Source organism: Clytia hemisphaerica, unplaced genomic scaffold, assembly GCF_902728285.1.
Source record: "Clytia hemisphaerica strain Z4C2 unplaced genomic scaffold, Clytia hemisphaerica genome assembly, whole genome shotgun sequence".
NCBI lineage: Eukaryota > Metazoa > Cnidaria > Hydrozoa > Leptothecata > Clytiidae > Clytia > Clytia hemisphaerica.
In genome coordinates this window covers 171,789-243,877 of record NW_027104101.1, presented here as the reverse complement: position 1 = coordinate 243,877, position 72,089 = coordinate 171,789, and the positions used below count along the sequence as shown (strand labels likewise).

Genomic DNA, 72,089 nt, shown 5'->3' with positions numbered 1-72,089 from the left:
CAAGTTTCATTATAGATTCAATGTTATCATATCCACTGAAAACAATACACTCCTTCAAGTAGTTAGCACTCGGTGGAAGGGAATTCCAAATATTAGAGGGTACTTGCTCACAAATTTCATCTTCGTCATCCGCAATCGATTGCGATGGTTCTGTAAAAAAATGAAATTCGATCTTACAATGTCACCCCTATATCGATGCAGCCAGTGCCTAGTGAAGTTTCAAAATTTACTGAAAATTGTCACCCCTGTCTCAATGCAGTCAGCTCATCATTTAATTTCAAGCTTTACTGGAAAACAACTGTAGTGGAGTTTCAAAGTTTATTGGAAAATGTCACTCCTGTTTCAATAACAGTAAAAGATAAAAATAAAAAACTCTGCTGAATTTCCGCGTGTTTTAAATCTTTCAATCTTATCAAACTCAGCAAAAAATTTGTACCACTAAATAGATTTCTTCTTGAGATAAATAGAAGGGAAAACTTACTTTTGCCGTTTGATTTTTCACACGATTGGCAATTGGCATCTCCAACACCAGAACATTTATCAGCGTGAAAAAAGCCATGGCAAAAACCACATTTAATGGTTTTTGGTTCAGTTAAACTACTTAAACAAACCACGCAGCTCTTCGTCTTATTTACATCACTATTTACATTATCTAAATCCAAAACCTCTGAGGTTTTCCCTTCATTTTTCTCCATCATTTAAAAAACAAATCAATCAAGGGATATTCAGTGACAAAAATATCACAACAAATTTGATTTCAAGTGATAAGTGAGTCTCTAAACTTGCTTTCTTGCAACCTTGAAACGTCACTTTTCTCTCGAAACATGTTCTCCTTCGGATATGAACTTTACTCATTTTACTCATTTTCTGTACATTCCTTTTATGGTCGTGGTTTTTCCCTCTCATGATAAATTAACAAATATGTGTTTTTCCGAAATATTTTTCATATGATATGGTTTCGGTTTCATTTCTCTTCTTTTAAACTAATAACTAGGTACATGGCACAAAATTCCCCAATGTAAAATAAAAGAATATCTAATTTCTTTGAATTTCACGTCTGTTTTTTTGATGAAAAAACATATTGTAAATTTTGTCAAATTTTATTTTGATTCTGTCTTTGATTTCTTTGATTATGACATCGACTTTTTTGATTTTTTTGATTTTGACCCTGATTTTTTTGATTTCTTTGATTTTGACCTTGATTTTTTGGATTTTTTTGATTTTGACGTTGATTTTTTTGATTTTTTTGATTTTGACTTTGATTTTTTTGATTTTTCGAAAAAGTGTACGTGCTTTTCCCGAGTGTTTTACCCCTCGTTTAGGGTGACCATATTTTTCATATCCTATTCCTGTTAGCAAAAGAGATAAAGAGAAGAAATTAGCTTGAAAATACTTATCATCAAAACCAGTTAATTTGTATTAGATTAAGATAGGGAGAGGAACTTTTCTTTGCAATTATAAATCATAAAGATTATTTTGTACTGTATAGTTAGAAAGAGTTTGTCCTTTATTAAAAGAAAAGAGTTGAATAGTGCAGAAGTTAAGAAGGCAATCTTATATCTTCTCTGTTTAGAAATCTCAGACGCTTTGTCTAGCACACATGGCCTTTCATTACAGCAAACCCAAGCTTTATCCTCAATACGTGAGTACATTCAAACACATACCTTTTTTGAAACCAAATCATACTTTAATGCATGAATAAATTCCGCTGGTCATATTACTTCGAAAACAAGGTCATAGTGGACAATACCCATCCAATCCCCACATATAGTCACCCACCTTAAAATCAATATGGTTGATTTTTGGATATATCCTTTCTGAACACTAGAAAACTATAAGTATGAAAGGAGGATTTGAAGATTTTGTACATGATTGTTCCAACCTCCACCTGAATACACGTTTTTTTCTTTATTAGAACCCAGTTTATAAGAACATTTAGGCTGAAATTCGTCGAAAAATTAAGAACATCGTAAGAACATGCCCAGCCTCATTTCGGAGAAAAATGACAAGGAACTACAATTTTTGCCTTTTTTCAAGTAGTTTTAACCAAACTTAGGGATGGATTTTCTAAAATCTCACAACATATCGACATTTGATGTTTGAAACTGATGCTGGGGTCCATCCCGTTCTTATTGGACCTCCAGTTTTTTATTTGACGTCAAATAGTCAAGACGTGTTCTGCATCGCTTTCAAAAAAATGGTGGAAACTCAAAGAAGCATCGAAATTCGCTAAATATGAACAAAAATCGCGATAAAAATACCCAAGACCCACCAATTGAAGCAGCAAACACAACTGGAACATGCACCCTTGTTACGTGTATTGATGATGGAGATCAAATTCGACTCAAATGCCGTAGCTGCCAACGTATGGTACATTACGAATGCACACAATTGCCACTTTACCAACTGCAAATATTCGCTAACACGTACAATAATCAATATGTATGTCACAATTGTGTGCGAATAACGATATCCTTAAGAAGTAAAATCGGAGAAAACAAGTACCATATGATGCAAGAGCAGATTGCTAAAAAAGACGACGAAATCAAAAAACTCAAAAACCAACTGACCAAAAACCGAGAAGTCATCAACAACGACATCGAAATAATGCTAACACAAAAGATGAGCGACCTAGAAGCCAAAACAAGGAAAATGATAAAAGAAGAGATACAACAGACAAAAGATTTTATGAAAGAGTCATCCCGTAAAACCTACGCTGATATAACCAAAGCACATAAGGAAAATCTTAAATCTGTTGTTGCGGAACAAAAAGAAGAGGAGAGGAGAGACAAACGAGACATCGAATCAAGAAGAAAAAACATCATAATTCATGGACTCTGTGAACAAGCTGAAGACACGAAAGAAGAAGATCAAGAAGAGGACAAAAAGGAAATTGAGGATCTGCTCAAAGATATCGGCATCCGCGACATCAAACCAACGCATCAACATCGTATTGGGTTCGAACATGAAAAATCGAAGAAAAATCGTCCGATAAAGGTGACCTTGCAAAGTGAAGAAGAAAAAGAAAGAATCATGAGCAACCTTAAAGCCTTAAAAAAGTTTGGATATCATCTAAGCATCACTGATGATTTCACCATCAATGAAAGAAGAAAAATCAAAGAGATGTGCGAAAAAGCTAAAAAATGGAACTCCGAATGTGATGGTGATTTCATTTGGCGTGTGAGAGGAAGTCCCAGAACAGATATCCTTCACTTGATAAAAACAAACAAAAACTTTGCTAACCAAAAGCTGTCAATATCTAGCCTCAGTAGCAGCGAAACCCGGGAACCAACGATACCCATAAAGTCAAAAGGAAAAGGGCTGGTGCCCGTATTACTCAACCTTCTAAAGTGGTGAAAGAAATACCAACAAAGATTATTCTAAAAGCATCCAAACATGCAGGTCCACCTAGTGAGCGAAAAGAGCAACCACTTTTACCTTTGGTAAGACTACTCCCACCAATACCACCTATGCCAGAGCCTCAAATCCGTCCCTATGAAATCAAAAAGCGAGCAGGAAATGTTGCAACGTGTCATGGATGTCGTAACGGCTTTAAGAAATCAGATACCAAACACACATGTTTATATAACAAAATATGAACGTGAAAACTAAATTTTCTAGTCGTAATGGCATGAAATCGAAAAAAATTGGCGTGATCGTGAAAATCAAATTTTTCAGGCGTGATGGCGTGAAATCGAAAAAAAATTGGCGTGATGGCGTGAATTTTGGGTCCGCTGGGGGGCCTCATTAAAATACTTAAAATGAATAAATATATAATATTTAAAAAATTTAATCTATAAAACAAATATGTCGGCAAAATCTACCAAAATACGGAACACGAGGCAATTGTCACAGAAAAGATAGAGTAAGCTAGAAGTAAGTTGTGAAAAAAGACTAGATGTGAGAAATTGTTGCAAGCAAGGTATTGCTAAAAAGGACTAGTAAATACATAAAAAATACTATATACTAAATATAGTAACTTAGCATATTATAAATTAAGATATAAGGTGTGACACCCCCACGTTCACTTTACAGAGTGACGAGTTTTTTGGGAAGTGACGGAAATTTGCCCAACGACGTATTCCCCTCTAAAGTATAACATCATTTCTTCCAGATTGACGGGATCAAAGGATCACTAAATATTTCCCCCCCCATAGCTTTGTTTTCATAGAGTGAAAGACTTGTCGTCAGTATGCTGCATCTTATCATGAATCTATTATCCTATTTGGAGCAACATTCCTTTCTCCAGGTACACTAATCTTTTGGACAATTCAAATTCATCTTCCTAGCATTTTCCTTTTTCACATCAGCTTCAAATTGATCCCTAGGGATTTTATGGATGAACGATCTTCTGCCCTTTCAGAGGTTTGATAGCTAGAATCCTTAGGTTCTGCCCCACTGCAAAGACTCTAAACCCTCAAAAGTAGTGTAATGGGTTGTCCTACAAGGTTTTTAAGCATTTAGAACCAGCTCAGTCCTTTGGTTGGTTCAGAATAAGAGATATTAGGCCAACGGGACTACCGCTGGCTAAGCCTAGGGGGCTCTGGAGCCCTAAAACGGTCTTTTCTGACCAAACCACAGAACCCAGCCAACTTCCACAAGGTTTTTTAAAGCATTTAGAACCAGCTCAGTCCTTTGGTTGTTTCAGAATAAGGGATATTAGGCCAACGGGCTTACCGCTGGCTAAGCCTAGTCGTCCCTGGAGCACTAAAACGGTCTTTTCTGACCAAACCACAGAACCCAGCCAACTCCCAAGGGTCTAATTCTCACCAGGGCCATGCAATTGTGAGGATTCGACCATTTGGAAGTGGCTCAATATCTCCGGAGGTTTAGTCTAGCAAGCTAGACGACTAATTCAGACATATTAGAAATAAAGCAAAAAAGTAAATTTTAGTCGTCTAGAAACCTTTGTGCACTAACTCCAAACAAAAAAAAAGTGTCAATATCGCAATTAAAATTTTTTCCCGCTCAAAAAAAATTCTTGAAAATAAAATGTGTGTGGATTTGTGTGTTAAAAACGTTTCATTTGAGTTGATTTTATTTTGAGAGTTTGTTGTTGCTTGATAAATTGTTTTCTCGCTACGCAAGTCTCGCTACGCAAGTTTCTGCGTAGCTAGGCCCGGTATCTATAAGGCTGGAACACCGGATTCTTCCAGTCGTTTATACAAACTAAATCCCGTATCATTATTTGTGTTTATTATTAGTATTAAATGCATTATAAACGACTCCAGTCTACCGGAGGTTGAGAAATTAAGATACAAGGCTTAAAACGTGCGCTATAAGCTTTATTAGGCCGAGATAAGGCGTTTTAGCCTTAGACCAAATTTTTTGGGCGACTCAAAAGAAAATGTAGGAAGTCTAATTTCATAATTTTACGTTTCAAGATTTCAAAAATTTTTCCGCCTGACAGCCGACAACTCATAATTAATTTTATTGGATATATGTACAAGTCACACTAGCATTATTTGGGCATCATCGCCTTACCCTTTTGGTTTGTAGCATTGAGTTAGATGAGGGAAGTAGATTAGTGACTTTCACAGCTCATCAGAGTGGTTTGTAAAAGTACTTTTTAGAAACGAAATTTGTCAAAACAAAATATCTTTTAGCTAAAATGGTGGTGAAAAACATCGAAATTTTCTCCCGTCGGCACAAATCATGGTTGCGCCTCCTTAGCCTTTACTAATATCTTCTAAATTACATACACAGAGCTTTGACAGACCCTGAAAAACCTGAAAAATATAGGTTTATAGGGAAATTTCAAACTCAGAGATTTTTATTTTTCAGACTCCTTTTAACAACAGAATAGCTTGTATTTTAGGGTCTCGAGTACCTGATCCTCAAAATTTTCTCCCTTCGGGGCCAACCATGGTGGTCCCTCAGGATATCTTGAGTAATTGAGATGCTTCTGTAATGTATGATGAAAAATGGCACTCGACATCTCACTATCAAGTTTCAAAATAGACTCAGGGAGATAGGGAAAATAACTCAGGGAAAATAAGCCGTAATTTTCTCCCAAAACTTAGGGAATCTCAGAGAAAATAACTCGTTGATTCTTATTTTAACCCTGGACTATTCCTTTAGGAGATCACACTACCATTTTGATGGACGTTTACATCACGGATTTTATCTTTTGCTTACTTCAGAGAAATTCCGTCGTAACCATGGAAATTGACGGAAAAAACCCGTGGTGTAAACGTCAATCAAAATGGTAGATCTCCTAAAGGACTATACTCAACTTAACAGGGCTAAACTATCCCCCTTACCTAATTTTGACATAAAAAAACTGTCATACAAACAAATAATACACTTTGTACCGCATCTGTATGAATTCTTCTTTTGCGTAAAAATTTTTCTAGTAGGGGGGGGGGGTGCGAACAAATATTGGGCATTATGAGAGGGGGGGGGGTGGTGCGAAAAAAATATTGGGCATTATGAGGGGGGGGGCGGTTCGAAAAATTTTTCCAGGTTAGGGGAGGGGGTGCGAAATTTTTTTGGGATTTTTCAAAATATCCTCCACTCCCCCTAGTAGATACTTTCTGACCACTCCCTAAATAGCCTACCGTATCATACAATGTATATATGTTGTTGTGGACCGTTATACCGAGAATACCAGTGAGTTCTTCTAACATTTCTACACACTTTTCTTTTACAAAAAAAGTTTTCAGTTTTGGATTTAGGCCGAGATCACAAATAACTTGTGTTCGCGTCGTCCGACCGACTCACTTTTGATCTGAAAAATCCGTTTTTAGTGGGAAAGTTGGGGAATCTGTCGGATTTTTAGGTGATATTTTCCAAAGAACATTTGCAGATTTAGCACTAGTTAGTTTTTAATCATCAAGCGTTTAAAACAATTTCTACTCGTTGTTCAAAGATTTTTTGCGTTTTAGAGCCCTACATAACTGATTTTGTCGTTTTGCATGTAACAATAAACATACTGCAGACCGCGCGCTAGATGATTCTTGCCGCCTGAGCAAGCCAATAGCCAGAGTGTATTTTTCCGACCATTTTTATTGCCGACCATTTTTATTGCCGACCGACCGACCGACCCATATTTTAGAGCCAAAAATGATGCGAACACTCACATCTCGGCCTTAGCACAAAAGATACTTATATCTTTTAGTGAGTCGGAAGTTGGAAGTTACCAAAAATTTGTAGGAGATGTTTTGACTTTTTGTGATTTTATGTGATTCTTCTGTTTTTGTGTGATGTTTTGATTTTTAACTGTGACTTTGATACCCCCCACCAGTTACTTTGATCTGTAAAACTTTTTGCAAGTGCTTGATCTAGTAAATATTTTTTGTTTCATTACAAAAGTCTTTGTATACTGATTCATCCCGACATTTTTTCGGAAGTTTGTTATATACACGAGAACCATCGTATTCAAAAGTACCAGGAATGATACTCGAGCAAGCCAACATTGTACCTGCTTGGGTAATAATATTTCGCGTTTTCGGACGTTGTGCCATTCATTTCATAGGCCAGTTTTGCGAATTAATGGATTTCCATGCAAGTTTTGCCAAACTAAACTCTGTTCTCTCTTCGATTGGTAGCCATCTCAGTGAGATAACATCATCTTGCTTAGAGCATCGACCTCGTTGGAGTTGTCGGTGTAGATATTTTGGAGCGTTTTGGAGAAGGGCGTTACCGTAATCAAGGCGACTTGACACTAACGACTCGGCGAGTTTGGTTTCGAAGATGGTATGGCACGAATCGTTTGATTTTCGAAAGTGTTTTTAGTGTTCCGTATGCTTTCGATGTAACTTGCTTTACGTGGGAATTCCATTTCATGTCCTCACTGAAGGTGACGCCGAGAAGTTTGAACTCTTTGACACGCTCGATGGGTTTTTCATTTATCGGTTTTATCTCATATTCGAACTCGTGTCGTCGGGCCATTTGCTGGGTTACGAATAAAGTCGTTTTTGTCTTCTTCGCATTGCAAAGAAGGTTTAGACTGTTCATTTGGTCAGCACATTCAGCAAGCTGACGTGGTTTAGTGTGTCGGTATAAGCTTGTATCGTCCGCGTATTGTATGCATTCGGCATCTGTATTACCTGACATATCGTAGACGTAAATGTTGAAGAGAACCGGACCAAGAATGCTACCTAGTAGCACTCCGTTCAGGACTGTTAGCTTATCCGACTCTTTATCATTAATTTAAAGGAACTGACGGCGGTTGGATAGAAAGCTTGATAGCGTCAGTAATGTGGGTTTCGAAAACTTCAGCTGATGAAGCTTCTTGATCAGTGTTTCAAAGTCGACTGTATCGAAGGCTTTGGAGAACTCAGCCATAACCGAGAGTGTAACTTCGCCGCTGTCCATAGCTTTAATGATGTCGTTTTTGATTTTCAAACACGTTGTTACAGTACAGTGGTCTTTTCGGATTCCTGATTGATGTTGAGACAAGAGTTGTTGCGAATCGAGGTGGCTAACTATTTGCTGCATAGGGATTCTTTCGTATACTTTTGATAGGATTGGAAGGATTGATATCGGTCGATAATCAGATGGATCTAATGGTTGATCGATTTTTGGAATGGGAGTGATCTTTGAAATTTTCCATTGTTGTGGGAAAGATTTTTCTTCGATGGCCGTGGTTGATGATGTTGCAAATAGGGCTGGTGATTTCATTGACACATAGCTTAAGGTATTTCGATGGTAAATGGTCTTGTCCAGTTGAGCAGTCATTTCGGAGTGCTGCGATGGCTTTTCTCGTTTCAGTGTAGGTGGCCTTGGAGAAGGAGAAGGAGTTTTGAGTTTCAGGTAGGAAAGGGTTCCTATGTTGTGAAAACCAAGAATTGGAGGGCCCACCATGGTTGGGTCCGACGAGAAAACTTTGACATTTTACCTTCTTCAGATTGGCTAAAACTGCCATATTTCAAAAATTGAGTTGACTTTTCCAGAATTTTGGTCTGCAATTTTCTAATTTTGCAGGAAAAAATGTCAAAACAGGAAAAAAGGGTCTGTACGAACCCTGAATTTGGCGAGGTCCAAAACAGCAGTAGTGTAGTGAATGCTATAAAGCTGTCATTTGATTGGCTGGTGGGATTTATCTTGAAAATTGTTCATTCTTGTACAATTCAAAAAAATATCAGAATGAATTAGAACGTGTTCGTGCCTAAGTGTTTGCTGTACTTTTCCTGCTCATTTATATAATTGGCCATTGGTATTTAACATTATAAAACTGCCATCTGATTGGTTGATAGAAAACAATAGACTAATGGAAAAAGGTGTTGATCTCCAGTGAAAAAGGCCAGGGCTTGTAAAAAGAGGATGCGAAATGAGCTAATGTGTCATTATATTAAAAGTAAAACCATCAAATCTCTTTCAAATTGAATTATTTTATATGTACTAGCATTGGACAGTAGTAGTAGTAGTACACACTCCTTTCAGATAGTTTGAAAAATAAATGAAATATAATCCACAATTTGAAAGTTTTTCGGATGCAATTCAATTTTTATGATTTAGACATTAGCTACTCCACTAATGCTACAAGTAATTTCTTTACTCGGAAAGTCTCCAATAAGTAGTCGGACAGCTCGATAAAGAATAACTATATTCTTTAGTAAATTTATAAAAGAAAACCAATGAATTTCACTAAAATTTTACATTTTGATAAATTATTACAGTATTGGTTATTTATTGAATTTTACGATATTACATCATACAAATTATTTCTAAATGTATGTCGACCCTAATAAAATTATAGTAATGTATTTCACTGTTGAACATATCCGACGAATAAGGTGTTCCCATATCTTATTCTTTAGCGGTGTGAGGACTTAGAGTGTCTAATTTACAAAGCCATTTTCCATCTTTATCCTTTTGCCAAAATGTCATCCATCTACAAAGAAAAAACGTACAGATTCATTATATTTTTTCAAGTAATACATCAATCTTGGCCTATTGGCTAATTATTTTATATTGTTGTCAGAATATGTTCGGATACTGTACTGGATAACAATACAAAAAGAGACTTTAACCACGATGTAAAAATATCCAGGAATGGGAACGATACCATTAGCCAGCTATCTGATACAGTTTTCTAGACATTCCAAAAATCTATTCCGCAGCAGAAACACAACATTTTGACGTTGAAGCAACGGTGTTTGGGGTCAATATATAGTGTGAACATGAAAGGCTCATTTGATAAGAATTTGTTATCTTGATATCCTGGGGATATCCTGTGTCAACATGACAATAAGCCTTTCAGAAATTGACAAAGTGGTAGATTCAAATTCTGGGCGATATAGTGACAACCTAAAAATCTCAACAGCTAAAGAAAGAAGGCTTATTGCAAGCTCCATTGTGTTTTGAAGATGTGTGATTATTGGGATATATTCGGAAGTAGCCTGTTTTAACGTCATTTTAGACGTCGTTCCAACGTAATTTGACTATTAAACATTAACTAGTTATGAGAGCTTTCTGGAATTCTAAGATTATCGAAAAACTTACCGTCCTTGCATTGCGACATCACCATTTGCAAGAGAGAAGGTGAAGAAAGACAATTCTAAACAACTGTTATCACCAATTCCATCTTGAGCACTTTGAACTTCAACTTCAGCGTTTTAATCCCTTTACTCATCATGTCTTCAAAACATTTTGTGATTGCTGAAAAGAAATGTTTTGAAAAACTTTTAAAGGAAAGCTGCAAGGCTATTATTTATTGAAATACAGCACAGTCAAAGGGTTGAAGTGAGTGCCTGATTCCAGCGATCATTGAATCCGCAGGGAGCACTGTGTGTGAGGGTTGACTTACCTGCTCTTCCCTTAAGCATGGCCATATTTGGTACAACAAGCACTCCATCTTCTGAATACATATTAGCTGCTCCTGCTGCATCTCCTGCATTGTAATAATCTGAAAATTGTTTTTCCAAACCTGTAAGGATGTCCATTGTGATCAATTTCTTTTATATCTGAACTCAAACAGAAAACAAAAGATCTAAAATGGACAAATGAGAAAAGCACTTTAAGCAAATTCGAAGGGTCAATACTTTTTTAGTTTAAACAAAATAAACAAACCCTACGTCATCTACATACAGAGTAAGGGTTTGTTGGTACCGGCTAACAAATACCTAGAGAAAAGTGCTTAGCTTTTTACTAATTACTGTAATTATTACGCACTTCTACTCCCTAATCAATGCCTTACTCTTTTTCTTAATGAGGTAGTAATTAAAGCACAGAATTGTCAAAGAGCAGCAGGAAAGATAGGCTTCTTCTCATCCTCTAATCGAAATAAATGCCAAATCTGGAGACTACAGAAAATACAATCAATTTTCTCTCGTAGTTATTGTTTCGTGGCATGTCCTGCGTGATGCCGACCTTAGGATATCAGGATTTAAAAGTTCAAATTTGCCCGAATAAGGATTGGAATATAGCCAAGAAGCCACCAAACCGAAATATTAAATGAATGAAAGTTGAAGTGCTAAAATAGCAATTCAGGCCCGAGAAAGTTAATTGTATTTTTTGTGTACCAAGTTTGAAACGACAAAAAAAAATCCATTTGCCAGCTGACTTATTCTTTCATCAGAGTTTTTTCCTTTTGACCTTGAATAGTTTTCTACTGTTTATGAACGACCATGTTCACCAATTTATGTTGATTCAAAACATTCAACAATTTATCTTAATTCCAAATTAACAATTTATTATTTTGACTCAAAATGTCTTAAACTTTCAAGAAACAAAGAATTCAAAAGAAAAATCATGGCCGTGTGAAAGGCTTGTTTTGAAGGCTTGTTTATTTCTCCCGTCCTACTCTGGATCATATTATTTCGAAAACCGTTATGCTGATAATTTATAGGAAAAAAGAGGCTAAAATTTTTACTGGTAGCGACTAAAAGGAATGATTTTTAGGACACATTTTAAGTTAACTAATTACAAAATTGTATCTCTAAATGATATACACCTTAAACATTAGAATCTTTTTTGCATGATAATTTATGCGCACTCACATTTTTTGTGCTGACGATAAAATAGCAAAACTTCGAACTACTTACCATACCAACTTAGCTCGCAATATCATAACGTCCTTGAAATGATAACCCAGCAGACACATAACGTTATTCCAACATTGTTTCAACGTCCAGAAATAACGTCCTGACGGGTGGAACAACATTGTTTCAACGTCCAAATAACGTACTGGCGGTTGGAACAACATTGTTTCAACGTCCAGAAATAACGTCCTGACGGTGGGAACAACATTGTTTGAACGTCCAGAAATAACGTCCTGATGGTTGGAACAACATTGTTTGAACATCCAGAAATAACGTCCTGACGGTTGGAACAACATTGTTTCAACGTCCAAAGAACGTCCTGGCGGTTGGAACAACGTTCAGTGCCTGCCGGGAAAGGTGGTTTAAGATTGGTCGCCGTGTACAATTCATCATACCACCGTCTCCTAATCCAAGTGATGGGCTTGTTTCTACACCTCTTTTTTAATGCATTTTCTTCCTTGCACATGCGCACAAAGTAGAGCTCAACCTGTTGTCTTAATACCTTAGCTCAATTAAAATATAATCTTTTTATAACTAGTTTTTTATTGTTTCTAAGCACAATTATTAACGACAGGTAATCAATCAAGTAATCAAAAATGAGAATTGTTCGATTGAAAAGTTTTGTGGACTGGCTATTGCAAAGAAAAATGCAAGATAGACAGAGAGTCTTCTTAAAAGTTTTGCGGTACTGAAAAGAAAGTTTTGGCACAAGAATGGCGGAAAGAGAATTTGGTGGATTTGGCGGATTTGGCCAATTTCTCCCTTTAAGGTAGTCAGTTTTCTCCTTTGTGATCAACATGTGCCACTATAATAAATAATCCTATAAACCAATCCTCATTGCAAACTATTATGCTATTTTTCCCATCCCCACTGACTTTTCTGACTTGAACACAAAAAAATTATAATCCCCAACCATAAAAGATATAGGAATATCAATCCCCATCGACTTTCAGTCCGTTTTTTTATTGCCACTGGCTGAAATAATCCTACCAGGTCTGTGAGAAGGGGGAGATTGTCACTAAAGTGGCATGAAACTGCCAGTAGCAGAATAAAAAAGTGCCTTTTCATCCCGACTGACATCACTCTACTGATATATATCGTTGTACTGTAAAAAACTGAATTAAAACGTTACCTACATTATACCTTTGCAAAGTTCTACTCATTAACAAATGTAACTTCTTATGGTATTAATCTACCAATTACAAAATTTTGATTACCAGGTTTTCTCTTCATAACAAAAAGCAACACAGTACCAACTGTACGTATAGCATAACCTTTTTTTAATTATACAAGATCATTAAGCTTTCCTTTGTTTTGTACTCATTCTAATTAATTAACTCTTCATATGGCTAGAAATAACTACTCGTTTTAAATTATGTTAATAATATCACCATTGCATGTTTTTTTAAGAGAACAAATTATATAAAAACATGAAGCTTCCATTGCCAATTTATCAAGAACAAGTTAAGAACATTTCAAAGCTTTATTGACTGTAAAACACCCAATTTCTTATTGCACAAACAAAAAACACTCACAAAATGGTGAAATTAAAAAGATTTTAAGGAAATTTTTTGGCTTAAAAATCAAAGAGATCCGAAGGCTTCAAGAATTTCAAATATTCTTATAAAATTATAAAAACGTGTACATTTGCTCTTAATTTTAGTGTTTATACCGTCGTGTGACCTCCTTTCAATCAAAGTGTTCTTTTATTCTGTGCATTAAACACACACCTCATATCTGCTGCCAGAGCAATTAGCGCAGTTTTGTATCTCACCCTTGCTTCCACAGACCCGAGAAGGGCTTTTGAATGAATAATTTTTGCTTTAAAATCATTATTTTGGTTTTGATGAACTATTATTTTCAGCCAAATTTTACGAATTTAGTCCTTAGATTTCTTATAATTCAACCGTTTGAGGATCAGTGTTGTTCTTAATGTCTCCCCTATTATGATGTTTACACGTTTTTTTAATAAGAATATTGTATTTTGATGGGAAGAAGTTATATCGGATCGCCCAAAGTTACCTTATTTTTTTTATCTCTGATCCTGTCTTTCTCTTTTCTGACTGTCTGAGTGTGAGACTTAGTGTGATTTCCGATATATTTTGGAAAAATAATCCGGAAATCTAATATCTTATACGGTTCCGGACGAAAGTACCGGCATGCGAATTCCTGAGCATGCGCTTTAAAAGGGAGAGAGTAGAAGACGTGTCATCTCATTGCAACGCAAAGGTCGTGTACTTAAACTGTATCTGAATATTTGATATTTCTTTTCCATTTATGTGTTCTTACCACGTACGATGAGGCATGTTGGCAGTGGCTGATCAATCGAAGGGACGAGAAGGTACAATCGAGAGGAGAGATACAGGCACGAGGAGAAGATTCACCGGCAGATTTATTCAATTTAATTAACGAACCAAAGTCTTTGTCCTGCCAAAAGATCGGTCAGATTGGCGAACATAGGCTGACCCCTATAGCTCGAGGGAGGCAGGTTTTCGTCCAAGGGAAGGAACTCATTAGTCCAGGGAGTTCCTTAGGTTTATTTATAATTATACAAAGACAAAGAAGGACAAGACACATAGACAACGGATAAACAAATGAAGGAAATTGAGATATATGGAGAATTAACTTTAAAATAGACTTAATTAGAGACTTACTTGATCAAGCAATTTACAAAAATCGATCGGCAAGACGAAGCAAGAGTTTGTTTGTGGATATTATATGATTTATCTAGCTATTTATCATAATGTAACTTTGTCATAAACTTTAGTCATATTATCTATTTATACTACGTATACGTATCTATTACAGGCCTTGCGTTACAAAGATAATCCAAAAGTCTCCAATACAATTGTATTTGTTTATTGTTTGGATCTTGCGTACTGATAAGGAGGAAAAGTTAAGATGTTTCTCAATTCTGACTAAGTTTTCATACCTGTTTCATGTATTGACCAACCACATCATCGCACCGTGCGGGGTTCGAACCACCATCAAAGAAAGACCTTCGGATTCGGAAACCAACGCCTAATCTGTTGAGCCATCGTCGCACAGCCAAAATCACGCAATTCATAACATATTATACCGAACTGGCAATTCTCTATAAATAGGTGGAACTCTCAACCCTACCGGGACCCCTAAAAGGGCTGCTGCGCAGTCCTATGTTTAGTCACTGGGTTTGAGTACTCTAAGAGGGCCTTCGGCCCTATATTGTGACTCTCGAGTCCAACACTGACCCTAACTGATAATAACCGAACCCCCGTCTCATTCCGAGGTGACTATCAGCGATCCGTGGATAAGAAAATAAAATAAAAAAATGAAGGTACCTTTGGCCGATCCGATATCACTCACTCCTTTATTTATTCCCCTAATTGTGTGTTATTTCAGGCCTTAAAACAGGTTTTTCCTTTTTTAATGGCGTTTTTTGCAAAATTTCTTCCTTTAAGGTAAGTGAAAATCAATTTTTGCACTGCAAAAGTGGACAGTTACTTTGAGCAGGGATATGTTATAGCTCATTAGGGAGTTTCTTCAATCAGTTAAGCATTCCCAGCTGGCATACAACGTTGTTTCGACGTTTATCTAATGTTCAGAACGTCCATATAACGTTAGATGAACGTTGTGTGACAGTTGGGTTGCAATCTATACTTCCTAAATGTGTTTTCAGGAAAGTAGTTAGCGTTAGAAGCAAGCCAAAGTTTAGATTAGCCTGCAGTAGCGCATCGCGCAGAATTGATGTTGCAATTTTTGTCATCTATAAAATGAAGTCGTTGCATTGTTTTTCGCGCGAGTTCTATTTTCTACCAATCAAATTGCGTCACGCATTCGAAAGATTCGAAAATGTTGCAATCAAAACATTTTTATTAGTTTACTATATGCTAGATTACTATTTTTAGGTAGTTTTATTCTCTTTTTATTAGTTTACTATATGCTAGATTACTATTTTTTTTTTTTTTTTTTTTTTTTTTTAACATGACTGAAACCCTTGTGCTTCTTAATCATTACAACAAAATCAAATTTAAATTCATGTTTGCACAAAATTCATAAATTTTTGCAATTTTTTATATTAAAACAACTAAACTTTAGCTTCTAACTTTGACAAAATTAGTCAATTTTTTTTTAAGGCCTTTTTCAGTATTCTTATGACTTAGTCAATTTTTAGGCCTTTTTAAGTATTCTTATAACTTGATCTCTTTAGTTCCATTCATATTCATTTATATATTTCATATTTTGTTTTCTCCCTAGACTAGTTATTTCCTTCCGAGACAATACTCCTAGGAGGAAGGATAAATTTGCCTACCAGTGGATACCCCTTAAAACCACATACCCCTTAAAACCCACAATGTTGCATTTTTGGCTTTCATAACTACCAGATTTAATTTTATGTGGTATGTTTCACTTTTTTACAACCTCTTATAAATGTTCTTTCATAAAATACCAAATTTTAAGGATTTTAAAGATGCTAAAGTATCTTAAAATTCGAAGTTATTCAAAATTTTATCAAAAATCCCTTCAAAAAATCAGGTTTTTTGGACCTAGAAATTACACAATTGAATTTAAGGTCATAAAACCTATACTTTTTAGATACCTATACTTATGGTGGGTATGAAAAAATCATTTTCATCTTCGTGAATAGACCCCAACGAAAATGACAGGCCCTTAAAATTCTACTTTAAAGCACTTTTATGGTGATGATCAATAAAATCTGAAAATCGACTTTCTCAAAACCTGGTCATGTTGCATACCAAAATGTCACAAATTTGATGGAGATTTAGAAAAACATTAGAACCATAGGTCAAAAATGAAGCGAATGAAGGTTTTGGCCTTTCGTAGCCGTTTTTGACCAAAAAACCACACACAATTGCATTATGGGCATGAAATCCTGAAAAATGAAAATATTGTAGTGGGAATGAATTTCTAATAAGTCTTTGAACCATTGAATCACGAAGCAACACCAAATTTGTATCCATCAGCTTGAGTATCCCGTTAGCAAGGGTCGGACTTTGTGGTTTTTAGCCTTATTTTTGTAGGTTTTAAGGGGTATTTTGATTTTAACACATATTTTTGAGATCATTTAGGTACTAATGGTATATTCATAACATTAGTAACTTTACAGTGAATCACTGTTCAAAATTTGAGGTCAAAAGAACTTTTTTGTAAAAAGTTATTCGAGAAAAACCATTTTGTAGGTTTTAAGGGGTAAATAGCTAAAACTGCACTTTTTCACTTCCTCGTGAAAAACTGAAAACTGTTTTCTACAAAACATCACTGCTAGGGAAGACAATAATAGACAACGTACTTTCAACACAAAAAGTTTCAGCCTTACACTCCAACTAAACAATGAGATAGAGGGTACCACTTTTTATTGTGGGTTTTAAGGGGTATCCACTGGTAGCCCTTTGCTAGTTCGCTAAACCTCCTTTCAAATTCCTGGTCTTTTGTGTAGTTCAGGCGCTATTAATCTCCCAACTTCAACTAAATTCCTTCTGTATCTTTTATTTTTTCAACCAGGGGCCGTCTCATAACGGGAGAAAAATTTCGTATATTATTAAACAGACCATTTACGGTGACAGCTTTTTAAATGTATATACGGTTTTGTACATATTTTTAGATATACCTCAAAAGGGGTGATAAAAGAGAAATATTATTATTGAATTCATTTGTGAGTTTGGTTTTGAGAAGAAAACATTTTCTAAAAATTAAGCCTAAAATATTGTGATCTATTTCATATTTTGGAAAGACTTTGAAAACAGAAAGTTATAAAATTTATTACATTGAGATATGGTTGTACGAGGTATGTATATATGGAAATGGAATGCTTTGTTTGCGTCAGTTTTCACTACAGACTTTCCTCCCTTCGAAATTCAGTTTTCGATGGGAGCCTATATTTATCTAAACTTTGTTTTTATTAATGCTGATTCATTTTTGGACATCAAAAACTCCCAAGGATAACCAGTAAGTTTTATTTATTTTGGAGGTAAAAAATGCTAAAGAGAATGAGTAGATATGTGTCGGTGATTTGTAAAATAAAGGGATTTCTTTTTCGAAATTGCGCTTCCATTGAAACGTGAAGTTAAAATTGACGTTACAGCATTTGAAAAAAGATATAACTTCAAGGCAAAAAAATCGATGGAAATTGGATTACAACCTGTACTTTTTTATATATCATTTTTTAGCATTTTTTATCCTCTTTCACTTGCGATGGGTGGGAAAATTGTCCAAATATACTTAAATCTCTGTCATCATTTTTGTCATTAACGTCAGAATTTATCAGCCTTTATTTTTTTTCGTCAGAGTGACAGTGCCTATCTTTAGGACAAAAAAGTCGATGGAAATTGTCTTAATCGATACATAAATTTATACACCGTTGAAAAGAGAAAGGGCTAAACTTTCTCTCTAGAGGGGTGGGAAATTGAAAGCTACTCAACTTGTATCGTTCCTGCTCTCTTAAAGTTTGTCAAATTTTCAAAAACATATAAAAAATGTAACCTTTACATTATCGCTTCAAACGTTTTTACAAACTTACAAATCTAAGCAAGTTTGGTATTTCTTAAAAGAGGACAGATTCAGTGATTCAAAAATATCAAATTTATGTCTGAAAACATTATACACAGGAAGCAGTGTAATAAACAAGGGGAAGGAAAAATTAAAAAAATTGCAACTTCTAATTTTTTGACGTCAAAAATCTACGTCAAAACCCCCGGATTTGTTTGATGTCAAAAACTGTAACGTCAATTCTGCGCGATGGTAGACAGGAGGGGCGCAAAATATGTGTAGGAGAGCAGATTTTTATGACACTCTAACTATCTTTTTACATTATGTATAGATAAATACAGTGTCGTCAAAATCTGCTCTCCTACGCAAACTTTGTGCCCCTCCTGTCTACGCCACTGTCCTGGTTGAGGTTCGTTTAAGACGTTTAAGATATAACTGTTGTTAAAAGTGATTTTGGAGAAAAAAAAAGTGTGAAGAAAGTACCTGAAAAAGTTTTTTTCACGTTGTACACGCCACTTTCGGTATTGAACAGTAAGAAACCCTCGCTTTATCACTGTATATCCAATTATGTGCAAATTTTGTTTGACGTAATCTTCTAAATTCTTTTTAGCACAAAACGCCCTCAGTCTTTGCTGTCTTTCATATTGAGTTTTCATCCAATTTTTAGGCGTCTTCTTGGGTTCTATATTCTAAAAATAATATGAAAAAGAATATCGAATAAAACATTAAAATGCAGTCAGCCGGCGTTCGGCTACACAGGGAAAATCAAGAGAGAGATTCATAAGTTTTTGCAGAAATCTGACTACTTCTTTCGGGACGCATTGTACTATTGCCATGGGTAACAAAGATTTGTTCGAATTATGAAAATATCGATAGTTATTGTGATTGGTTTCATAAGGTGTTTTTAACTGAAAAGACCAGAAAGCTTGTTCGAGTTAAGGAGACAATCGAGTTATAGAGGTTTTAGAAGACTCCATACTAAGCACGATAAAAATATATGCACAGTACAGGGAGTCAGGGTGGTTTACGGAAACTATTGCGGCAGTAGAGATCAGAACAAACACTGTAAATATACTATAAACACCTCCGACACTGCTAACTCCGCCCCGGGCTAACCACCCGTTCACAAATTCTTCTCGCCTCCTAAATTATTCCCTTTTTAAGTGATCTTATGTAGATGATCAGATCGTCTACTAAGGCGAGACTAATTTAATTTGTTGTTCTACGGGCAGATCGTCAGCAATATATCAGTCCGTCGGTCGGTAAAATAAAAATAAGATTTTCATTATTAAGGAAGGTAATTAGGCTTTACGTAATATTCTAAAATAATCTCTTGGTCGAAAATTCATCATTCATCTTTGATGAAGTTTGAGTTGGTAATAAAATTCTTCGTGTATAGAATTCATGTTTTTAGATTCATTTCAACTTTTTTTATGTCTATTTTTTTTTAATGACTAGTAATAGAAATTTGTGGTATAGGAAATTCAATATTTTTATTTTTTCGTTTGCAGCAAATGCTGGGTTGGTCGCGCCCGTAGAACAACAAATTAAATTGGTCTCGCCTAATACAAGATTCGTTCATTGAATTGATATTTCTCAAAACCTAGCTCATTAGAGAAGCCAGTATCAATCTTTCCTTTACATTTTGATGAATTGCAAAATAGAAAAGGGAAATTTAATATAACAGTGTGTCCAACAAAAAAACTCGGATGCTCCTATATAAAATAAAATCCTCAAAACTCATCATCTAAGCTCAGGCCCAGGTCATGAAATTGAAAGTGGGGGAGGGCGCCATGAATATAGAGTCTAAGGAGGCGCAACCAACCCCCTCCCCCCTGGCGTGGGCACTGAAACTGGGCTTAGCATGATTTGAATAAGATTACAATTCTCCGTTCAACCGATAGATGTTAAATCCCAAAATGAAAATAGGTGTTTAAGATTGAAATATTAAGTATCTAAGTCACAAGATTTCGCATAAATTATGAGGATTTTACTTTATACGTGATCTTGGATTGTCGTCATGGTTACTTTTCTCTGCGTTGATTGCGCGCTGAATAGAATCTCGATTGGTCGGAACTGGTCGGAATATGATTTTGGCATCTGCTTTTCACAGTAACTTTTCGATAGACTCTTTGTGGAAAATTTAGCTTGAGTAGAGATTATAATATGCGAACTTGGAAAATTTGACACCCTCTCCATATAGTAAAGCAGTAGTCCCCGCTGAAAAACCCGAAATTTTCATCCCTGATATAAAAAAGATATTGCACTCTTTACTGTCCTCTTTTCTTTTATAAATCGTTTTCAGAGAAGAACTTAGTCTAAGAAATCATATAGTTTGTAAAAAAGTCCATCCGTAATATGGTTTCCGGACGGAGGGTAAGGGTGAGCTTTGCCTGTCTCAAATAATCTTTTCTGGAGTTTTGTTTTATTTTCAGATAAATTTCTGTTTTTCCATTTCATTTGTTCAAATATAATTTAATTTTTTGAGTGCATTTTTTGGCAATCTTGAAATGAAATTTTCAAAATTCCTCTTCCCCTCGGGATAAACAATGGTTGCGGTGTCACTTAGCCTCATGCTGTCCCAAAATACCAAGAAGTTATCCACTTAATACTGACTATACATAAAAAGACGGAACAAAACGGTGAGAAAGATTAATTTGATGGTACAGGATGGGGAAAGAATAGACATTTCCATAAATTACGTCACGAGCAACGCTTTACCTCCGTGTTTTCAAATATTACTATGGTAATTGATTCCCAGAGGAGTTTATAAGAAGCTAAAATAACATTTAAAAAATTCAAGGGATTTAATCAACTTGGTAATGGTTTCAAGACGAGGCAGTCGTTGCACTCGCAATAATTTATGAAAAAGTCTTCTTCATCTTAAAACGACAATGAATGTCTTCAGTGGTAATTGAATATCCTTATTAAAATCAAAAGTCAAATAATAAGATATTTGTAATCGGTAGAATCTTTGTGAACAAAGATACTTTTAAGACTTGGGGACACGAGACATCGCGTTGGCGCAATGGAACATGCTCTTTCCCATCAACACAAGAAAAAAGTGCGTGTCCCATGGTTTCTTTCTTTGTTTCATGGACAAAAAAGTGAGGAAAATACCAAAAAGACATTTCACTTTTATTGGTACAAAGAAGAATGAGGTGGAGACACGAGAAAGTGTTTCAGGTTAGTGGGATGGAGAAAAAAACTTTTCGTGCTCCAAAGCCTTTAGGAAACTTATTTTAGTGAGAGACAAAAATCGAAAAGAAAATTTGTCGAGAACATATTTTGGCTAGTAGCGTAATCGTTTTGATTTTAGCGTGAACTAATTTCAAACAAAGAAGTTGCTTTTATGCAGCCTCAAAAAATATTCGAATGAAACGACTAGGTAGTAAGTCTGCAGGTTATCTGATGAAAAGAAGTAATTAAAAAAAAAGGATTAATGCTTTTGATAATAAATTTTGCTAAAAATACCTTCTAATAATTCGATTCCGATTTTGAAAGCTGAAAAAAAAATGAATATGAAATTAAACTTAAAATCATATTGTGCTTTATTCAAAATATAATTGGTATTTACTTCTATAGCAGTACTCTCGGGTACTTAATAGCCGTCCCCTCCCGCTAATTAGTTTTTCGAAAACCTTCCACCCAGGACATTCTTATTCCAACCCCCCCGCTTATTAACTTTTGGGAAAATGTTTTTGAAAGTTCCCTTTTTTGTCCTAGTTCAGCTGTATTAGCCTCCTTTTCAAAAATTTTCCACCCAGAACATTTTTATTCCGACCCCCCTGCTTATTAAGTTTTGAGATTTTTTCCAACCCACCTGCTTATTCCAACCCCCCTGCTTATTCCAACCCCCCCCCCCCCCGGCTATTAGGTACCCGAGAGTACAAGCTGTTTATTATAGGAACAAACTATATAAGAAAACAATTACCAAAATATTAAGAGTAAGTTAAGAACATTTTAAGGCTTTGTGGACTTTAAATAATCACTCTTTTAAGAAATAGCTAAATACTAACAAAATGATGAAGATAACAACATTTTGCTGATAATGATTTTGTGACAATTATAATTATTTTCCCTGGAATTCTTTTTTTATGAGTAAAATTTACCGGAATTCTTTTTCATGGATTTACGTGAAAATAAAAATCTGTGTCACCTTTTACTAAGAACAAAGCGATAACAAATCCAAAGATAACACGATAAGTCACTCTAAAATAAAATATAAAATGTCAACCTTTCCAGCGCGCAACTTTTTTTGAAAAATGTGAAAATTTCCAACTTTTTTCTTTTTGATCCAAAATTTCAATACAACTTTTCGACTGTAGTCGCGCGATCAGGCGCGTGCTCTTAATTATTTAATTATCCCTAAACTCGATCCAATCCTCTTTTGACACCTTTTTCTACTGTCTATAGGTGCGGAAAAAGCACTGGGACGGTTTTAGTGGGATAAAACGGACAAAAAATGCCCGCGCGGCAATTGGTGGATATGGTCGAAAAGGTGTATAGGAGCATACGTAGTCCGTATAAAAAACCCTGGTCTTGAAGCCTATTGTTGTGACTTTTTGTTAACTTTTTTCCCTTTGTTAATAACGAATATAAAAATCAATTTGCTAATTTCTCAACGCAATTTTAAATAATAAGAAACAAATGGAAAGAAACAAAAGGCTTCCAGACCGGGGTTTCTGGTTATACGGACTATGATAGGGGTTACAGCCTGGGACTCAGTAAATTCGCGAAAGGTTCCCTAGAGAGGTAAAGTGTAATGTCTAACATATAACTTAAATTAGGACACCCCCCTTTCACATCGGTAAAAATAACGGACTAAAACTCAATGTGGATTGATACATCCATGTTTTTTGTTATGACTGGGAATTTTAATTTCGTTGTTTTCGAAACAGGAAATTTCGTAGGGATATACCAAAATATTTTACAGTGAGAGATTGTTGATTTGATTATTTTCAGCCGGAAAAAACGCGATATTTTAGCCAATCTTTCTAGTAGTAGGGGGTCCCGTCTCTGTGAAAGAGGTTTAATAGGCTACTTATTGAGCTTAAATACATTTTTATTAATTTTCGTACGCACTTTCCAAGCAAACACACAACGTTGTTTTAACCTTTAGACACCGCTGTTTTTAAAAACAGCGCGCGCTGCTGCCGCTGTTTTTTTCATGAAAATGGAGGTTTCGCGGAAAATGTCATAAAATCTGAACCGCTAAAGCTTAAGTAAAAAGTAAACCCATTTTGAAAAGCTAAGGATCTATTTTTTCAGATAATACCAAAAAGACGCCTCATCACCCTTTTAAACCTGACTACACAGCCTCAAATCAAAACAGTAAAAATTCCATGTTTACGATTTTTTCACTTTTTTTCTTTTTTTTGACAAATTGAATGAAAAAAGTGGGTACAAGGTAAAGATTGGTCCCAGAAAAATTATTTTGTTTTAGTTTATGTTATAAGCCACCATTGTGTGAAATTTCAGGGCTGAAGAAGCTCATTTCATCTCAGAATCTAAGTTTCGGTGAAGCACACTTTTCCAGCAAAATCGACACTCTGGCCACAACAGGTAAAATAAGTGGTCCCGTTGCTCTAAAATTGGCCCTGCACTTACCCTAGGCCTGTGAAATTACTACAATAATCATAACAGACTCTCTATCATGTAAATTCAAGCAATAAAACACCAGAATAGTGGAAAAACTGAGGCAAAACAGCCCTGAGTTGTTGGAGCTAGAGATAGGCATGTATGTCAGGAAATACCCCCTAAAACCCCTTCAAACCACATAGAAACTGCCAATAAAGGTTCTCTATCTCATATAATGATATTTATATGCTGAAACCAAGAAAAAACCAGACATAAATATGACTTTTCAGTCCAAAAATCCATCAAACACCCTCTGTCCACCACTAAAACGATGTTTTGTTGACATTTGAAAAATACACCGACATTGAGTTCCGATATCTCGAGATGTATAAAAGCAGGACCCGTAAAATTTTTAAAAAATGAACCTTCACCCCTATCCTGTCTGCTAAATTTTACAGAATAGAAAAATTCAAACTGGTCTTTATTTTATTAAACTTTGAAAGGACCCCAGTATCAAAACGTACGTGGTACGTCTCTCGGCCTGTATATATGACGTACGTGGTACGTCTCTCGGCGGCTAAAGGTTAAAACGTTCATCCAACGTTATATGGACGTTGTAAACATTAGATGACCGTTGAAATAACGTTGTGTAGGAGGATGGATAAAGACCAAATGATTTTTATCAAACGTTGTACTAAAACACCTCTGTGTCACGAACCCGCTGGTACCCAAGCCCCACTGGAAAATTTGGCAAAATTTCGTCCCCGGTGGGAAAGTACCCTGGCATTTCAGCCTCGTTGGGAAATTGACCTTAATTTTATCCCCACTCGAAATTCAATGTTTAAAAGCTTCACTCTAAAACCATCAACTGGATTCTTTAACCTTGGAACAATAAAAATTATATCCCCATTGGGATTTCAATAGGAATTGTTATCCCCACTGATAGGAAAAAAGTTCCAGCGGGTCTGTGAGACAGGGGTGTGCTAAAACTCATAAATAAAATAATAAAACAAGTGGAAATAGAATAAAAAAATTTTGAAATTAACTTTGGCCTTTCCATCTGCATATGCTACTGTGGGGCTACTGTAGGGTTACTGTAGCAGTAAGGGGGTTACTAAGGATTTTCAAATAAAAACTGTAACTTTTTTATTTACCATTAATAATTGGTGATATTGTCATGTCAAGGTCTTTCTTTTTTCCTGAAAAGGGGGTACCTAAAAATAAAGACATTTTCTTTCAAAATACTAAATTTGGTTCATTATTCTCTTAAATTTTAACAATTATTATTATTCTTTATTAAAAAGATGAAACACCATAAATTTTATTCTGTAAGTAAGGATAATAATAAAACCCATCTTGGGTTACTGACTGTGTAGTTATTACATTGTCACAAACATAAACTACTCAGCAATTGAAAAGACAAAGGAAAAGGGAATTCTTACTTTGATTGCCATAAGGTTTTTTTAATCTTGGTGGTGTTGCTTCACTTTCGGCTTCTTTCATCAAATTGTTGTTTTTCTGTTGAAAAAAGGTTTATCAGATTTCAAGCTTTTAATATCTCAGAAGTCAAACTTCCACAAATTGCTTCAACAATTACAGTAGAGTGAGATTTAACATATAATACAGAAATAATACTATAATGGGCTTCTATCATGGGATTTCCATTTTAAGCCCATGCTATAAAAATGAGCCTGATTAATTAGCTTTCTACACCTGAGAAACTGGTGGGGACCACTTAATTTCAGAAATAATACTAAAATGGGCTTATATCATGGGATTTCCATTGTAAGCCCATGCTATAAAAATGAGCCTGATTAATTAGCTTTCTACACCTGAGAAACATGCTGGGGACCACTTAATTTCTTGCATCTACATGGCTGAATCACGGTAATCTCATCGCCATACTCCTAGAAACAACGAAGTTGAGATACGCTACTTTCTCATTCATCATCTTCCCAGGAGAATGTTGATGAGATTTTGATAGCAGCCATCAGGGCTCGAACCTGTACCGTGATTCACCCTTGTATTGCAAGGCAAGTTTTTAAGCGATATTTAATCAATCGATTAATTATCAATTAGTTATCGATTTTAATTGATAGTCGATTTTATTAATACAATAATGACCGGTTAGTGAGGGCTCTACTGAGAAATATTGCCTGAGGTCAAGTAACGACCGAGCTTGCGAGGTTGTTGCGTTGACCGAGGACAATATTTTCAGTATAGCCCGAAAGAAACCGGTCATTATTGTATTTGTTAACCGTTTCCTTCAGCTTCGATTAATTTTTAGCGCTTTATCCAGGAACAATAGCGAAATAAAGCGAAAAACAAGCAAAAAGAGATAAAAATTTTTTATAATTTCTGACTTCAGAAATAAAAAATGAGAGAAATGATGTCAATGTATTGTTAATTTTCCTTTGAAAAAGTGACGTCACAATGAATTTTCCTAACGACGGGCAACTGACAGTGAAGGCCCGTCATCGTCGTGCGAAAAGAACCAATTGCATTGCGCAAAAAGCCGTGTAGCCCGCTTCGAAAAAGTAACCGGTTAACAGTAGTAGTAACGTCTGGTCCTATTCAATTTAGTTGATAACCAATCCCAATAATTGATAGTTGATTGAGCCTAAAATCTTGAGTACTGTATATATTGATTGATCATTGTTTTTTTAATATGATCATTCGATCAATCCATAAGCAATCGAGCCTCCTTCAAAAAAAACATGATTATTAAATGGAAAGAGTTAAACCAGACTCTCCCGCCCAATCAATACAATCTTTAACTTTTTCCAATTCATGTTGACCAATTGATTGTATATCGATTAATTCCAATAATGGATAGACAATCGATAATCAGAATTTCAAGGCAGGCTTGATTGCCTGAATAAAAAAAAACAATCAAGGATCATGATAGATACTCAAAATTTCAGAATAAATAGGTACGATACTGCGATAACCTATCGATTATCCGAGATCAATCGATAAGTCATCCATCACCATTGGTAACAGTTATCAATTACGTATTAATTATCCGAATCAATCGATTGGTTATCGATTCGATTAGTCATCCATGATGGATGATTGATTATTATGCGTATATCCATCATTGATGGGATAGAGTATGGATTGAGGAACATGCAGCTGTTTTTCAGATAAATAAAGCAGAGGGTCTCCTGGGAGCAGACATACCTCTAGTCTACATAAGAACTTGCCTTCAGCTCAATACAGTAGTGAAAGCCATTACACATGGACAAGGGGGTCTCAAATCAACAGTCACAGTGCATAATTCTCAAGTTTGAATGTGGGAAAACCTCTAAAAGTTAAAAAGAATCATTAAGTTACCTTTTCAATACTTCTTCAGAATGTGCATAGGTCGTGGGTAAATTGTAAATGACTCTCCAGGATTTTTTCTACTTTCTATAGTCCGAATCTATAAAATAAATTTAAAATTTGGAAGTCTTTTTTTCCGACGTCACTTTTGTCCGAATACGAAAGATTTTTGAGTGTCAAATGTTAAATAAGGGTTTTTCACTGAGATAATATTAACAAGACGACTTGAAGTCGAAAATTTCGCCTACAATTTGAACTACATGGGAAAAACAAGAAGTAGAGATTGAAGCTAATCTAAAATCTACTTTACATCGAGCCTTGATGAAACAATTTTACAAGAACAACGAGGCTTAAAATCGGTAAAAAAATAAGACCAATTTAAGAACTATTGTTGTTTAATTTTTAAGAACTCTTATAAAGTATCTGCTTATAAAAAATAAATATGCTCATATTGTGCGCCGTCCCTTGTTTACTTTGTAAGAACTAATAACCGAAAGGTATGTCACCGTCTATCAAGAGTTATTGATTTGATTCTTATAGAGTATATGCTTATAAGAAAAATAAATATTCTCATATTGTGCGCCGTCCCTTGTTTACTTTGTAAGAACTAATTACCGAAAGGTATATCACCATCTATCAAGAGTTATTGATTTGATTCTTATAAAGTATATGCTTATAAGAAAAATAAATATGCTCATATTGTGCGCCATCCCTTGTTTACTTAGTAAGAACCGATTACCGAAATGTATATCACCGTCCATCAAGAGTTATTGATTTGATTCTTATAAAGTATATGCTTATAAGAAAAATGAATATGCTCATATTGTGCGCCATCCCTTGTTTACTTAGTAAGAACCGATTACCGAAATGTATATCACCGTCCATCAAGAGTTATTGATTTGACTCTTATAAAGTAAATGCCTATAAGAAAAATAAATATGCTCATATTGTGCGCTGTCCCTTGTTTACTATGTAAGAACTAATTACCGAAAGACATGTCACCGTCTATCAAGAGTTATTGATTTGATTCTTATAAAATAAATGCTTATAAGAAAAATAAATATGCTCATATTGTATGCCGTCCCTTGTTTACCTTGTAAGAACTAATTACCGAAAGGTATATCACCGTCTATCAAGAGTTATTGATTTGATTCTTATAAAGTAAATATGCCTATAATAAAAATAAATATGTGCATATTGTGCGCTGTCCCTTGTTTACTTAATAAGAACTGGTTACCGAAAAGTATATCACCGTCTATCAAGAGTTATTGATTTGATTCTTATAAAGTATATGCTTATAAGAAAATAAAGAAAAAATCAAAACTGTGAAGCTACAGACACAAAGATATATGACGTAATCCGAAGAAAACCTGCGAAAATCGTCCGTGGTTATACGAGCGTGTAATTTGTAAATTGATTTTCGTGAGTTGGTCCATCGTATCAAGTACTTTCGTTTTCTAATTTTTTTTCCGCACCGCCGCCGCGAAAGACTATTGTAATACTTTCGCTATGCGAAATTAACTAGGTCACAGTGTGGATGTAAACCACACTGAAACGACCGCCTTCCATCACGCATCACGCTCGCGAAAGAGCGCGCGCACATTATTAACGCTTACATGTCATCTCCAATACATTTTAGATTATTCATTGAAAACAGATTACAATATAGTCATTTTTCATGTCTCGATTATTCAATTCCGAATATAAGACATTCAGGCAAAAAAAAGAGAAACACCTGGGTAATCTAGTTAAAAAAACCGAAAGTAAATGGTAGACAAAGTAATGAGCCAAGGCAAAACGAGATTAGCGTACCACTATGAAAGAAACCGCCTCCGGCGGTCGATAAAATTTGATTTTGGCGGAATTTTAACATAATTAGAAATAAAGGAACAATCAGGGTTGCAAATCACTAAAGAAGAGTCGTAAAAACAGCTAAATCCAATTTCTTGACTCTTGAAATCCTAATCCTAACAAGCTTACCAAAATTTAAGAAAAGTCAGGTTTAGGTGCCTTAACCTCAAAATCGGAACTTTGGATTTTTAGAAGAAAATGTGCCTCCTCTTCCGCGATTCATATTACGTTTTTTATATGTTTTTTTTTTACTCGTTGTCGGACAAAATACTGACGCATTCGTCAAACCCAACGTTGGACATTTATACTGTCGGACTAGAAAGTGTCGGACTACTGACGACCTCCCCCCATTCTATCTCCTCGTCTTTTCTATTTTCTGACTTTCTGAGACTTGTTTTCTGATGATTTCTACTAACTTTTCTATATTTCAAACTTTCTGCAAATATCGACCCGACCGGGATTCGAACCCACCAAATGAAAGAATCTCTGAACAGAAACCCAGCGCGCTATCCGTTGAGCCACACTCGCACAGCAGAATACAAAATTTGTAAATACTTATAGAACGAGAAAAAAGACGGGGGTAATGTTATTGTAATATGGGTAAAAGTACCCCTTTTTTAACCTGACTGAAATTCGAGCCGTTACTATCAACCCTGCGGGGCCCAAGGCGCCGAGTATGCACCCGGCACAGTGACAAGCCGTTACTAGCAACCCTGACCCTACCTAACTGATAATAACAGAACCCCCGTCTAAATGGAACCACCATAACCCCGTCTAAACGTTTCCGCAGACTGAAAAAAATTTCGCCTTGGTAGTCATTTACAATCTACCCGACACCATGTGGATAGTGAGTGAAACACATTTATGACCAATAAATTGGCAGCAGGTCCATTCAAAAGCCTTATGTTGAGTACCACCAGTTCAATGCACGCTCATCGCCATATTGTAAGGAAATTACTGACCCAAAAGCGTCCAAACGTGAAAAAAGGCGAATAAAAACAAAAATTCGTGGTCACACTTGCAAAAGCTTTCACGGAAGAATTACTCATATTTATTGTTGTACGTGACAAGAGCCAGCGACAAGTTCATCCGCGCTCAAATATGAAATATTTCGAAACCTTTTTCTCTATCCTTTTTTCCGTTGAGCGAGTCATCCAGGGGGTCTGAAATTTTCAATATCCTAGGATATCCAGGGGGTTAGAATTTGAGGACCAAGGATATTCAGGGGGGTTAGAAATTTTCGGCCAATTCAATTTTGGTTTAGGCATCCAATTTTCGGCAAAGTAATAACAAAATTAAATATCCGACTAAAAGGGAAGTAATTTTGGCCATTCGGATTCGGAAAATAACTATTTTATTTTAGGGAGAACTTCTTTTGGCGAATGGTAGATTTTATTAATTTTGGACATAACATAACATAATGGCGACAATTTTGATGAAAACAGGGTTGATTTTAATGAATAACCGAAATTTTTATATTAGGCGAGAAATATGTTTGTTGAGACTTTTTGAAATTGTCGAAAACTACTTGCAAGAAATAACTTATAAGTAGATAGAATATTATCTCTCTCTCAACATAGACCCAACAAGAAAAATTCCAACATTTCTAATTCTTCGAAAGTTAGAGCAAGATCAACTTTCGAACGATGGAAAGTTGATGAATTTCAACGACTTTCCAATAAATGGAAATTCCATCTTTCAAAATTTTGGAAAGTTGATGATAGATGATCTTTCAACGACTTTTCAAAATATGGAAATTCCATCGTTCCAAAATTTTCGAAAGTTAGAGAAGATCAACTTTCGAACGATGGAAATTTGATGAAAGATCATCTTTCAACGACTTTCCAATAAATGGAAATTCCATCTTTCGAAATTTTGGAAAGTTGATGAAAGATGACCTTTCAACGACTTTTCAAAAAATGGAAATTCCATCTTTCAAAATTTTCGAAAGTTAGAGAAGATCAACTTTCGAACCGTGGAAAGACGCTGAAAGATCATCTTTCAGCTACTTTCATCCAAATTGAAAGACCATCTTTCGAAATTCGAAAGTAATAGTAAAAGGTAACGAATCGAGTGGGAATTGAGCCCACGACCTCTCGCTTGCCGGGCGATTGCTCTCCCAACTGCGCTATCGGTTCGTTGCCATTACACTAGTTCGTAGTAGACGAGAGGAGCGACGTGCTCAATGTTTACCATCCGGTACCTGAATTCGAGGAACCAATTTAATTGCAGGGAAGTGATGCACAGCCAGTGCCCAATTTCCAACCAACCCATTATCTTTGAGAGAAGGGGAACTGTTAAGCTATGTGCATCATGTAAATCATAGGGTACCGTCATTCTTCTAATTTAATTAATCCTCTAATTAGTACAAATAAATTTTGGCCAGATGGAAGGAATTTATCGCTTCTAATTATTAGTACGAGTCCATATTCACTAATTTCAGATTTTCCTCTAATTTAGTACGGACAAAGGTCAATTTTTCCTCTGATTATAGGACGAATAGCAAAAAAAGACGCAGAATCTTTGTTAAGTTACTTTCTCGACTGAATACAAAGTGTCAAATACAAAAGCCCTAATAAATTTATAGCGTAATAATCATAAAGTTTAAAAGAGAAAGAAAGAAAGGAAAAATGAGAAGTTCCAAAAAGTGTGTTTTAAATTTTGATCCCCCAATCTAGTACGAATTGAGTCCTCTTTTCCTCTAATTATTAGCACGACAAAAAAGTTCACGTTCCGAAGTAATTTATTTTCTCTTATTACTAGTACGACCCCTCCAAAATAGTTATTTTTTCGGTCGGATTAAATTAGAAGAATGACGGTAATTACAGCTTTTAATTACATTCGATAATTTGGGAGTTGAATTATCCATACTGCACAAATTTGATATGTTCTCACGTTCTCAAAGGTAAAGGTAAAGAATATAAAATTTGTTGCTTGACTTTGTTGTTACTTGATTCTTTTGAATGTTATCTAATAAAGGACGAAATGAAATAAAATATATAGTTTAATTTGGGAGTTGAATGGATGCATTGCCTTTCTTTCTACCTTGAAAATTCATTGATGTTTCTCTACAGTTAATCACAGAATAGAAAAGCGTTTGCGTAAAGGTCTCCTCTAATCGCGCACAGCGCCCGACCTTTTTTGGTTGAAAAGCGGAAAAAGTGCTTTCAGATAATTATAACTAGAAATTTCCTTAGAAATTTCCCTCAACTCGGTTGGGAAGCTGTTTTCCATTGTTGTCGTCTTTATTCTGTATATCACACTTTTCTACCGTCACTATATGGTAGTTATATTTATATTGCTAAACGCTCCTTCGTGCATTGAGAGTTGAAATTTATAAAGACGACGCAACAATAGAAAACAATTTTTAAATTCCCAATCAAGTTGAGAGAAATTTGACCAGAATTGAATAGAAAATAGCATGTAACAAATGCATGCACGAATCCTATGAAATAGGCTAATAGAAAACAGATCAACAGTTTACATATCCTAAAGGTTATACCTCGTATATTACGCATTATACCACCATTATACTTTGTTTCATAGTTTCGAGGCCACAAACAAAGAGGAATGAGCAGTTTTTACAAGATACCTAACTGATTAGTTATTTTTAAACAATAGGGATGACGCGTTCTTTAAAAAAAGTAATAAAATCATTTTTTTATCTCAACATTTAACGACCAACAGAGTCATCAAAGAACTTGTAAAAACTCCAGCTTGTCCCAACAAAGAGGAAGATATTTTTGGACAGGAATATGCAATAAGGTTTTAATTACACTGAAATCAAGACATAAAGTTTAGAACAATCAGCATGGACGCACGCAGCTTTAGATTTCAAACCTCATCGGACAAAAAAATGCCGGACAAAAAGTGACGAAAATATTTGTGGGTGACGAAAATTATGTTCGACGTATGATTTAGTCCGACGAAAAGAATTGTTTTGTCCGAATAAAAGATACACTGCAATGACAATAAACAAGATCCTGTGTTTTTATATTAGACGATCCGGCTTTAGAATCAGTAGCGGAACCTGAAAAGATTGTCACTTTAACAACACAAAACGTAAAGGACAGGAATATTTTTTCTCAATGTGTAGGTGGATTGTTACTGCCAGAAAATACGCTTATAATGGAGACCATTTATGTACATCTATCTCCTTAATTGGTACCTGATGGTAAAAGTAATTAGACATTTAAGGACACTCCGAAACATCCAATTAATTACCAACGTCGTTGCCTGGAGCTCTTTGTGCGATTTTTTAGGTTTTTTGATACTTGCTCGATTTATAAATATCATTTGACGCATGCAGAAAGAAATCCTGGGAACGAGGTTGATTAATTACTTATATTGCCTTTCTAATTGTATCCTACCTCCATAATTAGTAAAGCCTTCAATCCACGCCCCTTTGATTTTCAAAAACAAAACCTGCTTCTGATGAAATAACCGTTCTGAACTTTATTTTAGACTTGTAAACAAGTCTGTTATTTACCGCGCGCAACAAGATTTAGGAGTCGGGTACTGGCTAGGTATAATCGGAAAAACGTTCACACGGGAATTAGCGCACAAAACGTTTTCCCGATTTTTCCGCATCTGATAATTTCTCACTTTAATGTCAGAACGTTTTTTAGACGTTGAAAAAAACATCGAACAAACTTCGCGTGTCTGGGATTTTACTAAAAGCAGCAGGGTTAATCTAATGTGCACTATATACCAAATTGTATAAAAAATCATACAGCATCGTCATTGATCGATCGCAGTCAAGACGATGGATTTAAATCTAACTCGCTAGTGCTCGTGATTGGCAGGCTCGAATATATAGGTAAGCGGCTTTATAATCAAGGGGGAGAGTGCACCAACTGTCATTATTACCTTATATGTAAATTTATTACTTTCCTCGAATAAGAGAGCCTTCCTCCCGTCAGTAGCGGCCTGGCTTAATATTCTTGGTGGTGCAAACTATGAAATTGGCGCCCCTGATATTTTTGTCCTTACTTTCCATCATTAAGTGGAAATATTAAACTGTAAGGGCAGGGGACTGGTTGAAAGTAACGCCCGGAATCATTGAGTTAAAAAACTTTTATTTATACGAATGTGGTAGTAATGATAACTTGATATCTATTTCCTTGTTATAATTTGAAATGTCATATTTTTCTGAACAAGGAAAAATTTTCAATTTGCAACTTTTAAAATATCTAAAAATGCCCCAATTTTTCCCGATTCAGCCCCACAAATATAGCTCCTCAAATAAAAAACATGAGCTGTTGATAATTGAAATGGAAATTTTATAGCAAGTCGATTTGGTTTATATTTTTATAAAATTGGTGTAAGAAAAGATCTTCTAAAAAGGAAATGGTTAGTCAGCATAAGACCACAGAAACCACAGCGATCATCAACAAGTTTCGATCTTCTTGGCAATCTCTCATTTTGGGGGTCAGCATCCTCTTTAACCCTGGTGTATACACAACACTTCTCTTGCTTTGACTATTCATGATTCAATGTTGATAGTTTGAAAAAATTCAAGAAAAAGGATGCAAGAGTATAAAATAAAATGAAGCGCCGCAGGCGAAAAAAATCAACATTGCACTTATAGAAGACGCTATAAACTTGTCGAAGGGCGCCAAATCGCCCAATTAAACATCAACAAAATTTTGGCGCCCCCTTGAAAAACTTTTTGGCGCCCCTTTCAGATCTTTCTGGGTGGTGTACTGCACACCCTGCACCCCCTGCCAGGCCGCCACTGCCAGGGATCCGACACTGATCACTCATATGTCATTTGCAAAGTGTCAATATATATCTGCTATACTTCGACGTCCCTATTTCAAGTAAATTTCTCTTTTTATTAACAAAATTTCATCTCAACGCGAGAAGATGTGTACACGATTATTACCGTTAAATAATAGGAAAGGGGGAATTGATAGAAAAGTGAAATACGGGAAATGAGAGGCTTGCGGGATTTTTAATTTCATTATGATTTTTAGAGATCAATGTGTACGTTTCAACCACTGACGCTCTGTGATTGCAACTCTGAATAATTGTTGACCCCTGAGACAACATAGAAGGTATACGCAACAACGTTATTCCAACATTTGCTTTAACGTTCTGACGCTTCTTGGACCTAAGAACAACGTTCCGTGCCTACAGGGACGTAACGGTCTTATTTAAGCTTTAATTCATACAGAATAACGGGAAACCTCGTTTTCAGGGAGATTTCATTATAACATTTTACACATTACGTAATGTATTCCACAAAAGACAATTGACAAATCTTTAATGCTTCTATTGTATTCTGGGACATTACGTCATTGATGTCTTGGAAACGAGGACAGGAATGAATTTGTGTGTATCCTCGAGATTCGAGATTCATTTATCTCTCTAAATCAACTTATAATTGTAAGGTACGATTAGAAAAGTTTAAATTCAATTGATTCTACAATAACAGGAAGAATCGGAAAAATTTGATACGAGATCTAAAAATTGTACCATAATTGAATATAATTATAAACAATTCAATTATCATCCTATCTATTGTACCCATTGTTAAGCGATGGATCTGGAGGACAAGCATAAATAGAGAAAACTGTTGGTAACAAATTTAATCCGTGGTGAATTTTCAATTCAGCTTTCAACGCGTGACTATACAATTATACAACAGAAGAAGAAACACTATCTAGAAAATTCAATATTTTTGGTTATTGTCAGAGAACAGAAAATGTCGTTTTTGACAATTTTTTTAATGGTTCTTCTCCTGTCTGGTTTTGGTGAAGCTGCATCTATTTATCCAAATACAGCGACTGTGGACGATGCCCGACAAAAGATCGCAGATGTAACATAATTTCTAGTCTCGATTTCCAGACCATTATTATTTAATCATATTTTAAGAAGCGCTAGGGGCACAATGATTTCGAATAAAAAAGCCGCACGGAACATTAAAATAATTTTCTTCTTTCTCGAGAGCGTCTCTCTTTTTTCAGTTCAAAGTTTGTATGAGAATACAATTTTTTTATAAATTTTTAAGTTTTTCTACATAATTTCTTTACCAGTACTATTCAATTTGATTAGGGTGCGTTCCCAACAGCCCATGACGTTTTTTCAACGTTCTTTCAAAGTCTAAAAAATGTTCTGACGTTAGAACAACGTTGTTTGGACGTTAAAATAACCTTCTGTGTCTACGCTGGCATATTGCTTTTAAGAAGGGGGACGGGATGAGCTGGGTACAAGAGGGCGTGGGGCGGTACAAGAGCCATTATTTTTCTATCAATGGATTTCTAGTCAGGGTTGCCGAAGAATCTGTCTCAGTGACTTGGTGAAAATTGTTTTGTTAACAATAGGACAAAAAAACGTACATAATTTCTTTACCTTCCGGGATAACAAAATCTGTTCTTCCTTTTCATTGAGAAGATTTTTAGCATAGGACATTATAATAAAAATTTCTCTTCCCAATCTCTGCTCTTTGAACCAGGTTATTGACGGCAATGTGAAAAATATAAACGAAAGACCCTTCATTGCTGGTTTAGTCCGTCTGGCATTTCATGATTGTGTTGGAGACGGTGGATGTGATGGCTGTATCGACCATCAGAATCCCTCTAACAAAGGCTTGCTAAAGTAAGAATCAATCTCCTTTAACTTCATTTCGTTAGAAACCACCATTTTCTATACTACTTTTGGAATTTCAATCAACCCCCGGATCGGGGAAACTTTCACGTAAAGTCCGTAAACGAATTCACGAAAAAAGCCCATTCACCCAATGACACAAACCACTTGGGGGGGGGCATTATCAAGTACACTAGGCAAAATTACTTTTTTATATTCTTTTTAATTTATTTTATAATTACAGGTATACAAAAAAACTGGATGCAGCATTTGATTATCTAACCAGTGGAACTATGTCTCGTGCAGATTTCTACGTTTTGGCTGGCTATGTTGCTCTCGAGAAAGCTACTGAAGGGAAAGGAGGCTCAGAAGTTTTTAATGAGGTGCCCAAATTTGGAAGGGAAGATTGTCCAACCTCGCCACATGAAGCAGATGGGGCGAACGAAGTATTTCCAGATGCTAAGTGGAACTTGCCAGGTAAGAATTTTCTGTAACTCGAATTTCTCCTTTTGCTGAACGATTCAGACATACAGAGGTAGGCTTTAACCAATGGAAGAGAGTGCACTAATTACTGTTATACCTTATATGGTATAAGTGAATACTCTCCCAAAATAAGATAGCCTTAAGACCACGCAAACACGCTATGTGGAAAATTTCCATTAACTTCCCATAACTAATTTTTAAACTCGAGACGATTGAACGAATAGATGGTTTGAGTAGCATCATCCGACCTTTAAGTAGAAATGTATTTTATTTTAAAGGAAGAAAGTTCGCGATTTTTCAGCAATCGGAAATTGCTGAACGTCTGCATTCGTGAAGCTTAATTCCCGATAAATCTTCCATTGCATATGTCTGTAAAAAAATGACATTTTTTCTTTAGAAATTGAAGATTTCTTCGCCAGTGAATTCGCCAGTGAAAAATCTGGTTTTACTCGTACAGATGTTGCTGCTATCCTTGGTGCTCATTCTTTGGGTAGAGCTTCTGTTTCTAATTCAGGTAAAACAGAGATTTGGAAAAGAGAGATAAGAAACGCGCAATTCATACGTGCTGTTTTATTCTTTTGTTTCTTTTTAAATCATCGAAATCGATCTACAATAACAACCTTTCGTACCAATTAGAGTAAGGAATTATAAAACTTATTTTATATTCAGGTTACGAAGGCAAATGGATTCAGAATACGCATAGGCAGCTTGGAAGAGCTCATTCTGACGTGTTGGATAATTCTTACTACTCTCAGATTCTTCGAGATGCCGATAATGAAAATCTGAGTAATCATTGGCGTCAAGTAAGTCTGGTACACCCTCGGTTCACTGCTGGTACACCCTCGGTTCACTGCTGGTCATCCTGGTTTTAAAGAAACGTTTTTACAACGTCATGTTTCTTTATTGCCGCCGCAGCGAGCCTAAAGTGAGCGTGGGTAGTTTCGTATGACATAGCTGAAAAAGCATCACGCAAAATTCAGACATTGACTACCCGTAGTGGCGAATATTTACCACATTGATCTGGAACTAATCTAAAGCGATTCTCTGCATCGGGGTTGAAATACCTTTTGCTTTAATTCAGCTCAATATGGGTAGTTTTGTTAAGAAACTTCGATACCAGAAATCGAGCGCCTTCCACTAATTCACTCGTTTTTGTTGTTTACCCTGTAAAGCTAGTAAACTGTACTTCTGAGTGTTATTAGTATAAATTACTCTTAAATTCAGTTTCAGCCTGGTGGCCTAGCGGGTAGCGTGCTGTATTCAGAATCACTGACTACATAAATTTAGTGGTTCGAATCCCCTCTGGGACTTTTCAAAAACTTGCTTGTTAAAATTTAATTGATACTCTTTTTTACGTGTTTTTGGAGTTTTTGAAAGTGAATTTGAAGTTAAAAGCTTTTTTATAAGTAAGAATTTTAAAACAACGTTATCCATCATATGAACTTTCGCTTGGCATTTTCTATCATTTTATACATGGCTTCAAAACAAAATAGATTAAAAATATAATGGATAATTTCATGCCTGCACTAATATCTTTATCTATGTAAAATTCGTTTTGATGCGGTGGCGTTTTGATGAAAGTTCCTGCTAGTTTAATTCACCACATTAGAGGGGGGCGTACCAGGTTCTTGATTTCCGAAATACCGAAGAATTTGAGGTCATCTCCGAAATTCCGAACAAAAAAAGGTCCATTTCCGTAATTCCGAAATCTCGTACGCCCCCCACATTAGATGCCGGACTTAACGTCTTCACGTGAATTTAATTTCAACGTCTTTTGTTAAATTTTTGTTTCTTTCAACCATCCGTATTGGTATTAAGTATGGGTCATAAAAAGAAACAATGAAATTAAGCAAGTTGTCACTTGGGATTAATTCAAAACTGCAAGACTAACGTCAAAAGTCTCTATTGTTCTATATTTAATAGATGATTGCGATACTCTATGAGGTTATTAACTGAGACAATTTTTCCGACATTAAGTAGAAAATCCGACTGAAAAGTTTAAAAGTTTAACCTTTCCAGCGCGCTAACTTTTTTGAAAAAGGCCAAAAAGTTCATCATTTTTTTCTGGAAATTTATTCTTTCAAAGGCCAAACAAGACAAATGATTCAGGTATCAACTTTGGTATCGTTGGAAAGCTCTTTCTCTCAGCTACAAGAAACAGCAAATTCTTTTTCTCTGAATCGCAAGTGGTCAGGAGTTATGACCAAAAGACTGTGTATCGGTAAAATGACCTTTTCAAGACGTATATATACGTCTTTCGAGCTGGAAAGGTTAACCTCAAAGTGCAGATCATTTTCTGAGATTGCAGAATTCTAAACGTCATTACTTTATTATGCAATCATTAAACTTCATCAAGTATATTTTTTTAAGCAACAAAAAATTCATTTCAGGCCAATAAGACGATTTGAAAATGTTAATAAAGTGCTTTTTTTTTGTTTTCCAACTGCTATTATGTCGGATTTTGAAGTCCAAAAAGTATCTTATTAAAGATTTTTAAGATAATTTCGTTCCTCAGCAGTACTTTTTTGGTTTTTTTTTGGCATTCAAAACCCATGAATATATAATTTGACGCAATTTGGAAGGATGTTATGTAACTATGCCGTATTTATTTTTATTTTTTGCGGCAATGCGGATGGCTTCTAAGAAACAATAGTAATGTCCATTTATTCCTATGTCGATGATTAGATTAAAGAGTTGATGGTACTGTACGCGGTTTTTTTGCCAAAAGCTTTGTGGTATCCAAGAGAAGAAAAGAACTCTTTTACGGGTACTTTTTGCAAAAGATTGCATTTTGCGGTATGCATTCTAATTTTTGCGGCATTTTAGTTTAGAAATTTTAATGCAATAAATATTTTTCAATAGATAAACGTGGTTAGTGGAACTAACAAACAATGGCAACGAAGAAACAATATCAACCAAGCAGCAACTTTTGATGCAGAGAATTTTCCTGTGAACAACAAAGAAAATCAACGAAATATGTTCTTGAATGTTGATATGTGTTTAAGATGGGATTTGAATGTTGTAGATTCAACAACAGGAGAGGTGACAGTGAATTTTTATTTGCCACTTTCATATTTGTCTCTACATAGACCCGATCTATGGCGCATTCAAACATTCGTTTCCGCAGGATCTTTTCCTATTCGTGATTTATAGTCCGTAGTAAAGTCTCTTAAACGAGTTTGGAGAAATAAGCATCGAGACAAAAATTTGTCTCTTTTATTTAAGCGATTTTAGAGACTTTTGTATTAAAAAACAATGTGGTTTCAAATTGGAAGATGAATTACATGGTAAGATGAATTACTGTGTCATTATAATTTCTGTTATTTGTTTCTTAACAGGCTCTTCAGGCTGGAGATTCAGCTGCACTTGGTGACATCCAAGGTTTTGCTGCAAGGCAAGGAGGTAACGAAGCATTCATTACTGCCTTTGGAAGCGCTTTCGAAAAGATGGTGGAAAACAAAGAGGACGAAACATTGATCTAAAAGAAGCTTGATCCCAGCAGGCACATAACGTTGAAAAACGTTGTTCCGAACGTCAGAATGTTCTTTGAACGTTGAAAGAACGTTGTTCTAACGTCAGAGAATGTCATTTGAACGTTGAAAGATCGTGGTTCCGAACGTCAGAATGTCATTTGAACGTTGAAAGAACGGTATTCCGAACGTCAGAATGTTCTTTGAACGTTGAAAGAACGTTGTTCCGAACGTCAGAATGTTCTTTGAACGTTGAAAGAACGTTGAAAGAACGTCAGAGAATGTCATTTAAACGTTGAAAGAACGTTGTTCCGAACGTCAGAATGTCATTTGAACGTTGAAAGAACGGTGTTCCGAACGTCAGAATGTCATTTGAAAGAACATCATGTGTCTGCTGGGAAGCAACATGACGTATTGAAATATAATTTTCAGAACATATATTTTTGAAATTTAATTAGAAACTAGCTCGTGTCGTCCAGAAGAAAACCCAAAGGCCCGCTGAATAGTAACGTTAGATACATTATATCGGGGGAAAATAGACCAGTGAGGAGGGGATGGGTGATGGATGATTAACATTTTGCCGGATTCAAATTGCCCCTGACCTTTCCCATCAATAACTTCTTTCCCCTAAGACTCAACTGTTAAGAGTAAGTAAGACCAGGGAAATTTACTATAACATTTCCCTGGTAAGACGTTATTTTGACAATCTGTCAAAGAAAACCTAGTGAAACTATTTTTATGTCTATGTTTGCAATATCTTAAGGAACATATTTGGATACTTTTCTTAATTCTAACAATTTTTCATACGCATTATTATCGTCGTATCGTCTGTTTATTTTCTAAACTCGTATCATTTATTTTAAAAGAAATAAATTTCTGAAAAAGAAACATAGAGAATTTAACTCGTCATTATTGAAAAATCCCCTGCCACATTTAGAATCCTAATGTGAACTGCTTTTAAGTTTAAGTTAACTCCTTATTTAAATTCCAATGCGGGCATGGCGATTTAGAACGGGATTTTGGGGCCCTATCCATGATAGAAAGGAGGTCTGAAACCCGGGGGTGGGGGGTACTAGGGTTGAGGGATGACGGGTATGTGCGGCCCAGACCCCTCAAACGCGAACCTTAGAGATACTAAATTTCGCAAAAAAAGTGACTGTTAGAGAGACGTTTTGGTAAATTTTGCTTCCACCATAAATATCGGAAATTTCTACCTGAAAGAGATACTTTGGTTAATATTTTCAAAAATCGAGACCCTTTTGATTTTTACTGGTATCTCTCAGTACCTTCTGCATTTTGGGCACCACTGGGGGAGAAAGTGCCTACTTCGCAACATTAAAAAAAGAACAAAAGAACGACAAACTTCGCCATCCACAACCCCGACCGAAAAAACTGTACCATCCCTACGGATTCATTCCTCTTTGTTTATCCACGGGCTTGTGAATTTAAATGGACGTTCAACGTCTTTTGTTAAATGTGTGCTTCTTTCAACCATCCGTGTTGGTATTAAGTATGGGTCATAAAAAGAAACAATGAAATTAATGAAAAGTTTAAAAGATTAACCTCAAAGTGCAGATCATTTTCTGAGAGTGCAGAATTCTAACGTTCATTACTTTAATATGCAATCTTTGAACTTCAACAAGTTTATTTTTTTAAGCAACAAAAAATTCATTTCAGGCCAGTAAGACGATTTGAAAATGTTAATAAAGTGCATTTTTTGTTTTCCAACTGCTATTATTGTCGGATTTTGGTAGTAAAAGATATTATCCAACAATATTGTAAGACAGGTTTGCAGTTTGAAGAGCGAAAATTATGTTTCGTAACAACTTATTTTCGTGCGTAAGAAGTGCATTGACTAATTTGGACCATTTTAAATTACGGGGTTTGAAATATTTTTTGTACTACGAAGATTTCGCGAAGCAAAAAGAATTAAGAGGGCAGATATTATAGACCAGAGTGTTACTCGTAAAGATCACACTTGTTCAAAAAAAATTAACTGTTCTTTGATTCTTTTTGAATACGCTTTTAAGTTTGTCGAATTTATTCTTTGATTCTCTTGTCTCGGTTATCTAATAATGGTGTTTGTAAATGTAAAAATGAACTAAATTACAAAGCTGCTAAGTGAGCAGTGAATTGCAATAGCAAAACGGAGCTAACTTTGGATGGGTGGTTTTGATGCAAGCCGGTTGGGTACCGTATAGGTTCGTTCTACTGATTTCCGGGTCGACAGTAAGCGCCCCGGTGGACATCTCTTTACGAACACGGACGTCAAAGGTGCCGCCACTAGGGGCTACTTCAAAAATGACGTAATAAATTCCTTCGTCTGTTTGCTCATCCACTGCGTACTCTAGACTAACGACTGTCTTCAGAGCTAGTTTAGAGCATAGTGTTCTTGTCTTGTTGTGTGAATAAAGCTTCGAATTTATAAACTTTACAGCTTTTTTACACTGGGTGAAAAGCTGTCTTTCCGAAATTTCCAAACTTTGAAAATCTCATGTTCCCAGAAATTTCCAATTTTGAAAGTGACATTTTTTGGAAATTTGAACTTTCAATTTTTGAGAATATCAGAAAGTTGATATATTTAAATCTTTCTAAAATTTGAAATTTCATATTTTATGGTCTTCTTAAAAGTTCAGGAAATTTCATATTTTCTGTCGCTAGAAAGACCTTAAAGATGAATTTTCAGAGATTTTAAAAAATAAAAAGGCGACTTTTTCGATACCTTGGAAATGACTAAATATCCGAAAATCCCAAAATTGAAAAGAACTGCAAAAATCACTTTTCCGATATTCCCAAAAGATTATTTTCTTCCAGGTTCAGAGCAGCCCTCTTTATAAGCATAGCGGTGGCAAAAAGTATGTTTATGTTATGATATGAGATGCAAGGAGCACTTTTGAAGATCTGGGAGGCTACTCAGCCAAAAGAGGTGACCGATATGTGCGAGCCATAAGCGTACCTTTTTTTATACCTCAAAGTCCCTCAAAGGGGTACAAATCTATAGCTTACTGACGTCATAAAAATGACGTCATAACTCAGGTTTTCCGTAACTCGGAAAAATAACTCGGGAAAAATAACTCGGGTTTTCCGGGCCTCTCTCCCAAAGGGTCCCAAAATCACAGAAAAGGAGAATATTTTTCTTTCAAAGGTGGGTCATGTCATGACTTTAGAAAAATTAGGAGCAAATTTTGTGAAAAACCCTCGAAAATTCAAAAGGTTTTCTCAAAGAAGGCTGAAACATGGAGCTTTAGTACAAAGATAAAAAGAGCAACACAAATTAATGAAAGCAAAGTGTTTCTTTTCTGTTATTATTCCTTATATGGAAGTAATTGCTCTCTAAAGAATTTACTTTTGAACCACCTTTGTTATGACGTAAAGTTCCTTTATTTATTAGATTTGTTTATTATTTTAAACAAAAGAAACCGAAAAAAAGAAAATGTGTTTTATTATCTTAATAAGTAAGCATGAAACTCGGAGTAGTGTACTTTTTTATTTTGTGATGAAAGATAACTTTTAAAATTTATCTTAATTCAATAAACTGTACAGAAGAAAATAGCAAACCAAGTTTGATGCGTCTTTCATGCAGGCATGTTCCGTTCAATCAATTTTTGACGACATTTCTGGTCAAAAAATTGAATTTCGATGGTCATTTTCAATTTTCAATTTTCGAGTCAAAAAATTGAAAATTGAATTTTGATTGAAAGTTTCAATTTTATTTTTATTTCTGCCAGAAATGAACTGAAATTTCCAGTATCATCTTTAATTTTCTAATATAAACTTTTTGTATTGAAAATTGAAAATAATATTTTCAAATACTGAAATTTTGTCGTGAAGAATTGAATTTGACAAAACCAAACCAATTTGTAAAAAAAACGTCTCGGATGAAAAAATTGAAAGTTGAAAATGATTTACAACCAGTTACAAAGAAGACAAAGGAAACAATAGTTTTATTCAGTCTCTTCTTTGTTAGTCTAATTTTTCTCTTAATGTATCGATTACACACGCGTTTACTTCATTAAGAGCTGAAATGGAAGTGGCGAGAGTAAATAAGCACATCCAGACTCAGCCGAATTATAGGTGTTCTAATAAAAAAAAATCGGCTAAAGTCAGTACCTTTTTAAAATCTGAAATCTGAGGCTCACATTTTTCTTAATCCGGGGGGGGGGGGGGTACTACCCTTGTCGACCGACGGGGGTGCTCCGCTGGACCCTACGTGGGACTCGAAATTTGCGAAAAAAGTGACCCTGAACGGGACTAAAATTCCAAAATTTTCTATTTTTTCCCCAAATTTTCCAAAAATAGGCACCCTACGAGGGACTGATTTTTCTATTTTGGTGTTTTTGCGGCCCTACCTGGGACTCGTGGAGGTTAAAAAAGGTATCCTAACCAGCGGAGCATCCCAGTAACCCACCTTGCCCTAGTACCCCCCCCCGGGTTCTTAATATGTTCTTAGATTTAGGCCAATTTCCAGCCTTCTTTTGAAATTGTTCTCATAAAAAAAGAGTGTAGTCAAATATAAAAGGCCAGACAAAGACCAAAGAGTATCCGAAGAGTTAAATATTACGTAAAGGAAATTGCTCCAGCGTGAAATTTATGCCATAATGTATTTATAGAACCCAAAACTAAATTAAGCTGCAAAAGATCTGGAAACTAGACAGCAACAAATAACAATAAAACCGATGAAACACTACTTTTGAGCATCTGTTTTCGTGGAAAAGCAAGCGTGATAAAAAATTGGTTTGGTTTTGTCAATTTCAATTTCTTACGACACAATTTTCAGTATTTGAGAATATTATTTTCAATTTTCAATGCAAGAAGTTTATATTAGAAAATCAAAGATGATACTGGAAATTTCAGTTCATTTCTGGCAATAAACAAAACGAAAATTGAAACTAGCAGTCAAAATTCAATTTTCAATTTTTTAACTCGAAAATTGAAAATTGAATATTGCCATCGAAATTCAATTTTTTGACCAAAAATGTCGTCAAAAATTGAATGAACGAAACATGCACACACGGTCTTTACTTTTTTCAGGTAAGTCTTATCAATTTTATTCCATTCTTATCGCTTTTGAAATTTAAAATCAAGTTTTTCCATATAAAATTTTCCAATTGAAACCACTTTAGTCGGTCAAAAATAATTATTAAAATAATTTATACAATATCTCCAGCCAATCAAATGCGAGTACTCAATCATGTGAGTTTTAAACGTTTATTTCATTATTTCTCTCAGATGAAGTGGTGTTGAGTTGAGTTTAGGTTGAACTTTTGGCTTGCAAAGTTATATTTCTTCATATTATTTAATGTTTTTATTTTGTTTTTAGAAAAAAATACTTGAAATGGAAACAAATTCAGTATAGACGCAACCATGGAACCATTCTACCTTCAAAATTGTTATCATCGTTATGTTGTTATTGTAGAAAACCTTTCAACTGAAGCCTTTGCTCAATGAAATCTTGTTGCAGTCGGTGAAGTAAATTTTTCTGGAATTCCAATGGAAAGTATATCAATGCACGACGCTTCAGAATGACAGACTTTATCGGTGGCTTGAAAACTTAAAACTCATCTTCTTCGCTACATACATATACAAAAATTAAACTCGGAAATCTAATAAAAATAAACGTGTAGGATGTGTAAAATAAATCGAGAATAACGCAGTTTTAATGATACACACAACTGATTATTATACACAAAATTTCGTATGTGAGGCTCTAATAAACCAATAAAGACTCGACAGGAATTGGATGGATATTGAGATTAGGGATTCGGCGGATTTTTTTGTAACATCTTAGCTTTTTTATTTTTGAAATGAAACATGTTACAATAAATATATAATGTACTGTATGGTAGAAGAATATATGAACATTTTGTCAAAGAAAATGTTACTTTCTTCATATTTCAACATCTTTTTGTAGTCTTTCTCAAAGAAGATTTTATTATCTTTTTTTCAGATAGTAATTGACTCCTTTTAAAGCTTTTGAAAACCTATTAAAGATGACCTTTAGATTGAAAAGAACACCAGGAAATTTGAGGTTCCAAAGATTTGGGAATTTAGAGAATGTCACATAGTGGCGTTTCCAAAGTTGGAAAACTTGACATTTCCATTCCTTAAGAAATTCCAAAAAAGATGAATTTTAAAACTTAAAAAAGATCAGGAAATTTGAAGTTTCAAAGTCTGGGAATTTAGCGAATGTCACATAGTGGCGTTTCCAAATTTGGGAAATTTGATATTTTCACTATTCTTGAAAGTTCTAAAAATATGACATTTAAAACTAATAAAAAATTCTGGAAATATGAAATTTCAAAGTCTGGGAATTGAGCGAATGTCATAGTGGCGTTTCCAAATTTGGAAAATTTGACTTTTCCGTGCCTCCAGAAATCCCAAAAAATGTGGAATTTCCAGACATTTTTTGGTCTTTTTTGGTATTTCCAATGTACTGGAAATCTCGCTTTTCACCCAGTGTGGTAAAACAAGCTATTCCCATGTGGAAAAGTATTTTTGTTAAGGCTGAAAATTCTTTTGGAAATCTCCAAGAGAGATATGGTGTGCTACGTGAGAAAACTTTTGAAAAAATAAATCACCATTCCTCAACTAGTTGCTCAAAGAACTTAGGTCTGCATTGAGTTTGCTGGTGTTGAAAATATTCATGAAGTGTAAATAAGATGGACAAACCGTTGGCAAAATATAAGATAGGAGAAAAAAGAATCAAAAAGACAATGAAATTGTGTTTTTGTCATTTTGTCTTATTTATAGCGTGATTGCTGTTTTTAATGATTTTCTGAAATTTCGACATGGAAAAAAAGTCAGTTTTTTGGAAATAACTTTCGAACTACTTTTTCAAATTTAATGTATAATATCTCAAAATTCAAGTTAGAGCATCCTCTATACAATAAAAAAAGAATAAACAAAAAATATAAATCCTGAAGCTCACAATATCTCGACAAACCTGTATACTTTTTTTTGGTGCACCCGGTATATATTTTACAAGATAACCAGCAAGAAATTGGGGAGGGTTCTTTTAATGGGATGCAGTTTAAAGCAGTTATAAAGGAGTCATTGTTGTGATTATGTACTTATTTAGATTTATTGCATATAGAAAAACCGCTTAGCCCATCATTTTTATTTGGATGGATATTGTTTATATTGTCATTTTTAAAACTAACCCATCATTTTTATTTATTTAGATATTTTTAGAAAAAAAGAAAATCTTCACATTATTATTTCTTCATGTAACCAAATGTATGCTTATATCTTATTCCCCATGCACGCCGAATTATTGTCTTGTAATTGCCATTTTTAAAGAAAGTTAATCTCCCATTACAGAACTTTTTTTTCATCATAAAATCGACTTACCTAAAATAAAAGGTTCCTTCGTCTAGAAATAAAAGGATAAAAATAAGTAAATAAATAAATAATAGTAATAATATTTAAACATATTATTTCAAAGAGGCCCCCCCAGCGGACCCAAAATTCACGCCATCACGCCAATTTTTTTTCGATTTCACGCCATCACGCCTGAAAATTTGATTTTCACGATCACGCCAATTTTTTTCGATTTCACGCCACTTAATTTTTGCCCACATATATGTGTGTTTGGTCGTCAATCAATTTTTCGGCATTCTCATATGCGTAAGTCAAGATTATATCATTTTTCTTATCGAAAACACCCGAAAAATCCAGATAAAATTTGACCTCTGTTTTTCTATTTTTGACACAGGGGTCAAATTCCAGTTTTTTGGGGTGTTTTCGATAGGAAAAATGACGTAATCTTGACTTATGCATATCAAAAATTGTTGGACAACTGGTCACATTAAAGGGCACCGGTTTGAGGGCTGAGGTATATTTGAGTAAATTGACAAAGCCTACCATGGTTGGGTAACGGAAAAATTTTTTGAATTTCGAAGGGTTCAAAGTGCTATTTTAGGACCCATTTCAATTCAATTTGAAAAATAATTCAAATAATAAAAATAATGGAAATCTTTTAAAAGTACAAGCAGCATGAGGGGCCATGCCCCCTGGTCCCCCCGTTGACGGGTCCCATGGGCATTAATTGTGAATTAGCGTGAATAGTTTTCAAAAGGGGAACGAGGAGGCGCAACCATGGTTTGCGCCGACGGGAGAAATTTTCAATTTAGTATGGCTAAAATCGCCCTCATTTACTCTCTTTTTCCAAAATATGGTTTAAACATCACAGGATTCCTTTGATCAATCTGCTTAAAATTACACCTCATAATAAACCTGTTGCTTCTTTGTTAAAGGCTTTGCTACAAATGTATGTTTTCCTGAAATAAAAGACCTGATATCTTTGATGCACCTATAAGAATAAGCATCTAAGAAAGAGCGGAGAATGTTAGTTACGGAGGAAGCGCAACCATGGTTTGCGCTGACGGGAAAAATTTTCAATTTTCGACCCTCTCATAGCATTCGACTTTATTATTTTGAAGACTAGCTAGCAACTGCTAAAAACAATCGGAAGTTACAAGGATAAATGACAGATGAATAGAACTGTTTGCACTGTTTCTTTTATGTTTTAAAATGAGAGCTATAGGAGAAAATTTTGAAATTTAAACCCTCTAAATTGGCTAAAATGGACTAGAAATACGATCACGCTGAACTGCAAATTTCACGCCATCACGCCTAAAAAAACTCGATTTCACGATCACGTCCGCACTTCATTTTCACGCCATCACGCCGTTTTTTTCAAAATTTCACGCCATCACGCCACGAAAAACCCTCCATCACGCCATCACGCCAACCGCTGGGGGGGCCTCTTCAAAGGTGGCAGTTAGTGTAAGCTATATCTAGTTTTAGTCTTTTACTCTAACTGCTCTCCTTTTTTTTTCATTTCTGTTAGTATTTATCCTCTGTAGTTAGTTTTTATTTTTCCATTTATTAGTTTATTTATTAATTTATTGTTAGCTTAGTTTGGGTTCCTTCCCCCTGGCGGTTTGATCTGGTGGTCCTTTTGCGGGAGGTTAGGAACCTTTAGTTTTGTACTATTCGTTCGTGTTACCTATACTATAGATGAAAAAAATTAATGTTCTAGAAAGTATCTTATAAAAACTCCATCTCATCTGCTTTTTAGGAGCTGGTTCAATTTAAAGTTTTGGGTTAGTGACTAAAACTATCCTTTTTTTATTAGCACTACCAATAGGTTTTAAAAAGACCTTTAAGTATACAACTAACTATACATAACTTAGGAAAATCAAAGTTTTCAATGTTACACCCCAGTTTCAGAGACCCGGTGGGACCCCCGCCCCACTGAAATTAGGCCAAAATTCGTCCTCGGTTGGAAGAATAGACTATACCAGTTTAAACATCATTAAAAAATTGACTGTTTTCAACCCCACTCTAAATTCAATGGAAAAAGATGTATTCCAAAATAATCCCCACTGGATTTTTTGAGCTTGAACAATAGAATTTCTATCCTCATTGGGAGTTTCATAAAAATGATTGTCATCTCACTTCGGGAAGAAATTTTCGCCAGGGCTGTGATACAGGGGTGTCGTATCCGACCTTTTCCGAGCGGGAAATTTTCTCTAAATAGGGCTATTACAAGAAAAAAGTCAGCTGAATCCGTTCGTATTTTTTTTAACATTCCCAATTTTCAGATCTCCAAAAATCACTTCAGTTATTCGATTCATGCGGAAATCCATGTCCAGTGGAAGGCCACCTTTCTCTTTCCAAACAACAGGTAATTTTTTTTTTCTATTCAGCTATTATGTTTTTGGGTTCAAAATGCCAAATCAAAAGAGGTCTTACTTACATCAAATGTTGCGCCTATTATCTGTACTGTGAGGTACTGCTTAAAATTTACAAAATAAGAGTTTCTGTATGAGAGTTGAGAAATCTATTACTAAATCACAAAAAATAATTCAAGAATGTCAAATACCAAAATAAATGGACAAGAGAGTGTTCAGATAAAAATCAAACTTTCATACATAAACATTTCTGATCGCAATATTTCTTACTCCAGTACAAAAAAATCAATACCACCATTAACAAAAAACACAAAATTAAACCAAAGACGCTGAACCCGAAAGCAGTTTTGTTTATCTTTTCACCTCTTGAATGTTTGTCATAAATCGCGTTTCTTCTCATGAGATTGTGACTCTTAACATCCTTTGCCTGTGGTTCTGTTTTTGTTTTATGAGAATTTCCCTCAAAGACGCGATGATTTCCAATAATGTAATCCACATATAAAGATGGTGCCCTTTTCACAGATGATTTTTTACCACTGTTGTTAGATGATTGTGCTCGGAAGTCACTTAAGTGGTAGTTTTTCGGTTTGATTTTAAAATCTGCTGCTATGTTTTCAGACGTCGCTTTAGAATTACTGCTGTGAGTAGTTCTGAACCATGGAAAGTGCACCGATTTCAAGGTATCAACATTAGCCATACTGGCAAACAACCTTTTGCTGCCTCTGCTGGTTGTCTGTTTAAAATCAGCCAGCTGAATATTTTTAGGTCTTGGAAGATGTGTCAATTTCAAAGGATTAGTCATAGCCTTCTTGACAAAAACAATCTTATGTTCATCATAATGCTCACCAGCTTTCTTCAAATCTCTTGGTGCTTTACCTGCAATTACACCAGTAATAATTTGCAAAGTTAGCAATATGAAGAAGGTATACATTTTCTTGTTGACGATCACGTGTCTGGTCTCTAGATCTCCCAATATTCCCAATAACATTGAAATTAATCTTGACCAAACATTTATATAGTTCCTTGATTAATTTTGTAGCGTGAATTTTCTACTGGTTTGTTTTGTAATTGTTTACCATTTAAAATCAAACGTTACATGTACATCGATGTCAAAAAAAATATGAACTTTCAGCAAAGTTTTTTATCGTTTATTTTGAAAGCCAGTTTTGTCGGCTATTAATCAACATATTATTATTACTAAAGTAGTAAAGTGCTCTCCCCTTCTTGTAAATCTCTTTTCCTTAACCCTATTTAAAAGTGTCGCAGTCAAAACGAAATTTTATTATTCCAAATTAATGAGATTGCCGAATGATGAGATACAATCTGTAATACAAAACAGTTCAGTGAGCGCGGGATAATGTTATATGCGCAGGAGCTTATTAGTCAATATATAAAGTAAGAAAGACTACGACCGCGGTCGGAGGCGATCCCAAGGCTTCTCTACACCCCCTTCTCATAATTCCAGTGAGACCCCTTCCCACTGGAAAGATTGGCTAAAATATTGTCCCCAGTGGGAAAATTTTACTCAGATTTCTATCCCGAAGAAAATTATCAAAAAAATCGTCACTGAAAAATATGGTGCTATTTTTTCCATCCTAACTGAATTTTCTGACTTGAAAACAAAGGGATTCAAATCCCCAGCCATAAGAAAATGGGAATACGTTATTTTTAACCCCACTGGCTGAAAAGGGGCTGTAACTCTTTCTTATCATACCTTAATCTTTAAAATTGTTGAGTACCAAACAGTGAGAGGCATTAAGTAGCATTTTGTACAGATTTTTTTTTGTAAGAATATTTTTTTTTTGGAAAATAGACTCAGTTATGCCCCTCTACATATTTTGGAATTTAAAGCTCTAATTATACTTGGAATATGCTTATCTTTCAGGAAAAATGAAATTTATTTTTTTGTAGATACTTTACATGAATTACTTAAAGAGCTTCATAAGTTTAAAACTGGGTAATCAAGAATACTTTTGGTTTTTAGTGTAAAATACTTGAAATCTCGTAATCCATGACCAATGGCCAAAGCATAGTATAAGAAAGCCGCGGCTTTCTTATACTATGGCCAAAGCTTACTGATTACTCTTAGATTATTCCATAGTCAAGTATAGAACTATTTATCTTTTTATTTGGGTAGGATTATAAAAAATTGATAGAGAGTAATGAAATACAAAACTAATTCCCGAGCAGTTTCTGATTACTCCGCGTTGGCACGTATGATTTTTAAAGTTCAATGCTCTTTAAGAGAATCTCCCAGAGTTCACGGACTAATTTGATTTTATAATTTTATAAATTTTATAATTTTATAATTCAATGTGAAAGATTGCAGTCCAAAACCATCTCTACTGGGTTTCGAGCTTGGGACGATAGAATTTTAATCCCCATGATTTGGATTTTGATGTAAACTTTTATCCCCACTATGATTTTTTGATTTTTTGATTTATGTTTTTTGATAAACCAAAATACCCCTGTCTCATTTTCCCATAGCGGGGATAAAACTTTCTATCGAAGTCCCAATGGGGATTGAAATTATATCGTCCCAAGCTGGGTTTCGTAGAGACGGTTTTAGAGTGCATTTTTTTTTACATTGAATTTCGAATGGGATAAAATAAAAGTCAATTCTTCAGTGGGTTTCCACCTACCGGATCTGTAAAACAGGGGTGTTCGAGTCAAACAGAAATATACACATAGATTTCTCAACCTGCTGACTAGGTGAACGGTTGAACGGTGAACTTCCTATCAAAACCTTTACACCTTTCACTGAGGTAAGAATTATATAATCTGTAGCCGTGGCACTCATACAATCTTATATTAAAAAATCGCAATAAACCATTTTGATCTTATTATGAATATACCCGGCATGACTATGTCATTTTTAACTGATGTGTATTATCTCATATCGGTTTAGTTTTTTTGATTTTATCTCTGAGTAAATTGTGTTGATGTACTTAGTAGTTGTAAGTATTGGTCTGAAATAAGGTTTATTAATATGCAGTAAGCTTTTGCTTATTCGAACTTCTATTATTCAAGTCTTTCTATAATTCGAACTTGTTTCAAGTGCCCGTCAAGGAGAAAATAATTTCTTTAATTCAATCCTCTCTGTAATTCGATAAGATTCACTGATTGAGTTCGAGTTAGCGATGGTCAACTTTAAAATTTTATGGGTTTACTCAAAATAAGATTACGCAAAAAATATATATTTTTGTTTCGATATAATTATAGTTTTTGGATGGCATTTTAACCTCCAGTTGATGTATAAATCTTAAAGTCAGTGTTTGAAATGGTTCTTTCTACTCTCTTTACACCCATGTCTCAATGCCCTGGTAGAACTTTTTCCCTCAGTGGGGATGAAAATTTCTATCAAAATGCCAATGGGGATAGGAAAATCTATTGTTTCCAGCTCGAAAATTCCAGTGGGGATGGTTTTAGAGTACAATTTTTTACATTCAGTTATCAATGGGGATAAAATCATAGAGCAATTTCGCAGTGGGGTTGAAATTGTAGGATATTTTTTCCACCGGGGACAATTTTTGGCCTATTTTTCCACCGGGTCTGTGACACAGGGGTGTCACTTTCGAGTTTTATTGATTATTTACTACCGCTTTATTAATGTTTTAAGTTGGAAGATGGGAAGAAAACAGTGGAATAAGGTGTACGTAAAAGACACAACAATGGAAGCCCACCTTTTTTTATATTACTGTAGACCCTCGCTAATTGAATCTTTCTAAATCGAATACAACTTCGCCGTTAACCTCAGCTGTCCTTAGGAAAAACGCTGTCTCAGTTTGAAATCCACCGGGGTGGCTATATGAAAAAAGGTAAATTTCTCCGGATCTGAATTTGAGACCTCAAAATCTCACTCGAACCTTGTGTTTGAACTAATTAATATGTTTATTGACTGGTGTAAGACCATCAGCGAAGATCTGACCGGGTCATTAATACAGGGGTGTTTAGTTAACGCTAAAACCACTTTATACTCTTTTTCTGCACTTCAAAACTCCCCTTAGGGCGGCCCCTTTTGACAAATTATTATTTCTAACAAAGATGAAAATTCGAATTAGAGTGACTTTGCTGTATGTTTTATTCACTCTGTAGACAACCTTTGTTCCCGCTGAAAAGCAATACAGGATTCCAAAAGTCGCGAACTACTGTAGATCAATACTTAGCACGTAAGTTTGTTATATGCGGGTTTTAGGGCCAATGTTCAACCTGTGACGGGCACAAAACTCTATTTTCTCAAACTTTCATACTCAGCTGGCACACAACGTTGTTTCAACGTATCGCTAGACTATAGGCAAAAGGGAGTTTTTTTTTTATATGCAGATTTTAGGCCCAATGTTCAAACTGTGACTGTCACAGAACTATGTTTTCTCAAACCTTCATAGTTACTTGCTCACTTGTAATTGCTCTTGAATACACCTTTTCAACCGTAGTCGCCAATTGCCGCACGGGCATTTTTTTGTTTGCTTTATCACATTTAAACCGTCCCAATCCTTTTTTTTGCACCTATAGACAATAGAAAAATGTGTCAAAAAAGGATTGGATCGAGTTTAGGGGATAATTAAACAATTAAGCGGCACGCGCCTGACTGTGCGACTACGGGCAAAAAGGTGTATATTAGTTATCTTTTTTTATCTCCAGTTTTAAAGACAACATTACAAGATACAACTTTCAAAGTATCCAGTATCATACTCACCAACAACGAAAAAATGTCAAGAAGAGGCAATTTCATCATTTTCAAAGAAGATGAAATATATCGTCTCATTATTGCTCTCATTGTATTATTCTTAAACCTGGCTGAAGTTTTTTTCATCATTTATAAATGGACTATCAAAAAGAAAAGAAAAACAATCTACGAGACATATTTGTTAAGTTTATCATGTGCTGACGTAACGTTTTCATTGGCTAATATGATTTTTTCGACCATGATATTAGCAGATTCTGGGAATCTTATAATCGCGACTATTGGTTACGTCCTATCACTATATTTGTCAGTATCCCACATTTCAGCCATAACTGTGGATAGACTCATCGCCATAATATTCCCATTGACTCACAAACTGAAAGTTCGAGTCAAACATGCTCGAATGGTAATCTTAACTTTATGGTTTGTTTGCATTGGGATTGGAGTAGTGCTCTATTTTGAATACAGGAATAACACATTCGAAAAGTACACATTAATTAGTATCAAGTTTATCAAACTCATAATATACGTTTCAGACATTATATTCATTGTTGCTTACATTATTCTATGTTACATTCTACTTCGACAAGAGAACAAAGCATTGTCATCAACACGAGGTGCAAACACAGAGAAAAACATTTTGGTTCTTTGTCTTTTAACATCTCTAGCGTTCGTTTGCTGCACGTTACCAGTTGCTATTCACTTCACATTACATTCTCAATGGCCAGCCAGACTGACTTATTTACTGGTCGCGAATTCAGGACTGAATTCAATTTTGTATTTCTTTCATGGACGATTTGTTCATATTTATCGGAAACGTGTTAAAACACAACGGATGCAGAAAACAGCATCATCGTCTACGGCTGAATAAATATTTTCAGTTTTGCCAAATGAAATCTGCTGATAGTGATCAAGCTATCAAGTCAAAAAAAGGACTGTTTGAGCCGAGCTGGCCCAAAACGTTCTATTGACGTCCATATAACGTTACGGACTTTGTAAATATCATATGAACGTTAAAACAACTTTTTGTGCCAGCTATGAGTCATTCAAGAAGAGTAATTTTTTGTCGATGGAAATCATGGTTAAGCTCGTCTTCCTAAGTCAACATCTGGTCCCCTGATTAGGAACAATGTTAGTCTCGATAGTTGAAAAAAAGAGAAGAGTGAAGAACGAAGGACGAAGGACGAGTCATCAAAAGATATCATTTTTCTCTTCTAGTAAATGCTTACAGAAGAGCGCTCCACCTTACACGTAATCTTATTATTTGCTATGTGCAATAATTATCATCGAACTCGAAACCAAGAAATGTTATGTCTGTTTATTTCATTACCCTTTTCTATCGTGCAAATCATCATAATAGACTTGAACTAAAAACAGCATTGCTGTTGTACACACGAAACTAGCAAGAAGAGAGTGGTAGAACGGTAGAAAACACGATATATAAACAAGAGACCTCTTGATCATTCCAAGATCAAGATGAGAAGTCATGACTCAAAATAATTCAGAAGATGGCTGGCTTCTGCTCTTGTTATTACTGTTGCTCTGCGAATTCAATGAAGGAAAAGTTATAAGACAACGAAACAGAAGCACAGTGGAAAACAATTTGCGCACTGGCAACGGCGTAGCAAAACAACAGATTCCTTCGAAGTCTCAAGATGTCAGTAGAAACACTATGTTTGCAGCAGAGAAACGTCAAAATCAAATCAAAAGAGAAATATTGGAATCTTTACCGAAAATAACATCATCTATAAAACGAAATGAAAGAATACAGAAATTGCCATATCACATTCGCATTCGTCGAGATCTACAAAACGAACGGATTAGCCTGTATCATTACGGTATGAAGCACTACAAGAAATACGAGGCTAGTGACACGATTTTTGTTTTCAGTATTTTTGTTATTGTCGTTGGTTTCGTTTTCTTTTTGGTTTTGATATACTTATACTGGAATAAACTATACTGTTCTTTGTGGAGTTGACGACTTGAAAAATTTTGGAGCCTCCATATTCTAAAGGTTTTATGCCTAATTTTTAAAATTAGTATTTTGTGAGTAATTTAGTGTAACCTTTTTGAAGATATTACATGTTCAAGCCCATTAAGGCTCAAAATGTTCTTAGAATGCTTTTTAATCTTTTGCCTCGAAGTCTTTTGTTTTGACATAATCTTTTTTAAAGTACACATGGAACACGTCTTTTACACATCACTGTATCAGGGGCCCGGTGAAATCTGTACCGTTGGATAACCCGATGAGAAAATTAAAAAAAGTGACCTAGTTTCTGGCCCCTGGGGTGAAATTGAGTAACCCACCCGGTCAAAAACTTGGAAATTCATTACAATGCCTCACCCCGGTCAAAAATTGCATTGATTAGGGTTATTTAGATTAGATCTATTTAGCCTGGAGATCCATGCTATGATTTATTATTTTATATACTGCTGGTGAAATGTATAGCATGGTGAGAGTTTGAATTTCACAAATCCTAGTGACGGTTGAAAACACTGCTAATCAAATTTTGTTATTTTTTCACTGGTCACACTTTTTTAGAGCAAATGCAAGTTTCGAAATTTGCTTTTTATTTTAGTTAGTGAGGATTCGCTAAATTCGAATTTCCCACTGTAAATTTTCCCTTACAGCTCGTACCCGTCCGATGACAAATTCTTTTTTATGGGCATCCGTGGATTTTAAAACTTCACCCGGTCACTGAGACAGGGGTGTTTTTATACAAGCAAACACGGCATAAAGAGCCAAAGACTTTGATATAAAGGAGGTGATAGCCTTTATTTAATCATTAACGATTGAAGATTTTTCCACGATATATTTTTACCGTGATTTTTGTCGAGAATGTAAATAGAGAATGTTTTATAGTCTTTTTTGTATGAATAAATTCTTCTCGAGATGTATAAATTCATTATTGTCCTCGTTTTCAAACAGATTTCATTGATATAAAATTACATATTCACAATGGCTGCGTTTAGACCAACTGGCATTTGTAATTTGGCATTTGCTCATGAGGGATTCGATTTTAATAGCTTTTCCATTGTATTTTCTGTCATGGCATTTAAGGAATCGTCTTTTTAGAGTCATTACTGAAAAGGTGATTCCCTCAAGTTCAACTTTGACAGATCAAACAATGAAAAGCATGGAATTTCTCAAAAACTGCAGTCATTAAGACTGAATTTTTTGCCGTAGGGCTAGGCTATGGCAAATTTTACAATCTATAGAAAGAACTGAATAAAAAACGTGCAAATACTTTAAAAAATAAAAAATGTCATTTTTCTCTTTGTTTTGGTTCCTTTGTTTGATTTGAAATGGCAGAAAAGGGGATTCCTTTGCTCAAAATGCTATTTCAAATGTCAACGAAATGCCAACACGCTGGCATCATTAGGCATTTGACAAACCGAACAATTGCGCGGAACAATAGAATTCAAAAGAATACTACAAGCAATTACAAATGCCAGGCTGGTCTAAACGCAGCCAATGATAATTGTGTTGTTTACACCTCACGAGACATTTTGAATTTCAAGTACTTTTATTTTAGAGTTCATGTTTGCCTTTTGGGAATTTAAATTAATCTATATATTAATACGCTAAAACGTGTGTGTTTACGACGTTTTGTAAAAAGTTTTTGAAAATCTAATAAAGCTCTACAAAGCCTCCTCTTCATGGTGTTGAACGATCATATTTTTACACCTTATGCAGATTTCCTACCACCAGACTAACTTTCAGATCCCAAGATACTATTTTCTATACAGCAAGTTTGGAGCTTGATGGGTTAAAATCAACCTTCTTCCCAAATTTTATTTTTCATTTAAAAAAATTCTTATCCAGATGCTCTTTAAAACTTTCTGTTTACAATAGCGGCTCCCTATTACTTTCAAAACTTTTGAAAGTCTTTCAAAGTCACCCTCAAATGTCCCACTACGATGGCTACCCATGATGGCTAAGAAGATCTAAAATATAATTTTGCTAAGCCCATTACTTAATTGTGGTTAAAAATTGCAATGCAATGTTATCTTTTTTCTCCTTCATTTCCTAATATCAAAATCATATCATCAATCGGCGGCTATCTTTCTTCTGTTAGAGCTTTTTTAGATGTGTAGTGATTCACTGGATTGGGACACGCAGCGTGCGACGCTGCGCATACGGCTAGTTAAATTTATGCATCTCGAGAAAAGTGTATTTGGCTCTAAAACGAGAATTGTGATAGAAACAAATTTCTTCGCTCGACCTTTCTTGACCATTTAATGGGAATATTCAAGTGTATCGCTAGAAAAAAAACTGGAAATTTAGGAAACCGTACTGAATTGAAGCAAAATAATATTAGGAGCCTAGGAAAAGTTTTCGTTACTCGACCTTTCTTGACCATTTAATGGAGAAGTTAAAGTGTATCACCAGAAAAAAACACTGGAAATTAAGGATACCCTACTGAATTGAAGCAATTAATAAGAAACTCTCTTCAATCCGAATGGCATATAATACACCTTATGAATTTTAGCAAAAAAGGGCTGTAGCTTCTAAAAGCGTCACCGAGACAGGGGTGTCGAAATATAATGATGGCCATTCAGCTAGAGATAAGAAGCCATTTAAAAAAAGAGATAATCAATTAGAGTAGCCATGGTATATGTTGCTAAGTAACCGATCTTTGATAATTTATTTTGTGAAGCAATTATTGACATTACAATTTCCGACAAGAAAAGAAAGGAAAGCAAAAAGCTTCGCTAACTTCAAACTGTTTTTTCTTGGTCGATTGAACTTTAAACTTAAGATTGCTGTGCTAGTTATGCTAGTTCCATTCTATTCTGACAAAATAAATTTTCAGCGTATAGAGAGAGAATTCAATTATAATGTTTGGAATTGTCAGTTGTTCAGAAACTTTTGTTTCAGCTATAATAACCAAAGATATAACTTATTGCAGCTTGAGAGTTTTCTGAAAAGCTGAAAGATTGGAATAGTTTCTACTTTCATTGAAAGCACGCATTTAAGTGATTTTGTTGTACTTCATTTCAAGGTACTTGTACATTCTATATTGTTTTGTTGCAATTTCATTACCTTTGGCTTACATATTCTTTTCCACCCCTGTCTCAGTTAAGGAAGTGCTAAAGATGACAACAAGGGGCTCTTCCACAAAATGTTTGTACATGGGGGGAGGGTAACCTTGCTCTATTTAGGGTAATTTTTCTCTGTTTTGGGGTAATTTAGAGTGTCCAGGGGGTCAACTAATGCTTGTCCATGGGTAAGATCTGTTGTCCGTGAAGGTCATTCACTCTGTCTGGGAGTAAATTTAAAAAAAATGTTATATCCTCCACCCTTCTCATATTCATTTTTCTTTCTGGAAAGATAATTTTTTCTACCATAAATCTTTCCATTGCGCAAGAGCTGGTAGGATTTTTTTCAGCAGGTGAAAATATCATGAATGAAACTCGATGGGGATTGATATTCTCATGTTTAGTAGGGATTGTTATTTGCTGGGGACGAAGTTTTGGCGAAATTTTCCAGAAAGGGGTGTAGAAATGACGGTAGATCTCTGTGAAATAGACGCTTCATTCTGCTGAAACCTGAGGTTTGGAACTCACAAGTATAATATTTGTTAAGAAAAAGGAATAACAGAGGTGCCAATATAATAAAATCAAAGTAGTTAAACAAGTTCTTTTTAGCTGAAACTATAGTTTATGTATTCTATACAATATAATAGAGGAAAGTAGCATGTAATGATATGGTTCAAAGAGAACTTTAACACACAGATATAAAAAGTTTTAAAGCACTGGGGTTATCTTTTAACTATGAATGAATAAAACACATAAGATCGCATAACACATAAGAACACATAAGATAGAAATCTCAAGTTACTTGTGAAGTGCTTTAGGCGTTTGATTAACTTTTTTTTAAGTCAGAGAGAATTCTCTGTGTATTATCATTACTTACAGCCTTGTGTAATGTAATGTTATTTTATGTGTCGTATTACGTTGCGTAATATCTTGTTATTAATGCAGATATTTGATAAAATACCTGTGATTGATTGATTGATTTTTATTATACGTTATAATATAACAAATTATTGAGGTTTTTCCTCGCTTCCTAATAACAAAGTTGGACTTTGAACTCTTAGGTTGAGCTTTAGATTGTTCTCTGTGTTGAGCTCTAGATATAGTTGTGTTAACTCACTTGAAACAAAGTTTCAGCTCGTATATTTAAAGGAAAGTTGTATACTCTCACCATACAATAATTTCTTACCATCATAGGTATATATTTGTAAATTGAAATGACAGCAGGGAAAAAGAACAACAAGAATGACGGTCCAAATAAAGATGACAAAGTCTCGTACACTCTCTCAGAGAACGAAGTGCATTCTGGATGTCGAGAACGCTTTTTAACCAATGGATATCGATCCGAAAACATGACCGTTAAACAATGTCTCAAAACACCTTTCATTTATCATTGTAATGAAACGTTCAATATCTGGACTCATTTTATCCCATTCGTATTTTTTGCAATCAAATTTGGTATATTGTTCAGTACAGAAATGCCAATAACAGATACATTCTATTGGCCTTTAGCAGCAAACGCGCTGGGGATTATGGGATTTTGTATCACGAGCTCAATGGCTCATACATTCTGTGCTTTATCGCCAAATGCTCGTTATGTCTGTTTTTATATGGATTATGCTATTATCAATGTCTACTCTGGAACTGGTTGGCAAGCTTATTATTTCTATGGTCGACCTATAGGATCGCAAGGGATTTTCACCACTGATACTGCCCATCTAATGGCTCTGGTAGCCTTCAAGATTGGTGTACTCTCAACATTCCAATGCTGTTGTTCAAGACATGTTAAGAATGTTTTGGAACATTTGATGCGTGTATCATCTTTCGTTATCCCTTGGTTATGCGCAGCTTTCCCTTATCTATACAGATTATATAGTTGTGATAACGAATTCGATTGCCAAACAATGTCTTGGGTACCATTTTGGACACACACTGTATTTTACGTTGTAGGTGCTTTGGCATTGGCTTCAAAGCTTCCAGAAAGATTATCACCAGGTGCATTCGATTATGTTGGACATAGCCATCAGATTATGCATTTGTGTGTGGCGATCGGTGGATATTTTCAGTTCGAATCTATTAGAATTGAGCTGTTGGGAAAAGAAGCTGTCCTACGACAACAAGACATCAATCAAATATACTCGGTTTATAATGCAGTATTTGTTGTTTTGACATTTGTTGCCAATGCTGGTATTGCTCTTTATTTTCCTAATGTTAGGAAATACATATTTTCAGAAGATGTTGTTGATGCGTCTAAAAAGGAACATTGAATTTCTATCACAAAATTGCAATCGAAATATTTTGATTATTTATGATATAATGTTGATTATTTCCCTAAATACAACCCTATACATTCATTCGACTATGTTTAATGAAAGAATTTCCGTATGTATTGTGAAATTCATAAAACACCCACAACTTCAGCGGATAGTCTGATATTTTGCGTATATTATGCGCTAATATTTTGGGAATATCAGAATATCAGAGAGGTTGGGAGCTTGACTGGAGTTTATTAAGGCGTGATAATTTTACTTTTTTTAGCACGGAGTAGGATAATGATCAAAATGATCATTTAATATTATTCCCAAATCTGGGTGAAAATATCAAGAGTGGTGCGCCAAACTGAGTAGATTAGTCTTTAGAATACATACGTGTCAGCGTGGAATAACCAGAATTTACTCGGAGATTACTAATTTGCAGTCGGAATGGATGACGGAGCAAAGAGAAAGAATTATGATCCCTTTTTGACAGGGCATAAGATATATGTTGTTCACTATCATATTTCTCCTTTATTTTTATCTCCCGCTATAGCTAAAATATTATCCACCATATTAGCGATTACACAGGGGTGTTGGAGATTGTAAAAACCAATGGAATCTTCTCTACCGTTAATGGGGATTTCAAATTCAGATTATTTTCAACTTTAAAACCAATTGGGATCTTTAAGTTTGAAGGGGTCTAATCGGGTCCATGACAGAAAATTACAGAAAATCTTACCTTTACATGATGTTTTTCAATGTGTTACATTTCCTTTTGGATAGCTCCTGCCCACCATAATATGCGTTGTTGGTAATGAATTGTGAAAGAACGACAATCATTAAAAATCATCAACACTTTTTACTTTTTATTTAAACTGAAATTAAGAAAGCATATAAATGAAATTAATTCAAAAGACAGTCATAGAAGGGGAATTTAAAAGCATAAAATTTTCACAGCTTTTTTATTTAGGGCTCAATGTTCAGGAAAAACAAAATGCAATGATCAGTAGGTGATAACATCCAGTTGACTTTTTTTAATATTATTTGGCTGATAACATAACAGGGATCTTCATCAAAATTTCAATACTCTTAGGTTCCAAATAAACGGCGGGGGGGGGGGTGGAAAATCTTCAAAGTTTTAATAAACGGGGGGACCTAATTGCCGGGGGGTTAGAAATTGTACTTCTGAAAACCAAAAAATAGGCTAAAATCAGGCTTTTTGGAGCAAAATAAGGGGACTTCTTTTTGCCAACTGAAAATATTCCTAAAAATTTATTAAAAGGGGGGTCCTAATAAGGTTCGGGGGGTTGGAAAACTTTCGAAAAATTTACAAGCGGGGGGGGGCGATTTTTTGGAACCTAAGAGTAAGTTCTGACCAAATTAAAAGAATTAAAATGACAAAATCTCATCAAATATACTTAATCTGATGTCTAAAATGGCGAATACCAATCAAATTGAGCTTTGAGGAAAAGAGCTCCACTGGAGCTGTGAGACAGAGGTGTATGATAATATGAATTTCTTTATCAAATTATCAAACTAGGTTAGTAAAAAATGAACATAGCCTTAAAAAACAATTTTGTGTAGGATAATATTTAATGAAGTATAATAAATTGAGCGAAACTTTCAAATCATATATGAATAATTTGCTATCTTACATGAAAATGATTCAACTCTGAAATTGTACTAGAAAATACCAAAAGAGATTCCAAAAATATGCATGATTGAGCTTCTAAAACTATCATCCTGTTTCAAATAGTTTCGTATACACCATCAATTTTTATGTCAATCTCAAATCCTTGCTCCTCGAAATTGCGGTCGAACCACAGAATGTTAGTGATTTTCATCTGTTTCATAATTTGACGAAACTCAACTTCATTCTCCTTTGTTAAATTTAATGCCTCCAAACAAAGGAAAGTTATTGTCACAGGAAGATCCTTGAATAAAGCAAAATCACTTGGTGACATCTTATAATCAGTATGATGATCTGGTCGAATTTTCAATTCCTTTAACGATTTGATCTGAGATAAGATGTTTACGATATCTCCAACTTTTCCCTCTTCAACTCGGAAATTATCAGTTGCAATAGATTTGAAGGGTAAATCAGTCAGTTGTTCCATAGGAGGAGGAACAATCTCATCTCTAAAATCTTCATTGCAAAATCGAAATTCTTTAAGATATTTCATTTTTCTCATGACTTTGACAAAATTAAGAAGTTCTGGGTTAGTGGAAACTGCTAAACAACTGGTATCAATTAATATGATTTTAATATCAAGCTTAACCATCGATTCCAGGTCTTTGACAGTAAACAAATACGATGGATGTAAATTATCCATGATAACTGTGCAGTTTTTGATGGAAGCCAAAACTTTCATGAAATCTTTGACATTCTCTTCATTTAAATCAAGACTAATGACATGTAATTCAGATATGCGCACCCTTTCAGAAAGCAATTTGAATTCCTCAATGGAAAGGGCACGTTGTCGGTCTTTACTGTCGTAAAAATAGGAGCCATGATCAATAATCAGCTCCTCCACTTCAATTGAACTAAGGATTGCCAAAAATTTATCAAAATCTTGCTCACTTTTTATACCAAACGTATTTGTATGTATAATAACAGGGACTTTTAGAAATGGTAACATTGATTTTTCAGGTTTGTAAAATTTGCCGTAGTATGTATCGATATGAAGAAACTGGAGTTGCGGTACCAAAGCAACCATTTCGAGCCAATTGCATTTAAAATCTCGAGTATGCAGCTCACGAATCGGAAAGCGAGAAATCTTGTGAAGAAACTCAAGATTTTTGGAATCGTTTGTATATCTTGGTTTTGACCAAAGTTTTGACAATGTCAGTTTGTTTATCCTCTTTGAAGTGAGAGAAAATTTTTGGGCACTTTTCAAATCCAAAGAGCATAATACCATTTTCAAAATTTCATTTGGTAACAAATCTAACGATTCCATTTGTGATATCACTTTATATAAATTTTGGTTTATTTTGTTGTGATTAGTAACTGATATATCTGAAATGAAAAATAAGAAACAGCAGTGAATACAGCCAGACATGAAATTTTTCAAGTCCTGAAATTAAATGAAATTTTAAACCCCTATGTTTTAAACTTTCATTCTCTTCTACATAAGGAGACTTACTTCTAATTTCAGAACTTGAGGTAATGTTAAGGTAAAATTTCAGATCCAAAACTTTCCTAGTCAACCCAGGGTAGCAAAACAAATATTAATAAAAAACAGTCTTAAAGTTCTTGATTTGTCTAAAGGATAACCAAGGATTGTCCTTGATTTGAATACCAGGGTTGGGTGTAGAAACTTTTCTATACCCTATCTTTAGGACTTATTTTCAATATTATAAAAAGTGCTTGAGCTAGATAATTGAGATTTTGGTTGATTTTTGTGTTTTTTTAGTGAAACACAAATAATTAACCAATTATATATGTCTCACAAACGTATGTGGACACTTTATATTAGTTTTTTGACTTTTTTTCCGTACCCATTATGCCATGTTATAAAGTTATACACCGTTGGAAAGATATTTCCAAGGAGAATAATCTAAAAGGATAAAATATTTCTGAAAAATTAAAAAAATGAAGAAGAAAAGTGAAGATGAACAAGCAACATGCTGAATGGACCTACCTGATGATGAAGGTTAGATAGCAATGCGAAAAGAAAAATTAAAAAATCAGTCAAAAAATATTATAGCGTTTAGCGAAAATGCATAACGCAATAAATTCATCATTGATTGTTGATGGGGGGAGAGGGAAGGGTTGTAGGGGAAAAATAAATAGAAAGTTCTGGTCGCAAAAATCAGTTTTATTGACAATTGAATCATGCTTATTGATGGTGAGCATTGTTATCAATAATGTTTTTGTGTGAAAAACATAGAAATACAAGGAAAAAATCTAATGAAAATCTTCAAAAACGGAGATTTCCGGCATTTTCAACCGAAAAAAAAATTTCTAAAAAAACGAACTCAGCCATGTTTTGCGCATTGCATTTTCTGCAAAAAATCAGAAAAAACTTTTGATGAAAATTCGAGAAAATGTAAAAAAGCCGGTTTTTCCGGCATATTTCCGGCATTTTTCGGCCGGAAAAAATGTTTTCCTAAAATCGGGCTCCGTCACATTTTAGGTATTGTCATATTGCATCAGTGTGCAAAATTTCATAAAAAAATATAAAGTACAGCTCGAGAAATACAAGAAATACTGTCTTTCCGGCAAAAAGAGGTTGTTCCGGCGATTTTTAAATAGCTCCGGCTTCAATAATCAATTTTATTGAAAATTGAAACATGTTTGATGGTGGGCATTGCTATTAATAATGTTTTTGAATGAAAAAACAACCAATTGTAAGGAAAAAGTCCAATGAAAATCCAGAAAAACGGCGATTTACGGCATATTTACGGCATTTTCGGCCGGAAAAAAAATTTCCTCAAAAATCAAACTCGACCATGTTTTGAACAATATTAATACGCATCTTTGAGCAAAAAATCAGAAAAAACTAATGATAAAATCTCGAGAAAATGCCAAAAAACAGTTTTTCCGGCATATTTCCGGCATTTTCGGCCGGAAAAAAATGTTTTTCGAAAATCGGGCTCCGTCACTTTTTAGGTATTGTCATTTTACATCAGTGTGCAAAATTTCATAAAAAAATATAAAGTACAGCTCAAGAAGTTCAAGAAATACTGTTTTTCCGGCGAAAATCGGCTGTTCCGGCGATTTTTAGAAAGTTCCGGCTTCAAAAATCATTTTTATTGACAATTGAACCATGCTTGATCGTGGACATTGCTATTAACAATGTTTTTGTGTGAAAAAACAACCAATTATAAGGAAAAAGTCCGATGAAAATCTGCAAAAACGGCGATTTCCGGCATATTTCCGGCATTTTCGGCCGGAAAAGAATTTTTCTCAAAAATTGGACTCTGCCATGTTTTGGGCATTGCTAATACGCATCTTTGTGCAAAAAATCTGAAAAAACTAATGATAAAATCTCGAGAAAATGCCAAAAAACCGGTTTTTCCGGCATACTTCCGGCATTTTCGGCCGGAAATGATTTTTTTTCGAAAATCGGGCTCCGTCACATTTTGGGCATTATCATTTTGCATCATTGTGCCAAAAATCAGAAAAAACTAATGAGCCAATCTCGAGAAAAGCTGGTAACAGACGGACAGACGAACGGACGAACGGACAGACGAACGAACGGACATCGGTTAATTTATAGGACCTCCAAGGTAGGTCCAAAAACAGGGGGGTTGGAAAAATTTTTCAAATCAAATAAACGGGGGGGACCTAATTACCACGGGGGGGGGGGTTTGGGTTGGAAAATGGACCTTTAAAAACCCTAAAAGGGGTCAAAATAGACTAAATTTAGGCTTTTTAGAGTAAAACAAGGAACTTTCCTTGGTAGCTGGGAAATTTTTCAAAAATTAATAAACAGGGGGTCCTAATAAGGTCCAGGGGGTGGAAAAAAATTGAAAAATTAGCAAGAACCCAAGGATGCTCAAGGAGCTTGCCGAATACATCGCAGAACCGATTTTCCTGATAATGACAAAATCTTTCAATGAGAGTTGTCTTCCGAAGGACTGGAAGCTTGCAAACGTATCACCTGTCTATAAAAAAGGAAACAAAAACATAGCAGAAAATTATCGTCCAATCAGTTTAACATCTATAGTTTGCCGAATAATGGAAAAGATTCTCAAAACCCATATTATGACATATCTTGATCAAGAGAAATTACTATCTAGCAAACAACATGGCTTCATCAACCGCCGGTTAACTGTAACACAATTACTAAACTACCTAGATGCTTGCACCGAAGACATTGGAAACGGTAAAGCCGTAGACGCAATATACTTTGACTTTGCAAAAGCATTCGACTCAGTTCCTCATCAACGTCTCCTAATCAAACTGGAAGCATATGGGATAAAAAACAAGTTGCTTGAATGGAACAAAGACTTCCTGAAGGATCGATCCCAGATTGTCAAAGTAAACGGAGTTGAATCGGTGCAAAAAGCAGTGCTCAGTGGAATACCTCAAGGTAGTGTCCTAGGGCCTACCCTTTTTGTTCTCTATATCAACGACAGGGACGGATCCAGGAATTTTCATGGGATAGGCTTAATTTCAGTTCATGATTACCGATTTCCCCGATTTCCCCGATTTTTCTTCATTACCCCGATATTTTCCCCGATTTTCTTATTTAAACAATTTTTATCTTGAATATATGAACGTTTAAACGACTATTTGGAAATGATAATGACTAAGATTTTTTTTACAAAAAATGACTAGTTTGAAATATGAAAGATACATGTTTTAGCATAGAAATTAAATGAATTCAAGAGTCTAAAATATTTCCAGACCCCATTCTTCGTCTATCTTTGTCAATGGCACGTAAAACTTTTCCAAATAGTTGATTTCAGGAATCGTTTAAAACCCCCTTGAACTTTTTTTTTTGTCAAAAGAGTAGCACAATAAAGACTTTTTGAAAAGCCCATATATCATTATAAGAAAACTTATGGTTGTCAAAGATCATAAGCAGATAAAGGTTTTCTAAGGGCTTATAAAATTTTTCGACAGCCAAAAGCAAAAGATAACATGGCACGTTTTGTAGAATATTATAAGAAATTTGATTTTGCTTTCTGTTTCTTGTAATTTGTCTTCCATAAGTGTCTTCTTTTTCTTTACTTTCTTATAAAAAACGAGACACCTGTACCTTATAGGAGCAAATTATATAATTGAATGAGAAGTTCTTTTGTTTGTTCGAACAAGAATTTCCAAAATTTACTCAAAAGCGATATCATTACGTTTATGTTATGTTTTTTTATGGCTATGAGGGGAAAAATACGTTTTATGTAGAGAAATATTTGTTTTGATTTTGCTGAACCCCGTATAGTTATAGTTTTAGCCGAACTGGACACTAGACTTTAACTTGACTGGTTATAGTCGTAGTACAAAGTAGCGGACAAATAGGAATGTATTCCCTTAAAAACTTTCTTACGAAAGTCGAAAACAAAGAAATAGACAAGCTACACTTTTGTGATATAGCCCTGCTGGAATAAAAAAATCCTACAGGAAGTATAAGAAAAATATTATCGATACACAGTGAGAAAAATCCCCTGAATTTCATCCTAAGTTGAAAACTACTGAAGTCTTAGTTCCCAATCTGAAAACACATTAAACTGTGAGAATCTCTGACTAGTTTATCCATCTGTAAAATAGAACCCACGAAGATCCTTATCCATTAAATCCATAATCATCCCTATCGGCAAATTACTCTGCAACTACAATATTTTGTTTGGCTGGTGAAATAATTCTCACCCATGCATCCATCTATCCACTAAATGAAATTCCATATAAATTCTAAGCAGGTTCAAGTTGATTATTTCTTACACTGTCTAGTCTAACATTTCAATCTCAATCCAACATCAATGAAAATTCTGTCTTATCATAAAAAGTGAACATCATTCACGTGCCCCCTATAAAATTGGATTTGTTTTTATTTCACTTTCGTTTTCAATGAGCCTCCTTCTATGGGCAAAGGCGATTTTTTTACCGCTAACTGCAACTAGAGAAGTGTTATTTTCTTTATCGAAAATAACTACTTTGACCATAACAGAGAGGCTCAACTCGAATTTGCCTAGAAATTTTACTCGCCAGCCTTCCCAAGCAACTCGCAGGCGAGTTTTCAAGAAAAATCGCGGGAAAATCGGGTGGAAATCGGGTTGAAATCGGTTTAAAGGGAAGTAGCGCTATCGTCAGGTGTACATAGTTTCTTTAAAAAAGGGATTTTCAGCCAGTAAACTTAGTTGAATGAAATAATGAAAATTGGAATTTTCATTCTAGAAAAACCATCTCAGATGGAGATTTACTATTTTAGTGGAAATTTCAAGAAGGCTTCAGCCTACCTAGCCTACCCCTAAGACCGACCCTGAACGATCTACCAGAATCCGTTAAGTCAAAACTATTCCTTTTTGCTGACGACACCAAACTCGTCAATAAAGTGGAATCAGTTGAGGATGCACTAGTAATACAAAACGATATTAACCAACTACAAAAGAGGTCCGAAACATGGCTATTAACTTTTCATCCTAACAAATGTCATGTGCTAACCCTAGGAAAGCCAAATAATATCAAACATGTACACGAATACACGCTAGGGGATAAAATTCTTGAACGTGTATCATTCGAAAAAGATCTTGGTGTTATCATCGATAAGAATCTCTCCTTTGACCAACACATATCAAATCAGGTGAAAAAAGCTAATTCAATGGCTGGTCTTATCAGGCGGACCTTCACGTACCTCACTCCAGAACTGTTTCGAAAACTGTACGTAACATTTGTCAGACCACACTTAGAATACGCCCAGGTTATCTGGTCACCAAAACTTAAAAAACACGCGAGATTGATAGAAGGTGTTCAGCGACGGGCATCTAAAACAGTTGAGACATGTGGACAGCTAAGCTATGAAAATCGAATGCAAAGAATCGGAATAACTAGTCTAAAATACAGACGCGAGGTAAGTGACATGGTTGAAATCTTTAAACATCTAAACTACTACTATGACAAATCTTGCATCCCTAAGAAATGTAACCAGCGAGGGAGACCTATGAGAACGCACGACTCTGAATTAGTAGTAATCTTTGGGAACGATGGTGTTCGCGGTCCGCAGAGTAGCTCCCTATACTATCGGGGCATTAAGCAGTGGAATAGTTTGCCTTCTAAAGTAGTCAACTCATCCTCAGTGGAAGAATTTAAAGAGACCCTTAGTGTGGCCTGGAAAGCTAAAAAGTTTGAATATGATTGAAAGTGTCACTATTGTTGCATACCTGTCTATATTAACAATGTAAATAATTAACCCAAAATGTATGAGCGATTCATAGAGGCCCATGTGTCCGCACGGTGGCCTGCGAATTTGTAAAACAATATTATTTAAGAAGGGGGGGGGCATTTATTTGGCACCTAAGAGTACAGCCACTAGAAAATTTGGAAGTACACCCACCACCCCTCAGCAATTAGTACCCAAAAGTACTAAGTGCTTTTGACTATTAACAGGTCGACATCACCCCTATTCGCGCTTATTAACCTAAATCATAAGTGCATTTGACTCTAGACAAGTTGATACCAACCCCTTTTCTGCCCTGTTTAGCGGTCCTGTTGACCGACACTCAAGGTAATCACTATCGGAAACCAGTTAGTACAGCCTAACCCCATATAGTTTATCGAACTAATCGAACAATTCAATTATCGAACTAATCGAATTTATAATCGAATGTAATCGAAGTATTAGGGTTCGATTAATCGAATTAATTGAACACTTATCAAACTAGTAGAAATTTTGGAAAATTCGACTAGTTCGATGAATTTGATGAGTCTTCAAATAGTTCGATCATTTTTCGATAAGCGTTCGATTAAGGTTCGATTAATATTCGATTACTGTTTGATCATACATAGTTTGATGACTTCGAATAAAGTTTGATTAATTCGTTTTCTTAAATGGGTGGATTGCACCAAATTTGTGACCTTTTTTTTTTCTAAAAGGAAGTATAATATGTCTAGTTACTGAAATGAATAACCGAAAACAAAATTTTTCTCCTAATATGAAGTTTTATGCCGTATTGTGGTGGGGGTCATTTCCTTTAGGAAA

The 72,089-nt window shown here is 35.0% G+C and overlaps 2 protein-coding genes and 1 long non-coding RNA gene across 3 annotated transcripts; 2 read left to right on the top strand and 1 right to left on the bottom strand.

Annotated features, from left to right (window-relative positions):
- Window positions 1–9,533: 9,533 nt before the first annotated feature.
- Window positions 9,534–10,919, bottom strand: LOC136812900 (uncharacterized). Its single transcript, XR_010847411.1, has 3 exons — window positions 10,754–10,919; window positions 10,450–10,605; window positions 9,534–9,838 (listed from the first exon to the last, which is right to left on the bottom strand). It is a non-coding gene; the product is annotated as an uncharacterized lncRNA (long non-coding RNA).
- Window positions 10,920–35,841: 24,922 nt separating this feature from the next.
- On the top strand, window positions 35,842–41,502 carry LOC136813005 (putative ascorbate peroxidase). Its single transcript, XM_067069513.1, has 7 exons — window positions 35,842–36,051; window positions 36,688–36,830; window positions 37,063–37,295; window positions 37,699–37,815; window positions 37,971–38,104; window positions 40,164–40,343; window positions 40,640–41,502. The coding sequence occupies exons 1-7, from the start codon at window positions 35,938–35,940 to the stop codon at window positions 40,781–40,783; spliced, it is 1,065 nt and encodes a 354-aa protein (XP_066925614.1). The 5' UTR covers window positions 35,842–35,937; the 3' UTR covers window positions 40,784–41,502.
- A 19,890-nt stretch (window positions 41,503–61,392) lies between these two features.
- On the top strand, window positions 61,393–62,643 carry LOC136813004 (membrane progestin receptor gamma-like). Its single transcript, XM_067069511.1, has one exon. It carries the CDS (start codon window positions 61,411–61,413, stop codon window positions 62,458–62,460), a length of 1,050 nt encoding a protein of 349 aa, XP_066925612.1. The 5' UTR covers window positions 61,393–61,410; the 3' UTR covers window positions 62,461–62,643.
- Window positions 62,644–72,089: the final 9,446 nt, after the last annotated feature.

Bases quoted from the DNA above. Each gene is read 5' to 3' on its own strand.
- LOC136813005 (XM_067069513.1), top strand. From the start codon at position 35,938: ATGTCGTTTTTGACAATTTTTTTAATGGTTCTTCTCCTGTCTGGTTTT. The intron at 37,296-37,698 runs GTAAGAATTTTC...TTTTTTCTTTAG, and splicing joins TGCTAAGTGGAACTTGCCAG to AAATTGAAGATTTCTTCGCC. The intron at 40,344-40,639 runs GTGACAGTGAAT...GTTTCTTAACAG, and splicing joins TAGATTCAACAACAGGAGAG to GCTCTTCAGGCTGGAGATTC.
- LOC136813004 (XM_067069511.1), top strand. From the start codon at position 61,411: ATGACAGCAGGGAAAAAGAACAACAAGAATGACGGTCCAAATAAAGAT.